General features: G+C 42.4%; 2 protein-coding genes across 2 annotated transcripts; one reads left to right on the plus strand and one right to left on the minus strand.

Moving 5' to 3' along the window:
- The first annotated feature begins 6,178 nt into the window (after positions 1 to 6,178).
- On the plus strand, positions 6,179 to 11,066 carry DLX5 (distal-less homeobox 5). Its single transcript, XM_039341455.1, has 3 exons — positions 6,179 to 6,814; positions 8,687 to 8,871; positions 10,338 to 11,066. The coding sequence occupies exons 1-3, from the start codon at positions 6,451 to 6,453 to the stop codon at positions 10,662 to 10,664; spliced, it is 876 nt and encodes a 291-aa protein (XP_039197389.1). The 5' UTR covers positions 6,179 to 6,450; the 3' UTR covers positions 10,665 to 11,066.
- Positions 11,067 to 21,585: 10,519 nt separating this feature from the next.
- Positions 21,586 to 28,595, minus strand: DLX6 (distal-less homeobox 6). The gene is made up of 3 exons (XM_039341456.1): positions 27,282 to 28,595; positions 24,984 to 25,177; positions 21,586 to 22,821 (listed from the first exon to the last, which is right to left on the minus strand). Exons 1-3 carry the CDS (start codon positions 27,844 to 27,846, stop codon positions 22,570 to 22,572), a joined length of 1,011 nt encoding a protein of 336 aa, XP_039197390.1. The 5' UTR covers positions 27,847 to 28,595; the 3' UTR covers positions 21,586 to 22,569.
- Between the last annotated feature and the right edge of the window lie 43,210 nt (positions 28,596 to 71,805).

The raw sequence follows: 71,805 nt of genomic DNA on the forward strand, positions 1-71,805 counted from the left end.
AAAATTGCTCCTACTCCTGTCACTTTTTCTCTCGAGGAGCCTCCAGGCAGCAGGACCAAAAAACAAAACAAAACAAAAAAAACCTTCCAGTGTTGGAGCATTCACAGCATTGACATTGGATTTTACAACTGTTGTGCTTAGCAAGTGAAATTCCAATCCCAGTCATCATCATCAAAACAGACAAAGACAAACAGGATGGAATCTGGAAAGCAAAAATCTAATAACTCTATCTGTCCTCCTCTTCCTCTTTCTCCCTCTGCCTTTCTCTCTCACCCCTTTCTGCTTCCTTCTCTCCCTCTCTCTATCCCTCCCCTTTCATTGTCTCTTTCTCTCACGCACACACACACACTCACACTCGTTCTATTCATAACTGTAGCATTCAGTGATGTTGAAGCAGCTGTGATATCTATAGTAAACAACTCAAAATCAGCCAAAATATTTAAAAATGTAATACTACTGAGATCAAGAAACCAGTTTTCAACTACAGTTACACTTCCGTGGGTCCAACTGAAACAGAGATTTCCCTTTTCTCAAGGATGGGCTAAATGCAACAATTTCGGGTGAGCTGGCAGCTAGGAGATATCAGTTAATCCAGGAGTCAAGATGAAAAAGCAAACCAGGAGCAAGTCAGGAGTCAAACCAACAAAGGAAGAAGTAAGGATGCAGCAACATAGCCATGTACACAATATGGTGGAATTGATTTTCCTGTATGTATTGTATATGCATATGTTCTATCTTTATCATCATTTGCCACCCTAAGTTGTTGTCAAGATGGGTGGCTATATACAGATATACAGTCAGACAGGTATGTAGATAGATGGGTGGATAGATAAATAGACAGACAGACAGGTTGATAGGCAGATATGTACATGGATGGATAGAGAGAGACAGACAGACTGACAGACACACAGACAGGTTGATAGGTAGACAGACAGACAGATAGATAGATAGATAGATAGATAGATAGATAGATAGATAGATAGATAGATAGATAGATAGATAAAGTTATAACACAAATAAATAAGTTGCTGTGTAAGCAGTAGCTGGGCTGAGAAATTGATATGCTTTCCTGTCATGCTATCATCAGCTGGAACAGAAATGCCCAAATTTCTTAAGCTTATTTCTTCATTTACAGTGTACATGAGTAAAAACATGATTGGCATGTCAAATTTCACTAAATAGCAAGCTATTGATCTCATTTTTCTCTTTTATTAAACAGTTTTGTCCATCTTTTGAATTATGGGAAGTAATCATGTTTTGTTTCTGCTTAATTCATTACAGAATCGAAATGTGTGGTTTATTCCAGTTCTTCCATTTGGGGAGAAGGCAATTCATATAATTAACCAGCCATTCAACCAATGGTAAATTTTTCAGAGGAAGTGCTTAACTTAGAGGTAGAGAAAAGAATAGTATAGATACATGCTTTTAGCTACAGGTCGTCCCCACTTTGTGATCTATACTGGGACTAGCAATTCCATTGCTAAGTGAAATGGTCATTAAAGGAAATATTATGTGATTACCCCAGTAGCAACAGCAGTTCTTTCAATTTTGGTTGCAGTTACTAAACAAATCACCCCTCATCATATAAGTGAGACATCACATCACCACAACATGTAACCTCCTGACACCTTCCCCATTGGCTTTGCTTGTTGGAAGCTGATTGGGAAAGCGGCAAATGGTGATCACATGACAATCAGACCTGAAACCTTTTCAAGGGTGCTATAACAGATATGAATTTGAAGCAGACGGTTTCCATAACAAGGTGAACTTGTTTATATGGACTATGTAAGACATTGGGGGTTTGACTGGGAAAATTATTGTTTAAGTCTATGAATTGGTGTTGGAATCTCAGAGTTAGTTTTGCTTCAACATTACCGTGCATTGTGTTCAATAAACAGTAAAATGTTTGGAGACGGAATGAACCTGGAGTTTTATTTGCATTCTCGAGCTGGATGTTGATACCGGAATTATGATTACATGATTGCAAGGATGTTCATGGGTGCACAGACTGGTTGTAAGTCACTTTTTTCAATGCTGCCATAAGTTCAAGCAGTAGTTAAAGGAGTGGTCCTTAGACAAGGACTCCCTGTATTCATCAGCCAATGACCTCTCTCTTTGTCCTGCTGCCCCATAAAAGAAAATAGATTTTGTTAGCTAGGCAGTACTGCAAACAAAGTTAAGGCAGTTATTTGTGCAAAATAGAACGTTCTTACAATGCTCAAAGCTGACCTATGTTATAGATCCCTAATTAAGGAAACACTCTAACAAAGGACTTTGTTTACTATGCACTTCCGGTGTTTCTCCGAAGCATGCAGGAACAGTTCATCAATTGGCCACAAGATGGCACTCTTAGTAAAGACTTCAACGTCCATCTTTGGTGGTGCTGAAAAAAAAATGTGTTCCTTGAAAAAGAAGCATGACTCCCATTTTTCCAGCGTGTCACACCGTTCGGATGGCACTGAGGTTCTTTCCCTGTCCCTTTGCGGAGAAAAACTGCGGCGGCGGCCTCTCGCTCCAGGAAAGCAAAGTACCAACTCAGCAAAACTCGAGTTGGGGTTGCCTTGAATGCTTTTCCAGCCCAGAGCGCCGTCGCCACAGGCTCCTGCCTTGACCACTTCAGCCAGCAGCCCCCGCCCCCACTGCCGCCCAGGATCCCCGAGCCCTAAACAATGGGTGGATTGTGCAAGATCAACCCGGCACTGGCTTTCTTGCCGAGAGCTCCCTAGACTCTTGGCTCCGGATGTGCCAAATATAAACCGCGCAGTAAAGCAAACGAGAAAGTCCAGAAACCGAGTTGGGGAGGGGGGAGGGGGGAACAGGAGAAGATCGGCCGAGCAGGGTGAATTCCACACATCAAATCTAGGCAGAGAATTGTTACTTTGAAAGGCATTCGTGGCTTCCCTCCCCCCTCACCACCACCAAAAGAGTTTTATAAGAAAAAGCTGAATAGAGTTCTGAACCTTGCACAAAAAACTCTTTCTCTCCAGGGCGTCTTTAGGACCAAATTCTCCTTAAACCACTTCGACTACTTAAGCCGAAGTAGTTACACATCAGAACGTATGGATCTGACCCCCCCTTTTTCACTCTATAAGATTTCCAGCCGAATCCGCGCCCGACCCTCTCGCCTAAGCCAAGGAGTCGCCAGGCTCGAAATAAGTGCTAGGCTAACTCTGTCTCCGCTGCTCGATTTCCCTCTGAAATCTCCCTTCTCCCTAAAAGAAGCAGGTCGAGGGTTCAGCCTGAATCCGACCTTATCCCATCTGGGAGCTTCGCGTCTGCCGGTCGAAAAAGCCTTTTCTGAAAGCTTGAACCCCTGAACTCTGGTCTCCCCAGTGCGGCTGCATCCAAGCGACTGAGATTAGTCGCAGCTGGTCATTGGGAGTTCAAGTGCACCTATCAGAGGTCTGTTAAAAACAGCTTGTTCCAATGTGGCGCCCTTCAGTTGGATTGGAAGGAGAAATCTCCAGGTGCCCATTTAGCAAGCGCCCTCCCACCTGTAAGGCACCACGCTGGGGGAAGTTGAACGTAAATATCGGTGCAGGCCAAGAGAGCGTTCCTTTGCATTGTGCTCTGGATTTTAGTAGCTGGCTTTTGTCGCACCTTTCTTTCTTGTGTTGGTTGGCACATATTCCCTTCGCCAAATTTTACGACTTTCGTGGTTTCTCCCGTCTCTCATCTGCCCCATCCTACCATTAAAAGCCTTCCTCTCCGACTAAAAGGGTGCGAAGTGGACATCTCAATAAATTTCGCTCTAGTAAAGTGGACTGACCGTGGATTGGCGGGTGGGTGCCTGTGCGTTTGGTAAAGTGATTTGCCATTTATTTAGTGATTCCTGTAATTAAACGATTAGGGATTTGCTTAATGTGATTTTATAAGGGCTGCGCCCGTTTCCAAAGCAAACAAGGCGCTCGAGTCTCCTGCACACGAAGCAGACTCACAAGACCGCAGTTACCGGGTCTTTGCAGAGCAAACAGTCCTAAATCTGGAGAATAAACAGTTCGCAAAAGAATCTGTCGCTCCAGGCCATTGAAAACAGTGCCGGATTTGTTTGCCTGACTTTGGGGGGGGGGGTTGAAAACACACACACACAAACACACACACACACACGTCTATCACCTTCATTTCTCTCTCCTCAGCCCTCTTCCAAGGTATCTGAAGCGCTTTCAGAATCGCTGTCCAAACCTGATGCCCTCCCCACCACTGTTGTTGGAGAACATGAGAGATCATGATGTCTCTAAGGGGAAGGGATGACCCTATAGCTGTGGCTGGATGTCCCACCAATTTTAGCCGAGAAAGTCAGTGGAGAGTGATAAGAATTCAAGTATATTTGAAGAGAAGTCACAATTCCAGCCCCATTTCTTCAGCACAGCAATTGTGGATTTTGGTTAGGCAATCTCATAGTAGGTAGGAAATGCCAGGCAGTTTTTTTTCTGCTTCTTTAGAAGTTGTTCCTCCAACTGCAAAGGATTCCTGATGATTTTGCACAGATCACTATATAAGCAGACCACTTTGCTATTGAAAAAATAAATCCAGCTATTGAAGGCTTGGAGAGTATGAGGTTGGGAGAAGATTGCTTGGCTGTGAAATGATAAGAACTGTAGTCCAGTATACAAGGAGAGTGGAGAAATCCATCTTGAAAAAGAGGAAAAGCTGCAGCAGGGACTTTAAGACAATAGCAAGGGAGCCATTGTCTAGTCCAGGAGTAGGCAACCTTGGCTCTTTTATGACTCGTGGACTTCAACTGAGCTATGCTGGCTCAGGCATTCTGGGAGTTGAAGTCCACGAGTCATAAAAGAGCCAAGGTTGCCTACCCCTGGACTAGGAGATGGGGAGGAAAACGTTGAAGACTGAAATCTAGCTTTTGGTGGTGGTCAACTGCTATAGGCAGATCTCTGGTAGATGAGGGTTTCTGTCTTCCTTGCAGCAAAGCAGCTAATCTGGGAAACTATTTCTGTTGCTGAATACCGGAGAGTAAATATTTATTGCCATGCTGGATGAAGACTGGCAAGGAGAGAAGGAAGAGGAGGCATATAGAAATTCAGGTGTATACATTTGAAAAATGACTGTTATTTGGAGGAGGTGAAAGTTTTCCCACACTACGTGATTCTCCACTAAAAGCCCACCTGTGCCTTTCTTCATGCCCATCACAAGTTGAAGTAGGAAGGTTAGGAGCCCAGCTGACCTCAGTAAGCCAAGGCTGGTGATTCCAGAGAACAGTTTGTCCTTTACACCAGTGTCACTGAGGCCTTTTCTTGGAAACATTTCCTGAAAGAAATGGTGTCATTGGATTTTTACAAGCTGATTTGATAAAAAAAAGTTTCCCCCAGATCTATAGTGATACTGAATTTCTATTTCAGTATAGCGATACTATATTGAAATAGAAAGTATTTCATGCAAGCTGGATCTTTGCTCATATTGACTCCAAAATAAGACACAAATACAGCATTACATTACAGCACTGAAAATATGATCAGTGAAACTTTGATCCATATAACAGAAATTTCCATGACTTATTTAACACTTGGGAATAAATTATTGAAATTGTCCCAAATACTCTGTGGAGTCCCTTGTTATAATATTCCCTCAGAGCCTTGCTGTTACCCTCACAATTAGCCCCATTCTGTGGATAGGAAAACTGACTAGGAGAGTCAGAGACTTGTCCAATTTGTCTGTAGGAAATAAAATTTTATTTCAGATGTGATTCCTTTCTACCTGCAATCCGTATATCCTGTTGTATGCATTTGTGTCTTTAGTTTATCTCTTTATCTCTTCACCTCTTTCAAGACCCACTAATTTCACATTTGCCAAGAACATCCAAGGGAAGGATGAAAGCTTCTACGCATTGCCTCAGAACTGACGCACGCCTCGTCCACCCTCGGTACTTGAACCTGGAAAGACAGGGGCCAAGCATTCACACGTGGAGAGAGGGAGAATTCCCCAAGGCGCTATTCTCCTCCTTGTCTGTAAATTGCACAAACTTGATGGTTCCGTGCTTTTAAACGCCATTTCTGCCCCTCCCCCCACCCCGCCGATGGGCTGCAAGGCTCAGAACCCCGAGATAATGGTGACGTTCGAATGCCCCCCTCCTTTTTTTTTTTTTTTTAAAGGGAGAGTGAGTGGGACTTTCAAAGGAAGCCAAGCCAGAAGAGCGCTTTGTTGTGCTAAACTAGTTGGGCGAGTTAGGGTGTCGCTGCTCCTGATTGCTCTGGCCAATGGAACCCGATCCACCCCGCTGTGCGTAAGAGCGCAATTAAGGATTTAACCAAGCCTCTACGCTCCCTGCGAGCAGTCTGCCAGAGCTATAACCAGCTCCAGAGAGCTCCCAGCCGTCGCCGCCGCCGCCTCCCTCTCTCCCTCCCTCCCTCCCTCCCTCGCTCCCCCCGCTATGGCTGCCTAGAAGACCTAGCCGCACGCACGCCGCTTGCCTGCCATCCTGCCTGCCAGCCAACTATGACAGGGGTCTTTGACAGAAGAGTGCCCACCATCCGATCCAGCGATTTCCAGTCCCCCTTTCCGAGCAGCGCAACGGCAGCCACCATGCACCACCCGCCCCAAGAGTCGCCCACTTTACCCGAGTCTTCGGCAACGGACCCCGACTTCTACAGCTCGCCAGGAAGCGCCCCGCATGGCTACGCTTCGCCTTCCTCGGCATCCTACGGCAAAGCGCTCCATCCTTACCAGTACCCCTACCAGGGCATGAGTGGAACCGCCGCCAACTATCCCGCCAAAGCCTACGCCGAGTACAGCTACGCCAGCCCCTACCACCAATACGGCGGGTCTTACTCTAGGGCGCCGAGTACTGCCAGCCAGCCAGGTGAGAGGCGCCGCCGGAGGCAGGGGATGGGGGACGGGAGAGCAGTGCTTGGACAGGCCGAGGGGCGCACCCGAAAGAGCTGGAGCTGCAGGTAGGAGATGCAGCGCTCCTCTCGGCCGTCTGGGGACGGCGTGGAGCTTGAGCTTGGCCGGGAACCGTCTCCCCAGTCCTGCCCGATGCCTTGCTCCCGCTGAAAGACTCAGGTCTCGAGGGTGAACTGAGGTGTGTGTGTGTGTGTGTGTGTGTGTGTGTGTGTGTGTGTGTGTGTGTGTGTGTGTGTGTGTGTGTGTGGTGTAGGGCGAATGGAGAGAAATAAGCTTTGTTTGATGTCCCCAAAGTCAGAATTGAAAGGCAGCGACTTTGGAAAATGGAAAGTGAGGGAATCAAAGCTTTCCCCCCCCCCAAGGGCCACGCATTAACATTAACAACAAAACGAGTGCGGCTGTGAAAAGTTGGGCCATTCGGTGTACAATTTCAAACCCCTGCCCCACATCTGTGTACCCATTTTTTTATACCACAAAGGAATTGGAAATCCTGAGCCCTCCTATATTTTTTGCCTGAAGACGGGCTGAGTTGGGAGAGCAAATGGGGAGGCTCTTATTTGATCTTTTTCCCCCTCTTCTTCTCCTTCCGGTGGGAGGAGGGGGAAGGGAGGGAAGGTCTCCTGAATAGCGCTAATATGAATGCCCAAATTCGGATGCTGGTTTGCTCCCACACACGGAGAAGAGCGGTTGAAACTGCTTCCTTGTGGTTCCTCGGGAAGCAGTCTCAAGGAAAATGAAGCGCTTCTTTGGCGGCAGCTCGGAATTCTTCCCCTCCGCCACCACTCACCCCTCCACCCCCACCTCGGCCCTATTTTGTGAATCAAAGGCGAGGAAACTTTTGCGGCGGCCGCATCACTTTCCCTGTACGCTACTCGGAATCTATACATAGCTACGAGTCTTTCTGTATGTGCGTATGTTTATATGTCTGTATATACACACACATAGCGAGAGAGAGAGAGAGAGAGAGAGAGATATTTCTCCCTTCTCTGACCACCACCCTGAAGTACACCATTTCTGTATACTTCTTCGCCTGGCCGAAGGTCTCCTCAAAATAGAGGAAAACTGCCAGTTGCGCACTGAGTTTTCGTAAAAGGAACCAGACGCAACCGCGCCTCTCCTCTCCCCCCACCCCACCCCCGGCCGATCGGCGGCGAGATTATTCTATATAATCGGCTCTCTGTCTGGGCCGGATTTGGCTACTTTAGGCTCAGATGGAGGGAGACGCTCTTCCTTTCTTTTCCTTTTTTTCTCCTCGTGGTGGGGGCTTTGCACTCTGCACATCTCAGAATGCATGAGGCTCCCAGTCCAAGGAAGGGAGAGGGAGGAAAAGGTCGAGATGGGGAGAAAGCGGGATCAGGGCTGGGAATACTGCAAACTTTTGTGTAATCAAAGGGGCTGCTTTAAGGGGACATTTTTAAAGCCCACCACTTCTCTCCAGCTCCTTTCGGCACGCGGCCCTCTGCCACTCAGTCCCTTCCTTCTTTCACTAAAACGCTTAGCCAGATAAACAATATCCCGGGGGAGAATATCTTTCGGCAGAGGAGAGGACGCGTGTCCTCCCCCGATTTAAGATTGGCAGGAGATTTGGGCCTGCCAGTCGGTTTCCGCACCTTCCAGATCTTCCAGGGTCTCTGGCAGACCAAACGCGTTGCATTTGTTTACACATTTGAGCCAAGTCCGGGTCAGCAAGACAATTGCGGGCCCATCTGCCAGATTCGGGGAAGGGGGCGTGGTGCCCAGTTTTCATGGCCATCTCCTTCTCCTCCTCTTCCTCCTCCTCCACTTCCTAAGCCTGTTGTTTTTTTCCTCTCCTTCGCTACCCCTGTAGAAAAAGAGGTGGCTGAACCCGAGGTGCGGATGGTAAACGGCAAACCAAAGAAAGTGCGAAAGCCAAGGACTATTTACTCGAGTTTTCAACTGGCAGCTTTACAACGGAGGTTCCAGAAAACCCAGTATTTGGCTCTGCCCGAGAGAGCCGAGCTGGCCGCCTCTTTAGGCCTGACGCAGACTCAGGTAAGGACCGGCGGTCGGGGCCTGGGGCTCCCTCTTCTCTCCCGGTGGGCGAAGCGTCCTGAGGAATTCCGCCTTTGGCGCTGCTCTCCAAGGAACAACTTCACGCGCTATGGGGCTGAGCAATCCGGATTTTCTCCTCGAGGAGCTTGTGGGGTATTTCTGTAGGCCCGAAGGCGCGGGGGGGGGGGGCAGGGAAGGGAGCGCGTGTGTGCGGCCGTGTGTTGATTCGTTCAATCTTCCGCCTGAGCATTTCTCCCTGCGAGATTTCTGGTGAATCCAACTTCCCCGCCAAACGGGCGCCCGACTCCGCCGTCAGTGGCATCAAACAGATCCCTCTGAGGCGGGAAAGAGGCTCGTAAGGCAAATTCAGAAAGTTGTGCCTGAGTGGAAATTAACCGGGCTTTACTTCGGCACAGTTCCGACTCAGTTCCCAAGTGCTTTGTTTACAGATCCGATTCCCAGCATTCGAGGGGGTGTGATTTTCAATAGTCCCCGAGCTTTCGGCCTTCTCGGACAAAAGGGGGTAAGGGGTAAGGTGGGGGGATCTTCTACAGATCAGTTCAAGGGAGGCGGGGGGGGTGGCTTGTCAGAGAGCTGCGGAGGACCATGGTGGGGACTGCTGTGGAAGCTTGGATCCCACTCAATGGGTTATACGTGCACCAGGTTTTAGTTCCGCTTTGTTCAGAGTGTTGTTCAACCGGCGTCCTCTTTTCGTTTATTTTTTTCTTTTCTTTTTTTTTTTTTTTTGTTCCCTGTCCTGTTTTCCTTTTCCCATCCTCCATGTTTTCAAAACTATTTGGGGCAACTGCTCTACAGTTTAAAAATCTGCCCCGTGTCCAGAGACTCGGTAAAAGGCCTGTCATTCTATATGGTATCCCATTTTTAATATTATAAATGCCATTCCTTTAAGGATTTTTTTTTTTTTTTTTTTTGCCTTTCGTATTTTCCGTGCGTGTATTTGGAATAAAAAGTCTTCGTTTTCAATAATTCTCTGGCCCCGTCCGGGGACTGTGTTGGCCTGACCGGGTCTCGATTCTGCCCGATAGAAGCAAGCCTTAGTCCCGTTGGAAGGCCAAGAGGTCTTTTGCTCCACTCGTGTTGTGCTCCTTAAAGGCTGCTGCCCTGAACTCTCTCGGGGCACTCTTCACATTCTCAGTCTCTTTGCTGGCGAAGGTGCAAATCTGTGTGGAATTGTCTAGCCGCCACGTACCTAACCATTTCCACTTTCTCTGAAGTAAGGGCGTTGCTCGCGACCGGACGTGGAGGCAAAGCTCGAGAAGCTGAGACCGTAAACCGGCTGGTTAAGGAGGGCACCTGAGCGGCATCCCGCCGGTTAAGTCCAGGCTGAGAGAGAAGATTTCCGGAGGGAGGGTCTGGTCAGCCTTTTCTTTGCATTTGTGCTTGTCCATTGGGATCAACCCTGCCGGTTCCTCTCTGACTTTTGCCGCCTCTTTTTCCTTCTCAAGGTGAAAATCTGGTTCCAGAACAAAAGGTCCAAGATCAAGAAGATTATGAAAAATGGAGAGATGCCTCCAGAACACAGTCCCAGCGCCAGCGACCCGATGGCTTGCAACTCTCCACAGTCCCCCGCCGTGTGGGAGTCGCAAGGCACGGCCAGATCTCTTAGCCACCACGCTCACGCTCACGGGGCAACTTCCAACCCGTCGCCCGCATCCACTTACCTGGAGAACTCCTCTTCCTGGTATTCCGGGGCAAACACCCTGAATGGCCACCTGCAGCCCCACGGCTCCCTCCAGCATTCCTTAGTGTTGGCTTCCGGGACAATCTATTAGAACGGGCGATCCTCTTTTTTAAAAAACCATCATTCCTTCCTTTTTTGTTTTGGACTCAATTGCTTTTGTTCATGAAGGGAAATAATAATAATTAATAATAATAATAAAACGGGGGAACTTTTCTTTAAGGAAACTATAACAGGATGAAATGTGTAAAGCTTGTGCATGTAATTTATTGCATTTCAAAGGAAACTCACCCTCCCTCATTGCTTTTGTTACGTTTTCTTTTATTGTTCAAGAGGACTGGAATTGCGTTTTGTTCTCAGCAGCCTGGACACTTTCAAAGGTGCCTTGAAATCTTATGACCTCAACTTTTTTCAAGAGACTTGTTTTCAATGTCATTTTAATCCTGTACATATTTGTAGATAGAGGAATTAAACTGTATATTCTGAATAAATAAAATTATTTCTACTGTGAGGACAAAATAGGAGAAAAAGAGATATGAAATGGCAGGTTGCCATTTTCTCCCCTTCCACATCAAAATGGGCATTTAATAACTGTTTGCTCCTTCCATCCCGCACCCTTTTCTTCCGTTGCCATTCTTCCTTTGTTTAGGTTGCAATCCTATGGCCGGTTATTTAGAAGCAGCCCCAGTTTATATCTTCCTAAACTGAAATTCAGAGCAGTTCTCTGCCTCGTCCAGGTTCCTCATGGATTGGGTCCCGGTTCTGCCCTCCCCCTCCGTAGGGCGGTTCCGAGGCTCAGACAAACTCCCGCAATCTTTACCGAGGTCTTCAAATCTGCCAGTAAGTCTGGTAGGTTTGGAGAAGGGGGGGGGGGCTAAAGCAATGCCCTTAGCCTGCTCTGCTGAATGAGAGAGGAAAGGCGAACCTTTTCCCAAGAAAAACGACCCTGAAAGGGGGGCTGGTCTGGGTCTGAGAAAGAACATAAATATTTTCCCCTGGATTTCTGCTTCCTTGCATTCTCCTGAATTTTCGAGGAAAAGCCAGAAATAATACGGCAGCTGGTCAGCGCAGGGCGATGCGTTTCTTCCCAAAGGAACTCCGAAACTGGGCAGTTGCAGATCGAGAAGGTGGCACGGAGCCTCTAAGTCTCGGCTGGAAACAAAGGTGATCTGCGAACAGGGCCCGTTTGGGGCGCAGGCGCCTTTGTCCCGCCTCTCCCTTTGCGCCCTCCTCTTCGCGCCACCAGTTCCGAAACTGAGTCGTAATCGGAACCTGGGCAGGGTGGCTGAGGAAGGAGCGGGTTTATTTCTGGATTCTTGCACCACCCCACAAACCAAGCGTGTCCAAACAAACAGTGCTGGGGTCGAAGCAGGCAACTAGCAGGTTTTTTTTGGGGGGGGGGTCGTGCCTTGTGCATCAACACAATCCTTTCTTCTCCCCCTTCAGCACTTATGTCGACAATAAGACGGATAATAAGGCGTTACTTCGAAATCCCCTTCATTCGTGTGACAAAGGGTGCTCTTTTTATAGTAGTTTGAGTTTGGGAGTCGTTTTCATGTTGGAAAGAAAGTTGGAACATGAAGAAAATTCATAAAAAATTACATCCTGTCATCTGAGGAGTTCAGCAAGATATGTTTTAGGACTTGGACACAAAACCTCAGAAAAGACTCGTTTTGTGGCCGGAGCAAATTTATCTGCCTTTATGCTCCTCCCTCCCTCCCTCCCTCCCTTTTCCTTCCTTCCGTCCTTCCTTCCTTCCTTCCTTCCTTCCTTCCTTCCTTCCTTCCTTCCTTCCTTCCTTCCTTCCTCCCTCCCTCCCTCCCTCCCTCCCTCCTTCCCTCCCTCCCTCCCTCTTTCAATTTTGGCTCCCATCAGCAGGAGAAGTAGTATTATTAGAATTAAATTCCTTTGAAATATAGAATTTGACTTTCCCTAGTTTATATAAAACCAAAATGAGATTGTTTGCTTTCCTTGATACTCCTATGCCCGAGAATGTGATGCAGAACCAAACACAGAATATCCTGCTGTTTTAATCTGATCCCTTCCTACAAAATGTTGCTCACGTGCTCATCCCTGCAGTCTTCTTAGGAACGTTTTTGCTCCGGGCATTAGTACCACTCACCTCACCTATTCTTTGCCCTTTAGACGACGCTACACTACTGACTCTGCTGAGGGCGGACGCAGCGAGCAATGCTGAGAGACACAAAGCAGATGTTAGGAATCATGGGAATTGTACTCCTCTGACATATAAAAAGGGATTCAACCTATATTTTGCAGCTTTAGTTTGGTTAAGGATTCGGGCTTGTGCGTGCTAATAAAACCGCTCAATGTCGACCTATAATATTGCTCACTTGCCATTAAGGTGACCTTCCGAAGAGCTTGTACCTCTTCGGACATTGTTTTAATGTCCGAGAACAAGGAGCGGCTCCTACAGAGGGATGGTCTCTTGTCCTTTTCCGTCAGTAGGTCCCTGTTTCACCATCTCTTTCCCGAGGGTTTTATTTTCGCCCCATCCTCTTCCGTCTCCTTAGAAAAGGCTAGCCCTTAGTATCGTTCTTCGTGCTTTGGGGTGATAGCTGGACTTTTCTACCCGCCAGGCTTTCTTCCCAGCAGCAGCATGTGGGCGCGTGAACAACTATGGCTAGAGAAGAGCGCTTCTCCAGGGAGCCGCGACTTTGGGGGAGGGGGGGGGGAAGCAGAAAGGCTAGGAATGACTCCACAAAGCTCCTTCCCTAACAAAGATACATATATAATCAACGGCTCTTTTAAACTCTATTCTTGACAGCCTCGCCCCCCCTTCCCTCCTCTTCCAAGCGACGCTGGGGCAGCCGCAGGGGGCGGGCGGGCGGAGAACCGGGAGAAGAGCATTCCTGTGGGTGCTGAATGGCTCCAGAGCTGCGCCACAAGGGCTGCCGAAAGAAGCCCAGACCGGAGAGAGCGAGAGCCCGCAACCTCCTCCTGCCTTGATCTCCACCCAGGAAATCCCCACCCCCACCCGACACCCACTAGCGCATCCACCCAGAGCTTTTCGCGCGCTCCCGGGACGAGGCAAGCAAGGTCACGCGCTCTCCCGACGCTGCACGACTGTTCAGCTAGGAAAGTTCTCGGTTGGATCCACTCGTCTCGCTGCTCCCCCACCCCTCGGCCACGTCGGGGCTATAGCGCCGTGCTTTTGGCGGGCGCGAGAATAGAATGGGGTGCTCTGTCTCCGCGCTTGCGACGCCCTTAGGGGGACGCTCTCTGACTCCCTTGGCTGTACCTGACTCAAATGGCTCGGAGCTTCTAGACCACTTTGCCTGGGCGCTTGCCTTCCCTCCTTCGCCCCAAGCAGCTCCCTCAGCCTTCCCCTTCCGCTGAAACCCCACTTCGAATGCCTTTCAGTTATGGAAAAGGGGGCGAAGCGTTTCACCCCACCCTATACACACTAGAAAAACACAGGCCGTTACAACGACGACAGCGTTTCTAGTAGGGGGTAGGGGGTTTCCATCAGATGGCGGCCTTCTGCAAAGTTAGGTTGGGTTAACCATCTAATAGGACTGCTGAACGGCAACTCCCATTGTTCCCAGCCAGCGCGACCAAATAGGCTGCGGGTGTCGAGGTTCCACCCAGTTGGAGGCCTCCCTTCTCGGGTTTATTTGGGTTTATTTATTTAAAACCACCAAAGTTCACAATCCTAGGCCCACACTTTTTCTTCTGGGCTGGTATAGCGAGAGGAGGCAGGGTGACTGTCGAAAAGTGGCTAGGTTTTATCACTTTGGAAAAGGACTGGTGAGCGGTAGCGAAGGTGCAAACCTCCTCCTTCTAGGCAACTAAGCCAGCGTTAATTCAATTATGTGCTTCACGGGTCAGTCCCGAAGACAAAGGAGTGGGCATATGTGCACACGGGTGTGCGCACTCTGAGAAGCTGATTTGCGCAGTAGCAGACCCAGGAAGTGATCTTCCTCATCTTCCTCTTCTTCCTCTTTCTCATAGCCTGGCCGAGTTTAATATTAACATAGTCGTCTGCCAGAACTATCCTCCTGAGGTCTGATCCTCGCCCCAGACCGATTTTTTGAGCAAATAAATGCCAGTCGCGACGACTTTCAATCAAAGGAAAACATACCTTCACTTTCTCCCTGCCGGAGGCCGATCCGTTTGGCAGAAGTTAATGTTCGTGGTCTGCCAGACGGTCCGCGGCGTTTTTTAGGGGGTGGGGGTGGGGTTCTTCATTCACTCAAAGGCAACAGAAGGTAGGAAGTAGGAAAAGCGACAGTGAAAGGATCCGTAGTCAGCATCCCGCTCCATCTCTCCCCTTCCAGGTGTGCTTTGCCAGCATTCCATCCAGGGCCATTTCTGGGCGCCCCCCCCCCGCCGCAAGTCAGGAATCCCAGCTCTGCACCAGCGTTGCAGTCAGAATCCTTGCAGGCTCTCCTTGGGTAGCCTCCAGAGACGCTCTTCCCTTTTCTTCCCCGTCTAAGCTAGAAGGGAAGCTCCAAGGGGTGGGAAGTCCTTAAGGAATGCAGGGACCTCAGTAGGAGCCGAATTTTGGAGTCCACCAGCAACAAAAAAATCAGAGTTGCTCACACAAATGCTACCCCACTACTTCTGGTTCAATGGCGGCCTCTAGAGCCCCATAAGAGGTTGGAATGGGGGGAGGGGGCAGCGGTTGTGCTGCTTGCGAGAAAACATCAAACCGTTTGATCCCGGTGCAGATTCCTAGACTAGAGCACTCAGGCCTTGGCTCGGCAGCGCACACCATTTTCACTTATAAGACGATTTATGCTTGCAGCTAATCTAGGCTCGAATAAAGCTGGCACTGTTACCAGCCTACAAGTTGTAAGTTCCTTAGGTCACGTTCTCTCTCGCTCCCCGTTAAGACTGACCCCTCGCGGTTTTAGACTCTAGTGCTAAGGACCTAATCTAGTGATATCGCCTTCCTAGCAACCAGTTTAGGAAAAAGAAAGGTAACGTTCTTTTATTAATGTTCTTCCTTAAATATCCTCATTATTAAGCCCTTGATTTCATGGAAACCTTTTGCAAATCTAACTGGCTCAGGTTCTCGGTGTTGCATGTGAAAATATGTAAGTATGTAAACGCGGCGGTTAGATCAAGTACCTCCTTTTGATGGTTCGAAATAGTCTTTGCATTCCGCGTTTACTCGGTGCCCCAGACAATAGAAGAAAACTCTAATCCTCAGCAAGCTGCTTTGTTTAATTAATTGCAATTAAGACCTTGCCCGGATAATTGCCCATTCGGCTCCTGAGGGTTCGTCCAATGAGATAATTTGCAGGAGGAAAACTGGTCTTTGAAACGTGGGGACTGAATCTCAAGGACATTCTTTCTAAGGATAATACACCCCCCAGGCGAACAATAGATACCACTGTTCCAATGCATGTATTTGCTTTAAACAAAACCGAATTCCTGGATTACCACGGTCTAATCCTAAATAGTACGAGTCATAAAAGAGCCAAGGTTGCCTACCCCTGTACTAGAGGGTCAGGCTGCGATCCACTTAGGTATGGAAATAAAGCCCCTTCTTGAAATTACGGTTTAGAGGTGTATCTGGCGAACGCAAGGATCTATGGCAGTCCACGGTAATCAAATTTGCATTTGGAAAGTTTTCCGCTGGGGCCCAGCAGCGTGAGGAAGGGGCCCTTTTGCTCTCCCGTCTTCTTTGAGCGTTTCTTGAGGGTATCTGTCCGCATTGGGAGACAGTGTGCTGGACCCTGAGCTAACCCAACGGGGTTTTTATGCAGTGGGGCTATCAGAGTGGGGCTTTGGGTCCTGTCGGAGGAATGACGGAGGAGGAGAGGCACCTAGAGCCAGGGTCGGGCTGACCACACTTAACTGGAGGAACCTTCGTTGCTGCCCTTAACATAGGGATGCAGGAAGGCTCCCTTTGGAATCCCTAGTCTTGAGTTCAGATTTGACACAGTGGAAGGGAGTGATTTCGGCTTAGGCCCGGCGAGAAAAAGGACCTGAAACCTGCAGAAACGTTCTCCCTCCCTTCACCGTTCACTTTTGCGACATATCCGGAACGGAGCTTCAGCGGAGGATTTCAGGCGCTCGGCGCGGGCGCGTCTCCGGGAAGGCACTGCTGATGTCGCTGGTGATTCGACAACAAGGCTATCGCCCACCCGTCCGCTCACCCGCCCAGCTTCGGATCCCTGATTTGCTCGGTTTTTAACTCTCGCTCTTCTTCTGCTCTGTATCAGCCCATATTCCCCCCCCCCACTTCTTCCAGCCCTCCACGTTTTGATTTAATCGCTCCCGTTCGCATTTCACTTTTGTATTTCCCCCTCTTCCTCTATCATTACACATCGAGTGCCCCGTGAAATTACAATTGTACATTTTCTGCTCAGCAACCCATTGGTAGCGGAGGGGGGGAAAGAGGAGAGGGGGAAGAGGTCTAAATAATGGCCGAATTAGCCCTACTGGACAGTTTCAGATGTAACACTCTGTAATAATTATATTGCAGGCTGGATTAGGATGCTATTATCATAATCTGGACGTTTACAATTATCCGTAATTTGCAAAGATGCGCCAGGTCTTGATTACAGCGGGTTTTTTTTTTTATCAAGCTAACCATCACTAAACAGTGACAGTAATAACAGCTAATTTTGCTGGCAATATAAGAGGTGCTGGGGTGTGCAAACAATTTCACACCTGGATCTGTTCAGTCAACCAAGAATCTAGAGAAAGAGCTTCTGCCCTGAAACACAGGGAAATATATATATATATATATCCTCCACTGCTTCTTTCCACTCTAGATTTCCTTAGACTCTCATCTCTGCCTAACAGGTTTGCACGGGGGTAAGTTGTTTGTCTCGATTGGGTGAGGTTTCTTGGGGTTTTAAGTCTTCTTTCGACTTCCGCATTATCCCTTCAGCTTTTCCACATTATTACAGAAATGATGGTTATTGCTCTTTTATTAAAAAAAAGAAAAGAAAGAAAGAAACAGGAAAGAGTAGTTGTTTAGCCTCCCTATGGTTGCTTCCGTCTCCGAAGTAGATCTTACCGAGTCGAGTGAGGTAAGGAGCGCTTGTCTGTGGTTTGTTTGCCCGCCTGCCTTCTTCCCTGGTTGGGACTTTACGAGATGAAGCTGGATGCCTTCGGAAGGCAGTCTTACGCCGGCCGCTCCGCTGACTCGACAATGCGAGCTCCACGATTCACGTGGGTGTGCTCAGACCGAGTGGCTGTATTCCCACGACCCACTGAAGCCCGAAACAGCCAACCACATTTGAAACTAGGGCCAGCCTGCGTGGTGAGTTGATGGTTCAGCGGGTCGTGCGAATGCAGGCAATTGGGTTAATTGAGTAAATCCTGGTTCATTCCTGCCAGCGCAACCATATGGATTAGTGGGGGGAAGGGAAGACGAGTATTGGGAAGAGGAAGAAGGCGCCTCAAAACGGAAAGGAAGAAACCGTTGTGATGTCAGTAAGCAAGGCAGGTCGTTTGCTCAGGAGCTGCCTCTTCACTTCCAATTCTATGAAGGTTTATATTCCTGATCGGCATTGCCAGCCCCAGTCCTGAGTAGCCCCACTGTAAAAGATCGAATCCGCCGAGAGCCGGTGTGTGTGTGTGTATGTGTGTGCGTGCGTATGAGCACGCGCGCGCGCGAGCACGTGTGTGTGTTTGGAGCATGCTTACAGCTTTCCCATAGCTTCAATGCTCTGCGAATTTATTTAAGGTGAATCCTACTGCTTTTTTTTTTTTTTTTTTTTTTTAGGCATCCTTAATATCTGGCTGTAAATGCCACTGGGATTTTTCTCTCAGCCAAATGTGTTTAGAGACGGGGTGTTGAAAGAGGAGCGAGCTGTCATTCCGGATCCTCTTTTTACTTCTTAAATTCTCAATTATAATTCTCTCCTGCTCCCCCCCCGCCCCACCCACTCAGATGCTTTGAAGATGCTGAAATCCCGATTCCTCTTCTTAAACCTCATTTCCTTTCTACTCCTTGTTCGAGACTTCAGAGTGGGAAGTCATTGCCACTTATTCCAGCAGCCTTTTGCGTGTATTGTTTCCTTGGCCCAAACCTTTTCTCCGCTGTTGGACGAAAGTTAAAGGCCGCTTCTTATGGAGGGGGCCATCGGGCCAGGTGGCAGACAATCGGGTTGCTAAAACAACAGATTGCAGGAGTTTTTGTTGTTGTTGTTGTTTTGTTTTGTGGTCGGTGAATCTGGCTTGGACAAATTCAGTAGTCCTGGCTCATCTTTCTCTCCCGCTCTCCCTATCCCCGATTTCAGAAGAGATTTATTGAATGCTTTTGAGGAACAATTCATATGCAAGAGCGACCCGGATTCTCCAAGGCATTTTGCCTTCGGTTTCAATGGAAGACCCAATTTCTCTCCCCCTCCCCCCGCCGCCGCTCTCAAGCGGCAAAAGTCTCTCACTGAACCTTCTTCACGAAGTTCTTCCCTATTCAGAAGAATTCTGGATTCAAGTGAGAGAGGCTTCAGCGAATAGGGAAGAGGCCAGAGTGGGATATAAAGAAGCTGCTGATGGACAGCAAGACAAAATCTGTTCTTGAAAAGTCTTATGTTCTATTCGCGTTTGCCCTACTCTGCCTGCGGATGTCCCTTTAATGGATCCCGCTCTCTCTCTCTCTCTCTCTCCCTCCCTCCCTCCCTCCCTCCCTCCCTCCCTCCATCTCTTTCTCTCTCTCTCTCCCGGAGTGGCAGTCTGGAAATCCGCTTGGTGGGTAGAATCTGAACCTCACTAAACTCTTGCTGTCAAAGGCCCATTGCAGAATGTCTTGTATCCGCTCCTGCTGACCTAACATCCCTTTTATTATAAGAGAAGCAAATTCTATTGTCCACTCCCCGCTTCTAAAGAGATTTAGCCGGGTGGGGAGCAGAGGCAGAGGAAAGGTGCACATCTTTTTCCTTTATTTCTGCCCCAATGGGGCAAAAATGGGCTGCTTTTGACAGTGGAGTGGCGTGTGGTAGGGCTGGGGTGTGTGTGAAAGGGGGGATTTACTCGTGGTTGGATGGATCAACCAGAAATCAGTTGAGGTGAAAGAAACCAACAACATTGCATGAAACTGGTGAAAGGCCAAGGTGCAAAGCACTATAATTCTTTGCAGGGAATGATTTCCTAATTTCACTGCCATGAGATTTGCGTCTTGCATCACACTTTGATCCCATAAGTTATATTTATTTAGTGCTGAGGCCTACCCATCGCAGAGGCAGCGTACTTACTCTTCCTTGGCTTTGCTTCCCCGTTTTCCCTGTGGCTCATCCGGTTTCAAGATTATTCTTCATCAGGAAAACTTGGGGGACGGAGGGATAACTGACTCATCTATGACAGGCCTGGATACCCTTGATTTAAATGCTCCATAGCTTTTGCCCCCTAATACAAATCAGAACCAGTCAGTGAACCCCACAACCAGCTGTACCTCAGAATTCTCTTCCATTCTTCCCAGCATTATAATTTTGGTTAATTTTCAATTTTAGGTCCTATGTCTCTGCAATTTGTGTATGAATAACAGAATAATTTCCCTCTTTTGTTTCGCCTTTCCTGTTCCTGAATCTAAATAAAGATGGCTTTTTAGTATTAAAAGTGGAAGAAAATTACAGGTAATTATCTTTGACGGTAAAAACGCTGTAATCAGCGGGCTACATGAAAAATTACTCTAATTATGGCTGCATTTAAGAGAATGGGGGAAAAAAACCTTCTTATGGATAAAAACCTTAAATTGTCCCCAATGTCTGCTTCAAATTGGATGGCACTGCAGCTGGGGGCTTTGTTCACAATTGATCCTGGGGAGAGCTGAACCCAAAGTTTCACAGTAGGCATGGGGAGGGGGAGAAAAAAAAGAAAAGAAAAACATTTCCCCCCTCCAAATGTAACAATGCGAATGGTAGAAAATGACAAGACTTGATCGGTTTTAAGCCATTCTGAAGACTGACTGAGCGTGGAAGTTACTCAACAAAAAACCGGCGCTGGTATATTGGTAAGTAGTCTTGGCTTTTGTGTCTAATTATAGTGACTGTCCTTTTGCACAACTGTATGTAGCTGTCATTATATTCAGCACTCCGAGAATCTCCATTGACTTCTGATAAATAGCTCAGTGGTTTCAAGGTTCATAATTTGAAGGATGCCCAGGGCTCTAGCCATTAATTCTCTCAGTATGGGGCATCCTGCTTGTGTGACGAAAGGGGCTTTTCATGATGGATGGTTTCTCGCTTTGGCACCACCTTGCAAGGATATCATTCGCGGCAGCCCTAGCCTGGAGAAGCCAGGAGCGCTCTGCCAGACCCGAGGAACCGGAGGCAGCTATAGTTGCCTGCTCGAGGAACGACCGGCCACAAGGCCACCCCTCTGCTCATGAAAGCAGGAGACCTTGGGTGCGAATTTGGGTGGGGGCAGAAGGGGGGGGGACAAGGTAGAATTAGCAAAAATCCTGAGACGGGTAGCCCTAATATCGACAAATGCATGCGATCCTAGGTGGCTTACTGGGAAACAATTCACTCCAACCCAAGGCTCTCCTGAAAGATAATCTGGATTGGGAGGCTGGTAACACCTTAAATCCACCCTTGATGGATTCAAACAGGCTTCCTATAGGAAATAATCTTGGAGTGGGCAGATAAGGAAGATCGGGCAGTCCCTAAAGAGAGATTTTATGACTGATCTGTGCGTGGGTGGGCGTGTGTGTATCTGCCTTGCCACTGGCCGGCACCTGCTGGGGGGGGGGAAGACTTCCAAAGAGACCTCCTCGTCCCTTAGACTGGGTTCTTCTGGTGCTGTTGTGGTCCTGGGGAGGTATGCAAAACTTTCCTACTCTGGAGAACTCCAGCTAAGCCAGGCCGCCTAGGATGTGGACTGAGAAGCTGCAGCCTTGGATAGGCTACTCCGGAAGAGTAAAGCTCCAGTAGAAGGAGTCATAAAGAATCCTTCTTGATATGCTTCGGAAACGGGAGTGTGTGTGTGTTTGTGTGTGTGCGCGCGTGTGTGTGACAGGTTGTAATCTTTGACTACCTGAATAATCGGGAGGGTGGGAAGCCGAAAGACAAAGAACTAAAGCAGGACTCTTGCACATTTTGTGGCTTTTTACTCTATATATGAAAGGAGACAAAACATACAAAGATATATATACAACTAAAATTCAACAGTATGTACATCGTGACTGTCGGCAGCTGAAAAACAACTCAAAGTTTATGGGGAGAGGATAGTGGTCGGAATTTTAGCCTTTGGACAGGGAAAATGTTTGTCACTTTCCCAGATTCTTCCTCCCTTCCTCTCCTCCCCTCCCCATGAAATCCATTGGAAAGAATCCCTTCTGGAAGCCCCCTTAAAATAAATAAAGGTGGCGCAAATGCAGAGCTCTAGTTGGTTGCAATGGGGCATGCGCAAGGGACCTTCTGGTCATTTTCAGGTGCTTTAATTCGTTTAGAGTGGCTTATTGATTATAGGTGGGTGAAAAGGTGTTTGTGGGCCCCCCCAGAGAGATTGGGAAAGAAAAGACTATGAGTTCCGATCAAGATTCACGATTGTGCCGATGTGTGGGTGTGGGTATGGGGGAGGTATAAAATATTCTTATTAAACCAGTTTTTTTCCCCCTCTCCTCACCCCCGCATCTTCTTCCCTGGATGGCAGTTCCTTCTTTCTAAAGAAGAAAAAAAATCTTTCCGCTGTCCATTTTGTTTTGTTAATCTGGGTTTGGTGAATAAAACTAGAGTAGCTTTGTTAGCTTTTTTCATTCCACAGGATCTTTTTTTAAGTTGCTGCGCGGTGGACTAGTTGGGAAAGGCTGCAATTGTTTTTTTTTTTGTTTTTGTTTTTTTTTTTTTGCTCTGACTTGTACTCCCAATGAGGCTTGGTGCCTTTGAATCCCCAACAAAATATCCCAAAGAGAGCATCTGACGTGGGTGCAACGCAAATGGTTTCTCTCTGCTCAAGATCAATTACTGAGGTTAAAGGCGAGGGGAAGGCAGAAGAGTCCGTCTTCGTTGCCACGCGCTCCCAATTCACCCCAAGACCCACGAGCTGGCCAAGCCCAGCAGTTGTTCTTGGACCGTTCACATCATTTGTGGTCTCTGCATAGTGTCTTGATGTGGGGAAGAGTACCAGTGAGAATAGCCAGGCATGTAGCTGTTGGGAGGCATGTTGACTCCTTTGGCAGAGGCTGAAACGTCCCAGACTGGAGGGAGACCTGGAGACCGTGGTGACAGGGTAGCTGAGCCGGGCAGGGGGTCAGTCTCGTGAGGGTTGCTGCCTTGCTTGAGCAGTTTCTTAAACTTGGAACGCTTATTCTGGAACCAAATTTTCACCTGCAACCAAAAGGCAAAAGTCATCGAAATGCCTATAAAACAGCAGTTTAAGAGCAGCCAGGGGAGGGAAGAGAACAAAGAAAAATCTCTTTGAAATTTCCTTTCTCCCCTCCCTTCTTTATATTTGGAGCAATAGAGCTCAGCTACCCTGAATTATAAAGTCCAATACCTTCCCCTCCCCCCCCCTCACCCCTCCCCACCCTTCCCTTCATTCTCATCACTGCAGTTACCTGCAACAAAGGAGCCTTAGGTAACTGAGTATTACATTTTATTTTACTGCGTTTATTTTTAAGGGCCTTTTTCTTCTATGAGACCATAGCAGTGCACTTATTCTGTTTGCTTATTTTGTTATGCATCCATTCAAAGCATCTACGTAGGTACATAAGCTATAGACGTGCACAGCTTTGATATTCATCAGTATACTATGCTGCATAATTAAAAACATGCAACACTCATTTTGAATAAGAGAAGAAGGGATAGAAAGCTCAAGGTTTTTTTGGTTGTTGTTGTTGTAGTCAACAAAAGTGATTATCTACAATCTTGATTCATATTGTAGTGGCTTCCCATCTCAAATCCCCATCCTCCAGCACCTGGAACTGCCCTTAGCAGACTTTTTCACCTGGACTGGTGCAGCTGGTTCTTCACTTACAGTGGGATGAGTGTGCAGTCCTAGAAACACATACTCAGCGGTTTCACTGGTCAGCTGGATCTACTCCTGAATAAATCTGCTTACGAAGGGGGTGCCACTTGGACTTGAAAGAGCTTTTAAGATCAGGCTCTAAAATGACTCTGGCAGCTGACTGGCTTCAGGGGGCCTAAATTGGCTTAAATCACAAATATGTCAGTATAGTTGGAAATCCAGCTTGGCTTATAAAAAAGGAGAATCAAAAACAGCCCCTGTGCAGCAGGTCCTTTGGTGGTCAGCAGGAAAGGGCTAGAAAAATGAGCTGATTTGAAGTTTAAGTGGAGATCGCTGGCTTGATTTGAGCGCTGTTTAAAAAAATCTAAGATATGGGATAAGGGAGGAACTAAAAAAGTTAGAGAGACTTTAAAAGAAGAATATAATACATGGACAATCGCAAAGTGTGTGTCATTCAAATGGGGTAGCTGTTGGACGAACTCCCAGGGTTAAAACTGAGAATTTTCCTCTTTTCTCTATAATATTAATTTTCTAGTACATTTCAGCCTGAAAGACAGAATACAAGTTCCTGTTTTCCCTGGTCACAAAGTTTATGCCTATTACCTTAAGACATGGAATCTCAATTCTCTGTATTTATTCTCTGTTTTACTTACATTTTTAACTACAAACCCTAAGCACATATATGGTTGATTCTCCCACCCTCCTGCCCAAAATGCAAATGCCACCAAAACTTAAAAAAAAAAAAAATCTTGCTATCCAGGAATACAATTAATTGCTGTATTTGTCTCTTCCAAGTCAATAAAACTCCACGTGTCATTCAGGCTTAAATTTGCAGAGAAACCAAGAACACATCAACCACATTTAACTGTAGCTTAACTTGTTCTAATTTTGTACACGCTTCCCTTTGATCCTCAGCCTTTATCACCACCTTTTGTACATTTAGCCTAAGGGCACCCACTGGATTCTAGTTACTCATCCAGGATAATTTACTATTGAATATCACTAAAGTAGGTGTGTTTTATTTGGGCCCAGAGGTTCTTTAGCATAGCTAGTAGCTTTCTACTATATCAAACTAGGATGGAGAGACTGTTCTATTCTTCCTACATCTAATACTTCTCATATATATATATATATATATATATATATATATATATATATATATATGAATGATTCTTTTATAGTTGATATTTTGGCTATAATAAAATAGATAAACACCCATATTCTGAGTTGGCAGATATGCCTTTTTCTAAACACATTGTTTGCCTTGACCAGAGACAAAGGAAAAGTAGAGAGCGAGATGAACTAGATCTAGATTTCCAAATATCTCTATACAGATAACTGATAGCTTATCAATACACTTTAGATTATGTTTAGGTGATCCACTGCTCTCCAGTTTTTATTCTTGGTCCAAGGAAATTATACATTTTAAAAAATATATATATCTCATTGCTACTACACCAGCATGTCAGTCCTGATCTCCTCTCCTAAAGATTGCCTGGGCCTGATCTTTCCTAGGAATTACCTGTGTCTGAGTAAGTCCTAATGAAGCCGCCAGCTCTGCTCTCTCTGGAAGTGCCAGGTATTGGGTCTGCTGGAAGCGGTGGTTTAATGCCTGCAGCTGCAGACTTGAGTAAATGGTTCGAGGTTTCCGGATCTTTTTCCCTTTCCCATTAAAACGAATCTCCCCATTTTCAATCACTGTGGTTTTTTGTTGATCTGCAATCAAAACGGAAAGTGCATTGGAAAGGAAGAGGGGCAGCTAAAAACCTCATGCCTAACTTAGGGTGTTGTTCATGTTGGGAGTTTATCTAATGATAAAACTGCCCCAATATCATTGCTAAAACTCTAGAAGCATTAGGGGGAGGGCAGGTAAATAAGGCAAGCAGATCATCAATGCCCTTTTTAGTGGTGGATTCAGTTTTACCTGCAAAATGACCCTACTGACTTTCCTTACATTTCTGCAGGCAAAAACGTATTAATTAATGATGCATGGAGATTTTTTCCCCTCAAGTAAATAAATACTGCTACTTGTGGGAACAATCCAGAAATCTTCATTCAAAAACTGCAACAGGAAAATAATTTTAATGAAACACCCATTTTATATTAGTTTATAATTACTATGGTTGTCTAAATAGCCTCTAAATCACATCTTTTTTTTAATTAATAGAAATAAACACATATTATTCGAACATTTCCTTTCATATGGTTATCCTCATTTTATACAAATGCAAGTTAATTTATTTCTCTCTCAGTGAATAAATGCAGAGAAATTGCAATAACTGTTTGGACAGACAGATAACCACAGTCAAATATAGGAAAAAAACCTTTTCATGTTGACACTATTGCTGATTTAGTCACTTATTGGTGTGTTAAAATATTTATTAGAGATTAGCTGATTAGACAGATGGATAAAAATTCATATATAATTTGAAATTTTACAAAGTTTTACAAGGCTCAGGACACATCCTCCCTCTGCTACAAGCACCTAAGAGGACGCTGAAGTCATTTGTGTCCTATGCTCTGTAATCTTCCTTCCTTCCTTCCTTCCTTCCTTCCTTCCTTCCTTCCTTCCTTCCTTCCTTCCTACCTTCCTTTTCCTTCCTTCCTTCCTTCCTTCCTTCCTTCCTTCCTTCCTTCCTTCCTACCTACCTACCTACCTACCTACCTACCTTCCTCCCTTCCTTCCTTCCTATCTACCTACCTACCTACCTACCTTCCCCTTCCTTCCTTCCTTCCTTCCTTCCTTCCTTCCTTCCTTCCTTCCTTCCTTCCTTCCTTCCTTCCTTCCTGGAACTGTTGTGGCCCATCTGCCTTTGGCTGAGGAGGAATTCCTTTTCATAAAGAGCCTGTCACTTTTGTGCCCATCGTTGTAGGAGAGAGCAAGGGGCCAATTGCTCTCTTTAAAATAATTCTGCCGTACAGGCCGCCGCACCGAAAGGGCATCCATGGGCTAAACAAACATTCATTTTAAAAAATAATAATGAAAACCCAAACAAACAAGTTACAATTCTGAACTGCGGAGGGTCAGTCTGGTTCTAGAGAATGGTCTGTAGGAATACAATTGCACTCCACAGTCCATTTGAGAGCATTCAAGTCATGGCAATGCTTGTCGAACCCACAGGGGAAAAAAACCCCAAATACTTGAACATTCTCAAGAACACCGGAATTCCGGTTCTCTTATACCACTCGTGTGGATCTAAAGAACGTCTCGGAGCTGCCGATTCGGGTCGTGTTGGTGCAAGAAAAGAAGTCAGGATAGTGGGAGGGGGAGCTGCAAATGGCAAGCACACTTACTTAAGAGTAGAGTAAGTTCCACTGAACTGCTTGAGACTCCTTTCCCTGAGAAACAGGCTCCGTATCGGGCAGAGAAAATATCATTTCAAAGAGATCTGCAGCCCGAAAGAGGGTGCGGGGAGCCGGGCATCTTCGTCCACTAACGGTGGAATTAGAAGCCAGGTCCTGTGCATTGCCTGAGTGGTCACTTGCCAGGAAACTGCCTCGGAACGAAGCGGAGGGGGAGACGGGTGAAAAGTAAGCGGCCAGACAGAGTGCAAAAGAGGGTAGCCAGAAGAAAACGCATTACAGGCCAGAAGAAAGCTGAAGGAAGGAATCGGAGAACCAGAAAGAGGGAGGAACAGACAGAAAGAAGAAAGGAAGGAAAAAGGGACAAAGGGAAGGAAGGAAGGAAGGAAGGAAGGAAGGAAGGAAGGAAGGAAGGAAGGAAGGAAGGAAGGAAGGAAGGAAGGCCAACCACATCGGGCAGACGGCGGAGGCGCGGAGGGCCTTTGCTAGGATCCGCGCGAGCGTCTGGGTCACCCACCTGCGTCGTCCGGCCGCGTCTGGCTGCCCGCGCCGCCGCCGCTGCCGTTCCCGCCGCCGTTCCCGCCGCCGCCGCCGCCGTGGTAGGTCTGGAGGTAAGGGCTGTGCTGCGAGTGGCTCACATAAGGGTAGGCGGCGGCGGCCGCGGCGGCAGCCGCGGCAAGCGAACGGTGACTATAGGAGTTGGCGCCGGCCGGCCCGGCCGGGTAAGGCGCGGCGTGGTGGTGATGGTGGTGGTGGTGGTGGTGCGGGTGCGGGTGCTGGTGGTGCGGGTGCGAATGCGAGGCCGGCGCCGCCGAGTGCAGGCAATGGAGCGGGTAGTGGGCGCCCGCCATGGCTGCCGCCGGCGAGGTCTGCTGCTGCTGCTGCTGCTGCTGCTGCTGCTGCGCTGAATGTGAGGAGCCGCCGGGCGCCTGTGCCACTGGAGGAGGCGGCGGCGGCGGCGGTTGGGGAGGCTGCTGAGGCGCCGGCGGCGGTGGCGGCGGCTGCTGCCCGAACTCCATGAAAGCAGATTTGGACGAGTCCTGCGCTTCCAGCCCGTCAGCCATCGTAGTCATGGTCATCATCCAAGTTGGGCAGCCAGAGACGAGCGCCTCTGCCCGGCTCGGCGCCCCCTTGCGCTCCCGCCACCTTCGAGGGAGCCTATTAGCCTGCGCCGGGCGGGAATTAGCGCCGGGGCTCGCTCGCTATATTTCCCCCCCTTTCCCTCCTTTTTTCCCCTTCTCCCCCCCTTTTGGCGAGTGTGTGTATCTTGGGGGGGGGGGAGTTGAGGTGGGAGAAAGAAGAGAGCGTGCGAGAGCAATAGGGGGAGAGGGGCCTTGTTAACTGAGGGAGGGGCGGAGGGGAGGCGTGCGCGAGGCGCTGGGGAGGGAGAGAGAGAAGGAGAGGGAGAGGAAGGGAACCAAGGAAGGAGGGGGCAGGAAGAGAGGGACGCGCTGCCAAGTCCTCTTTCCTGGGCCTCCCCCCTCTCTTCTCTTGCCTTCTAGCCAGCAACTTGGGGGTTTTCCCCCTTCTCTCTTCCCTCTTTCGCCCTTGTTCTTTTCCGGTTTGGGGGGGTCTGTTTTTACGCTCATGAACCCGGGTGTCTGCTTAAAGCTGATGGAGTTTAAGGCATTTCTTTTCTTCTTTTTAAAGGTAGATTTATTCTGTTAAAGTTGAGCTTCAGCTTATAGGCTTCAGACAAGAAAATGAAGGAGGGGAAACGGAATACAACGTGCGCGCGCTCGAGCGCACACACCCTCCAAATAAATAAATAAATAAACGCCCAAGTCGAATGGTTTGTCTCCAAAGGGCAGCGGCTCCTCATTGGTCACTCAACCCCTGACGTCACCAAGCCCGGGCACTTCTACTGGCGTCTGCGCCAGCCCACCTTCTGCACAACTTCAAAGCTTAGAGCCAGCTAGAAGCAGCCAGCCAACTAGCCAGCCAACCAACCAATAGTCTTGTTTATCTGTCTCTCTCTCTCTCTCTCTCTCTCTCTCTCTCTCTCTGTGTTTTTGTATGCTTACGCGCGCGCGTGTCCGTATATGTCTGCGCGTGCGTGCGCGCGCGTGTGTGGCTGTTTCACCGCACCACCACAGCAACAAAGCTACGCTTTCAAACAGCACTCTCGCCTGGAAAATCAGGTGCCTATTCAGTAAATATACCACGATTTGCCCTTCCATGTGTACGCCTATCTGTGTACAGGTAGACTTCCATACTGAGGCATCGCTCTGCCATTCCATTATACCTCACCTTAAGCGTGTGCATTACAACCCGCAATAGCGTAACATGTCCTTTCCAGAATCAAAGCACAATCACCCTTATGCGATTAATGTGGCCATTGCACTGTGGTAGCCCCAATTTTGTACAAAGCTGATAACGTAAAGTAGAGCATTTCCAGAACAAGTCGTCAGGGAAAGCGTTCAATAAAAAGGATCTCAAATATTGGAGAATTCTCCTTCATCTACACAATAGCGTTTATATTTAAGCATCCTGATCCGAAGGCGAATCCTTAGAGGTCTGCCAGTAATGCATTTTCCCCCTATTGAAAACAGAAGCTCCTGTAATACTTTCAAATATATGCAAATGAGACATGCGGTTAGTGGTTTGGCAAATCTTGATTGCAATATAAACTACCCGAGGAAAAGTGCCTTCGCCCTAAGTTTGCCTTTCGATTACAATTCCAGTTGATTTTATTTTATTGTCAACATTGTTAATGATAAAAATAGAGTCACTTCGCAGTTATTTTTACTTTCCGAAAGGAGGCAATTAGACTTCTAATCAGGAATACACACACAAAAAAGAGGGGGAAAATCTCCCATGATTAACTGCACTACTTTGTTCAAATTGCAGCTATAAAATTCAGAACAATTTGCCTGTAATGATTATGGACTGGGTTTATTTTGGGAGGTGAAATAAAAGTGGATATAGCATAAATTATCCTCTAATTATACACCAGTGTCGCCTCAATTATCCTCTTATCAAAATGGTTGTCTAACTGCCGCATTTAGTTTCAATTCTCTCCCATTTTTTCTATAAAAAGAACTTCATACCTTGTTATTATTAATCCATTTATTATTTGCAAGGAGATTTATAGCTGAACAGCCAGGTGGTATTGCCACATCTCTCTCAAAGATGGACTGGGGAAAGACACGCGCTAGGAACCCGAATCTGCACTGGATCTCTGGCGGTCTCTTTCGGGGCAAGTCAGCCGTTCCCCGGAGTTATTTTGTTCTCCTGTTTGGCTTTGTTTTAATCTGGCGTCCACTAAGGCTAAAAGAATTAGGATCTTTGGCGGTTTACAGACAAGCCAGGTAGGAAAATGGAGCATTGGAAAAAGTCAGAGAACACCGAAGGCTGAAGGAAAGAGGTATAGAATATTTCTGAAAAACGGAGAGGAGGAGGAGGAAGAGGAGGAGGAGGAGGAGAACTATTCAGACCAAGAAAATGCACGCTACCACTTTGTAGAGAGATTAATCCCCCCTCCCGATTTAAGATACCGCGTTCTAAAGTAAAGCTCCCCCTTTTCTTCCCTCTCGTTCTTTTTTCTGGTCTTACCTACATCTTGCTGACCATCACAAGCCTTAAAAACAAGCTCTAAAAGAGCTTTACTTTTTTGCACTTTGCGTTGTGTAAACGGGTTGGTGTGAACTGTGGCTGGCAAAGAATTCTCCTGATTCGGTTGCAGGGCATTTTGTCCGCGGGACAATCAACGCGGTGTGTCTTTCTCAGAGTATATGGAGGCTTCCTCCCCCCCCTTCACCCCACTGCTTTTCTTTCTCGCCGTTTAACTCCTCGAGCTTCTGGGGTCGGTTCAATAACTCTGAATGCAGCTCCCGAGTGCCTTGCCTTGTCCTCGCCTCCTTTAACAAGAGCTCCACTCTCACACGGAGAAGGGGGTAACTCGACCCGTACCTTTAAAAATCTACAACAACTTTTAAAAATGCGCCTACTTATATAGCTGGGAAAAGCGTGAAAGTATAGAAGGGGGGCGGGTTGCAGCGTGTTTGAAGGGAGAGGCATGAAGTACGGTGTCTCCAGGAGATGTCTCCTAAGATGTTTTATTTCTAGCGTGTAACTAGCGTACAGGTAGATTTGGCAGGTTTATTGCTTTATACCCTGAAGCTGTTTGTTAACAAGATCAGGACAGCGGGGCTATGCAGGTGCTGGCAACCGCTGCATTCTCCACGCTTTGCATAAGAAAGCCCGTGCGGAGCCAAACCGGCGACTGCTTAAGGAACAGGTCGGTCTCGCTCCTTTTCCGGCTTTTAACGCCGCTTCTGGCATTTTGAGGACCGTTTCCTACGTCCTCTTACCTGGGAGTAAATATTACCGAATTCGGTGGCATTCCATTCCGAGGAATTAGACATCGCTTTAAAATCAGGAATTGGGTATTGAGAAACGCGTATTGACAAGGGAGCTTCCACGGAAATAAATAGGGAAAATAATGTATATGGCGAGGTTGGTGGGAGAGCGTCACACTATGAGAACTGCCAGAGCCAGAAGCTGGCGAAATTAGTTTGCCATTAAATCCTTCTGCTTCCTCGCCCTCCTCCTCTTTTTCTTCCTTTCCCCTCCTTGTGTTCTTCTTCTCTTCCATGAAACCCTGTGGGAACTATTTGCCATTTGGAATTTATATGAAATGTATAATTTCTGTTATTTATTTATTTATGCCTATTTCCACATACATTTAAAAACTGCCGTTGTTTTATCTCTCCCATTTCTTTGTGCATGTCCCCACGTATTATCCACAGCCTGATTTCAATTAAAGGTCCAAATTATTTTTGCTGTAAACACATGGCAGTCTGCTAGTTCCATAAGATTCACTGAAGTGAACAAACAGTTTTGTGTATTTAGAAAGCTTGTATACCTGCTCATATAATAAATAAGTCTCCCATTTAATTTATAGATCTTGTTCCTGCAAAGATAGCACAAAGAAAAACTCATTAATGCCTATCAGAGAACAGGTTTTATAGTGAGATTAGAGTAATTATTGCTTCACTTTTTTTTCTTAACAGTTATATAGGGTGACAGACCACAGATCTGAGCTGCCACAGATCAGACCAAAATTTGTCTGTTCCAGACTGAACTTTTATTTTCTAAATTTAAGTATAAAATAGACCCTGATTCTATCATTTGCTGAGCTATTTTTGGACCCCCCTCCTTTTTAGCATCAAACCCAGTTGAAACCCAAAAGTATTATACTGCCAATTTCCACCAGTTTAATTAGCCAAATCCATCTGATTGGGGCTCTTTGTTGGCTGGGCTTAATGACTCTTAAGTTGGAAAAGTCCAGTTATTGGGTTCAGTTTTGTCTTCCCCCTCGTCCCTTCTCTTCCACTGATTCAAGCTCTGAGCTGATCCTCTTCATTTCCCTTACAAACCATCGGGGCACCCCCCCCCCTCGGTCTGGACGTTCTGTCCATGCAGTCTTCTTCCTACAAAGGGCCTTTTCCCACTGAGGCCTATCTAGAAATAAACTTCAATGGAGTTTCTATGGAGGTGAAGCTCTTTTCATTCCTCTTAAAATGGAAGGCTCCATACTTTGATATGAATAGGTGAGATGAAGGGAGTGGAGAAATCCCATTTTCCCTAAGGTCATCTCTTTCCATTTCTCTGCCTTTAGAAGAAATGCTGTTTCACCCTTCCTTCATTTTTGTGCTTTCATAGCTAATACATGTAAAGGGATGGATTTGGAGTGAGGCTAGTGGTGGTCTTGTAGCTATTTGTACTCCATGATTTGTAGTGTCTTTACAAGGTATCCCACCACCCTTGTGGTGGTATAAAGCCTTTCTTCCTTATCACTAAATCATTACAGTGATAGCTGAAAGTTGCTATAAAGCACAAGTGAGTTGTGCAAAGAATGTTTTCAGGTGAAGAGAGTCGGGTTTTTTTCTTACCTTACCGTATCCTCAGCCCAGAAGTTTCCTTTGAAGCATGGAATTCTATTGAAAATTAAATGCATGAAAGTTAATTTTAGTGATTTCCAAGTACAACCATACATTCCTTATGAAAATAAAAATCCCATTCAGGACTTTGTTAATTCCTTTCAAAGGCTGTTAATTCCTTTGCACCAGGAAGTTCTGTGTGTTTATGAGAGGGTGTCTCATGGAACTATACGAACCTTCATTTCAGTTTGTGAGGGTTTGCTTTTTTAAGCATAGTTATTATTTAAGAACTTAATTTAACAAGGTGAAATAGTAAGATGTAAACTACAAAGCCAATATTCCAAATCTTTCTTTTTTCCCTCTCTTGCACAGTGACTTTGGCCTTTCAGTAATTTTAGTTCAGTCACCTTCAATAATGCAAGAAAAGGTCTGAGTAGGAGGTTTATTTGCTAAGATGAACTCATCTGCAAGGCTGATTATGGTAAAAAGTATTTGAATCTGAATGAATAAGGTGCCCATTTTTAGAAAATTTAATGATTTCAGATTTGATCAGATGATCAAAATAATCATCTAATTTGAAGAGGCCTCTCAAGTTTGAGAATTTGTGGTGATTTTTGAGGAAAGAACTGGAAAGAACTGAACACAATAACCCAAGTTGTATTGTTATATCAATGACAACTGTAACATGTATGTTCCTATGTAACTATCAAGAATCTACAGTCTACTACTGTAAATTTTATTTAAAGAAATCTGCTTTGCCTTTGTAGAGTCCAAGACTTTAAAAGTTGGAAATAAGTTCTTTTATGATTAGGAATATGGCAAGCAACTTTGACACAAGCAAGAAAAACTTGGTTACTTTCACTAACTTGGAACATAAGGTTAACCAATTCATAACCCTTCCTCCAAATACTTTACAATTGAGGGGGGAAAGGATGCTTATGTACTCTCCTGTATAACATGAATGCCTGACAAGAGGATCCTAAGCCTAGAGTCCAAAACCTTTTGTCTAAAAAATTGCAAGGTGCTGGATGGGGGGAGGGCAGTGCCTGAAATGACTAGGATTGAACACAAAGCACCATTCCATCACAAATTTAATGCCTTCCTATTTGGGTGAGGTGAGTATCAAACTAGTGCATCTATGCATACAACTTCTATTTTAATAATGTTGCAAAATTACTCCCATACTTGGAGAGAAAATCTGGTTTAGTTTTCAATTTAAATTTTGCTTCTTATCTTTGCCACCAATCTATATTCCTCTCTATGAACATGATTATCTTTTTAATTTCATAGCAATGGCCTCAATTTACTCCATCCTCCTTAAAAAAATTCCTTTAGAATTAAGGTAATTAAAACGGAAGAGGCAGCCTTCTACCTACAGTTGCAAACCAGGGCCTTGTTGAGTTAGAACTGTGAATCTTGTATTGTGGACAGATCACCATAGGTCACTTCTTTGTGTTTCAAACAGTCAGAGGCAGAATAAAACAAGTTGGAAATCATTCATCTAGAAATCTAAGACTTTAGTAGGAATCTGGCAGAATTTGATTACTGGGATTGCAGAGAATTTCCCACCCAGGAAGCCACCACCAACACCTTGAGCTTCAAACAAAAGTTGCCCAGTCGCTGGCGAGGGAGGGAACCAAATACATGCTTCATATGAAGCATACAACATGAGGCACATGTACTGTTCAGCGGGTTTGAACCCTTTTTACTAAAGAGATTGTTGTGCGTGCTCCATCCAAGGAGTATCTCTTCCTTTTACACCTCCACCGTCTCATTTCCTTAGTCTTTTAGCCTTTGCAAACAGGGTCCTCAGCTCCGATGGAAGAGGGCAAGGAGCATGGGGCTCCAGCTGCGAGTTTTATTGGTTCCGATGCCCTTACTAGATGCGCGCAGACCTACGCTGACGCCTCTATTTCCTCTTCTTGCTGAGATCACACACTTCGGCTCTAATCTGAGCGAGACAATAGAATGAAGGGGGGAAAATACTGGCAGCCCTAGAAAGGTGGATTTCAGGTGTATATGAACTTCCCAGTCTATAATGTGGTGATTCCCAAACATTTCCGCTTTTGATGAAAATCGGCGTGGCAACTACTGGCCATCAGCACACCATTTAATGACTCCATGGATACCGATGAACGAGCCCATCTTTCTTTAGAAGCTCATCTCCTCCAACCCTTTTTTGCTAGAACAAAGGAGGGTAATCTCTCTCTGCCACTCCAACGCAGCCCTCTTCGACACAGAATCCAGCGTGCAGAGTCCAGAAACAGAAGCCTCCTCCGCTCCTTGGTCTTAACCCCAAGAATTTTGCTGACTCCTTACCCGCAGACAAGAGCACCATTCTGGTGATATTCATGCGGAGTTGGTACAACTCAATCAGGATAGCTTCCAAAGTACCTAAATGCACCTCCGTGGTTGCCCAGAAACGTGTCTCATTAAAAAGTGTTTTAATTAATGAATAAAACTGGTAGGTGCGAATTTGGCAGAAAAACCAGTTCGACCAGCTTTACTCTTCCTTTCGCCACCTTGGCGCCCTCCGGAGGAAGGGGTGGCTGTAGCTATTGCCACCCCTGCCCATCATCTCTGGAGGCTTTAGGTGAAGAAGTTGTAGGGATCCAGCGATACTGGAAAGTTATTTTCGAAATTAACTGGAACACATTGACATATCGCAGCCAGATTGCGTTTTAATGGATATGCATTTTATCATCGCCTTTGTGTTATTCTTTAAATATTAATATTAGAGCTGATGCTTCAGTGGAGAACAGCTATTCCTAGGTTCGGTTCTTTTTTTCTTTTTAACCCTCCTAGACTAATTTTCATGGTACTTTATACCACCATAAATTTGTTCATTTGTAAAGTTGACTGCCAGTTATCATAGTCGAAAATGCTGCAAGGAGAAGTTAGTGGAACTGTTTTAATAAGCCACCTATATCTTAGGTGCGGAGGCTCTGTGGTATAGCCAGGTATAAATTTGCACCTGGAGTTTCCCCCATATTCATTTTTAGGATATCCTTTGTTTCAAGGGAACCTTTTGGACTTCTGTGGCTGCCTCCCTAGGCTCTTCTTACTGCCAAAACGAATGAGAAGAGAAAATAATTTTTGAAATTCTGTGTGTCTTCAAAATGAAGTTGTTTTTTTCTCAGAAAGCAAATAACTCATTGCAATTAGCTATCCACAATCTGGTTCTATCCAGATATGTTAGGGCTACAGTTCCCTTCCCTAGCCATGTTGACCAATGAACATACTGAATGGATGGAGAAGGAAACACTACAGAGAAAGAGAGTTCAAAGGTGGATTAAACTGAGCCCCAAAAGCTGAAAATATTCATTTATATCAAAGTGCTTTTCTTGCCTCGTCTTAGTATGAGTCCATATGCTTGATATGAACCCTAACTATGCATGAAAAACTGGATTTATAATATATCTAAGTTACAGCTTCCTTGCATTTTCTTTTCTTGCCATTCTGATTCAAAGTAGATAACATTTGGACACTATTTCTTATTTTGAAGGAGAGTTTGTCACTCAACTGGCTTTCATGCCTAAGATAAGTCTAGAGTGCATAGTCTTCTGGTTTAGAAGTAGGTACCTGGAGGTTATGATTTATATACAGTGTATGGAATGGATAAGATATTGTCAAGAAGGGACAATGTCTAACGATCCTGCATAGACTGGAATAGTCTTTCTAAGTTCAGAGCAGTTCAAGAAACTTTTTCAAAATAAATGGAAGTGAAATGAAGGTGTCTGCTTTCATTGTTAGCCACTATATTTATGCTGACTTTGTCAACAGTTGGATCTAGAAAAAAAAGAATCTGCTAGGAAATTCCTTCCTTCCTTCCTTCCTTCCTTCCCTCCCTCCCTCCCTCCCTCCCTCCCTCCTCCCTCCCTCCTCCTCCTTCCTTCCCTCCCTCCCTCCTCCCTCCCTCCCTTCCTCCTTCCTTCCTTCCTTCCGTCCTTCCTTCCTTCCTTCTACCAAAGGTAGCCCGTTTACTCTCGCTGTGCTGTCAGGAAGTCAAATGGCCATCTCTTGAACATCAGACGAGGGGGAAGGCACAGAGATTAGCTCCTCCGTATGAAGGAAAGCTCTCCTAAAGGAAAGTTCAAAGCTGCTATTCCTCGAAAAAAGGGAAGAAAGCAAGCACTTCGCCCCCTCCCCGATTCTGCCCCTCCCCTTCCCCGCTTTCTGGATAGAAACGGGAACAGACTGGGAGGCGTCAAGTACTTTCCCGACTCCTAGTGTGAAGGAAGTGGTGAGCGGAGAGAAAGAGGAGCTGCTGATAGAGGCTTCCCCGCCCCCGCCCCCAGCTTTCCCCTGTGGCCCTTTGGGCCGAATAATCGAAGGCAGAAGGGCAGGATCCGCAGAAATCCTGCCACTGTCTCATGTTCAGATTTGTCGCATAATTTAAACCGGATCCTCGGTTCAGATGAAGTCAATGTGTGCTGCTGCGCAGCCTTTCTGGTTTTAAAGTAGCAACCCTGTATCAGAAGAATGTGTGAGAGGGAGAGGGATAGAAAGAGGGAGAGAAAACAGACTCCTTGACTGGGCCTGGTCATGGGTTGGTTAGTGTGAGGTGAGTTACACCAGTCCCCAACTCCTGAACACTAGACCTGTTGAACTGCAACTTTACTCAGCCAGGGTGGCTATTAGGCAAGGCTAATTCAGGCTCTTCCTTAGCAAAAAGAAGCAAAGCCAAGAGATACGGGCCCTTTGAAGGGAACTGGATTCAACTTAGTTCTGCTTAACCCCAGCCCTGCTGATTTTGACGTGTCTATTCCGACCAAGTGTGGAGATTGAGACCCTTGACTTTAACTATAACAAGGCGCGGCGAATGTGGCTGACACAACAGAATCCTTTGGTAGTATGTTGGTCAAACGAACCTTTTCAATTCATCCTTTCCGGTTCTGCTCGAGGCAGCTTCCCGGAACCGGATCAAGAAAGAAGTTAACGGTGCAACAACTCCGCGGAAGTTCGGACACTGCAAGGCCCAGAAGGGGCGTTTATGGCTCTCTCCGCTCCTGGTGCTTCTGAGAGGACGTTGTCCTTCCAGGAGGTTACTCTTTCGTCCACACTCGGTTTGCACTGCTTCTGTCGGAAACGCCAAGGAACAGCAACATTTTTTTTTGGGGGGGGGGGTCTCGCGGTTTTCGACCTCTGGGACCCAGTCCGAGCAAACTGCTTCCATACTTGATCAGTGGTCGCTGGAACCTCGCGGGACTCACGTGACGCGATCCATCGCCCGACTTTGAAGTGGCTCCTGTTTGGGTGCCAGGAAGAAGTCATGCTTGAAACAAGGGCGTGGAATTCGGGAGATGGGACGCAAATCCTCTTCATTCACGCAGTGCCTCTCTTCCCTGGGCGCAAAACGAAGCTCGCTCCTCGCTCGTGCTTTACTTAGTCTCCGGGTTTGCCGAAACTCTGATTTTGCTCAGTCAGGTTGAGCATTGTTCTAAAGGCCTTGAAATCCGTCTTGATGCCGCGCACCAAACGCCGGTTACGTTGCTACCCGGCCCGAGCTATTTCTTTAATTAAAAATAGGGATACAGAAGGAACCCACCAATCAACTAAAAGCACCATCACCTGCATTACCCACAGTGATTTCCTTCGGTTCCGAATTCATTACAATCTCGTAAAGTAGAAAACTTGGCGCAAATTGAAATTTGAAGTAAGCCGATTGACCCATGATTGCGGGCAATCTCCCCCTCCTCTGTTTTATCGCTAGGCGTTGCGTCGCCACCCCATCTCCGTTTATTTTGACTTCCGGCCTTGGTGGCCTCGGAATCAGGTGCTCCAGTGTAGAGCTGCGTGTCCGCAATTCGCTTTAGTTTTGCATACAGGAGAAAGAAGAAGAGGAGAGGGAATCTTGGACTCTCTTCAAGATAACTCTGAAGTTTACCTACGAGGAATTAGTTGCAAGGGTTGCGCTGCCCGCCTCCCATTTCAAGCGCTCACCTGCAGTTCAAGGCAGAATTTGAGCTGGAATGCAAATCTTTCGGTCCGTCTGTTTGTCAGCCTCACCCGGCCTTTCAGAGACAAGCCGCACTACATCTCCCATCGTTCCCAGCCCTGGCTGAGGCGAGTAATAGCCTGCGGTTGCCAATTTTTTCATCCTCCCTCGAGCTCCTCTGCCGGCATCTTCCAGGCTCTGGTCGACCAAGTTGACGCCTTCCACCAGTTTTTTAGCCTCGGCAGCCAACTTCTACCGGCGGGCAAGGAATCCAGCCCCGTTGCTGTGCATTTCTGGACCAGTGGGAAGATGAGGAACACATCGTCCGAAAAAGCAGCACGCAGGCTCTTCCCTTCCTTGTTTTGCCTGGCCTAGCTGCTCCACGACCTCCTTTCCTTTTCCTTTTTTGCTTCTGTCGAGGGAGTTGTGAACTCATTGTTTTCTCAGCCGAGCAAAAGACAATTATTTCCTTTTTTTAAAAAGCATTTTATTAAACCTCCAAATGTAACAGTAATAAACGGTGGAAAAAGAAAGACAAAATTTTTACTTTTATTGGGAAAGTTTTCACAAATCAATTAAAAGTTTGCTTGATTAGCCAGGGCGAACTGGTGTTGGTGGGATGTGTGTGTGTAGGCTCTTCTCCAGTGTTCTGCTTCCTTCATTCCCCCCTCCTCCCTTCTTCCTTTACACAGAAGAAAATTCTCATTATCTGACCACACTAGGCAAAACTCTGGCTCCAAAGCAAGTTTTCATTTTCTCAGAACAGTTGCTTTCCTCACCCCTCCCACCCACTGTAGATCTCAGCAGACCAGAAAACAAACGTGAGAATTAATTATACTGCAAGTGATCCATGGAGAGGCATTATCAAACCACCCTGGGAAAGGAAGTGGAATTTGTGTGTCAGAATGTGAATGCAGGTGTGAGAAAAATCTAAATATACTCATCACATCGTTTCTAACCAGCCTAATTAAAATGTTACCAATAATAAGCGATCTACATCCCAGTTTGACAAAAGTCTTGCTTGCAGTCAGGCCTATTCAACCCAAAGATTTTAGTTGGACTAAACTAGACCTCTCACCCCTTTTAAAACAACATTCATATATAATGTTTATACAAAATTTTTTTAGCCATGGTTTGTTGAACAAACTGATTCACATACAATGCTAAATCCAAATGAGTGATCTTTCATAACCCTTGTCAAAGCCCACAATTAGGTGTGAGTCAGGTCAATTGTGTACTGGTTTATATTAATAAAGGGTTTTTTTATTAGAATATTTGACTATATACTCATTTCATTCCTTTCCTTTTTTGCTGGCAGGTAGACAGGGAAAGGAGGCTGAAAATATATTAATACGGCCAATGCCTGTTAAAGGCATTGACTGAACCTGGGACCCAGGTCTTTTAGAAATTACCTTGCTGCAATTTCTAGTAACTTTAAAGTATTATCAAGTATTTTGTGCATCTATTATATGTATCATATGTGAACATTACATATTGGCAGCTCACTACCTAAATATCACTTCCTTATTGATCCATCCTTTTAGATAGCAAATAGATAAATTGCTTGTTTTCTATCCAAGGGAATTGTAGTGTTTTTAGGGTAATTTTTGTAAGTTTGCTTGTAACATATGAAAGTTTGGGACATTCCCCACCCACTTAGTCAGCCAGGGGTTATAAATGGGTTCTAGATGATACAATCATTTGCATGCAATCTAATCATAGATCTGCACAGTATTTTTATCTCCTTATATCTGATTTGGGAGACCTGTATTCCTCCATGTATTTACTGGGGGATAAGTCCTGTCACCTGCATCCTCAACTGGGTCCTCTGGAGCTGAGAGAATTTGTCTTTCAGCAACATCTGGAGAGCCCCCAATGCCTTAGACCTGCATTATATTCCCCCTGTTAGGAAAATGTCTTTTCTACTCCCACCTATAGAGGGTTCAGTCTTGGAGTTATAGAACTAGGACACAGGTGTCAAACTCGCCACGTCATGTGATGTGTAGTGACATATTGTGACTTTGTTTGCATTGCTGTATGATGCAACCAGCCCACGGGCCCTGCAGTTTGATACTCCTGAACTAGGGTATCAGAGAAAATAATTGCTTTGTGCTTGTAGTTAAAGCTGACCCTTTGCACAAATGTAAATAAGAAGCCCCATTTTCAAGGAGTTCACATTGTTCCTTGTGGTTTCTTGTAGTTCTTGTTCCTTGTAGGCAGGCTCCATTTTACAAATTGTTCTAAGCCAGCAGGTAAGTAATTCAAGCCTTCTTTAGCAAAGGGACCTTCAGTGCCAGGTTTACCATCGATCATGGCTGAAACTCTGCCAGTCGTCTCTTCTTTCGATAGCCATTATCCTGCTTGTCTTTTGAACCCAGTTTCCAGAGAGCTAAGGTTTGTTCCAGTGAGAGAAAAGCAGAATCTATTTTTCTGCTTTGAAAAGACAACTGATTCATTTTGGACTCTTAGTTTCATGAACTTGCCTCTTCCTTCATATTAGATGACATAGACTTGGTGGGATATGTGAAACAATAATGACCCAAATTAGGGATTATCCCATTAGCAACATTTCTGAGCTTCTGCCTCACCCTAAATCATAAACTAACTATAGCAAAGTAGGTCACTTTATCGATGTCCAGTATGCATAATAAAGCACGATATAATCTCCCTGTTTATTAAAGGGAAAAGGCTATATTTATTTGTGTTTGAGAAGGTTAATGAAGCCTTGCATTTGGAAGCTAAATGGGATTAGGCCCAATTAATACTTGGATGGAAGACTAACAACTTATAGCATCTGTTAGAGAAAGATATGAGGACCTGTTTTATATTGTTACAGTAATATTTTGGTGATATTAAAGGAATGTTATCGGTTGGCATATTGAGTTAAAGTGCTATCCATCGTCCATCCAGAACTAGGTCCAAACATTGGCAATTTAAAGCTTTTTGCCTACATTTGCAACTCCAAGCCTGTGTTGTGTCTATATCATATCCAAAAGCTTTTATCTTCATTTGTGATTGTGCCATTCACTAAGAGACAAAGTGACTGGTTTTTCTGCCTTTGCTGTAGTCCACTTTTAAAGAGGCACCAAGTAGGGGAACCTCCCCAACTGCTGTGTTGCAGCAGAAATGGGGAAGGCTTGGTTTTTGTAGAGGATTTTCTTTGCCCCTCTCCATCTGGACATCTCTCAAAACAATGTGAAATCAGGAAACATGTGGCAGGTTTGATCTGATCAAAAGGGATCAGAGGTGGAGGAAGGCAAACTTTGCTATTATGATTGTGTAACTGGCTAGATTTGGCAGTGGGGCAACTGAAACTGACTTTTCCCTGGACAACCATCTTTCTAAGTTCAGGTGGGAAGCAATAGCTGAAGCTAGCAATGACTAAAATGGACAAATAAACAATAAAAATCTAAATCTGCATCCCTCGTTATTTTCATGAAATTGCATTAGGAAAAACTAGGGATGTTACCTCTTGCAAAGAGCTGCTAAAGTAGAATACTACAAAAACACTTTCACTTTTCCCCCAGATAAAATAAAGATGGTCTACTTGTCTCTTCCTTGCTGGAAATGTGGAAAAAAGTTGGTATTGAAAGTTTGTAGGTCAAGAAATGATGAATACATAAGGAATTCTGGGAACATAGAGCTACTAGGAGGAGCAAACATTGGAAGAGAAATAGTCACCAGAATATAACATTCCACAAATACATTTCTGATGACAACAACAACAGATCAGCTGATAATGTTTGACAAACCATTCCAGATTTTATACATCTCAAAACTCTAGCACTATGGTTCAAAATAAAAAACCCACTTAAGAACAGGTATCACTAAAATCAACATAAGGCTGCTTTGGTACTGAGTTCAGAGATGCAAACATTAGAGCATGGGTGTCAAACTCACCACATCACATGATTTGACACGACGTACTGCAACTCTTTTTGTGTTGCTGGCAATGGGTTGGGTGTGGCTTCGGTATGATGAAACCAGCCTGTGGGCCAGCAGTTTGACACCCCTGCATTAGAGAATCAAGATAACCACTAATGATGAACAGCACTTTTTAATATCATCCAACCATGTTGATGTGGCTTATCCTTGTTATTCTGGCATAATGTTGAATGACAGCGATGCTATAATCAGTAGTGAGGATCCTGCCCAAGTGGAAAGATTGAAGACAGAAGAATTCCTTCTGATTGCACCATGGAGGAATAAAGTAGACAAGTTGAGACAATTTCTATTAAGGAATACAAAACATCCAGGAGAAGGCAATGACAAATCAAAGCAGTTGTCAAGAAAATTGCATATAACCTAGTTAGAAGTTGAACTGAAGACTTTATGTCTTATTTCTAAAGAGGTAAGTCCCTAATGGACTCAGCACAAAATATTCAGAGGTTTGATACTTTTGATGTCTCTCCTTCCTATAACTCAAATTCTGATACAAGGACAATCCTACATTGGTACCATCCAGAATGAGCTTTCTTCAGCCCTATTTATTTTGTAGCAGCTGCATCTGAACTGATAAGTAGAATGATATATTCTTAAAGAATTACATGTCGAAGAGTAAGTGCTGAAGAACTACCATTGCAATGCAAGTTACACTATTCAATTTCAAGCCATTCCTTATACTACTTTTAAAGATTTTTTTTTTAAGATAAGGAAGAAAGTTTCCATAATTATCCCAAATGTAGCCCCAAATGAATTTAGCTTAATGTTCCACAACTGAGTCCTGGCCTTTAGCCATGTTGCTTTTGTATTATGGGAAGTGCCATCTGGGCCCCTGGGTGACTATATTCAACTATTGGCTCTGGCTATTCTTTTTCCCTTTGTTCTTGCCCTAGTAACAACAAGACTCTTCTACTCAGCATGGAATATGATTAGGACAAAAATCTCATTCAACAGTGTGTAGAGACACAGAGCACCAACTGGATCTAGCCAGGTCCTGAAACTTTATTGCCAGTGAATCCAACATATGTTCTGCTTCCCCTGTGGCATAACTAAGCAATCTTGAAATATCTAACCATTTTACCCTAGTAAAAGGTCATTCTCTCCCCTCAGCTGCCCTTGAAGTTTGAATCTGGAAGAGGCAATGCCTCTGTGATTCTGGACATACAGAAACCACAGAGCTTGTTCTTCTCCAGTGCCTGTATTGCAAAGACATTAGTGCTAGCATCATCTCATTGTTGTATAAAGACAACAATGAGCCGAGGTGGCGCAGCAGTTAGAGTGCATTATTGCAGGCCACTTTAGCTGACTGTGTTCAGCAGGTCAGCGGTTCAAATCTCATCGGCTCAAGGTTGACTCAGCCTTCCATCCTTCCGGGGTAGGTAAAATGAGGACCCAGATTGTTGGGGGCAATGTAAATATATATATATACATTGCTTACTGGTGTACACCACTTAGAGAGTGCTTGCACTTAAAGCGGTATATAAGTCATAAATAAATAAATAAATAAATAAATAAATAAATAAATTCTATACCTCCTTGCTGTTTCCTTTAGATACTAACCCTGCTGCAACATATAATGCTGCTAGGTTCTACGCAGCAGTGCTTAAAATCCATCAGATGACCTATGTCATAAACCATACTTAGTGAGCATCTACTTTGTCATTCTACAGTGCTGTGTACTGTAATAGGTTTAGCCTGCCACATGCTATCCTTTATGTTCCCCTAAATCCATCTAATATTCTTACCCCTCCCTTTAGACTACTTTTGTATATATCTTTTTATAATTGTTATTTTTAGGCTCTAATGTATTTTCCATGCTTTTTAATTGACTGTACCCCACCCTCCTTATGTTGATCTTTGACAGTAATAAAGATTTGATTTGATTTGAAACTAAGCACACCTGGAGGGCATGGGTTGTGAAGGCTTTGTTAAGGATTTAATTTATATTGGAAGGAGTGCTAGGAAAGCCCCATGAATACTTTCATCTAAACCAAAGTTGCAAAACTCCTAGTGATTTGAATTTAGTAAAAGCATCATTCGGAATATTTCTAGCAGGCAACTGTATATGTGTGTTGTCAGGGATTAAACACATCCAGAAGTACAGGTGCAGCTTCAGATAAGTAGGGAGCTAATGGACAAGAAGGGCTTTTCACTGAATTGAACAGGTGATACTTAGACTTTTCTCTCCTTAGTACTGTAGATTCAATCAGGATTTATGTGGAATGCCCCTTAGGTAAAAGTACTGTGTGGTTTCAAGAAAGCTTGGTTGAACTTTGACAAAGAAGAAACAAAGCGTTGGCCAGAACTTCTAGAATGCAAGTGCAATGATGGTAAATGAGTTGACTTTATCCATGGAGATGCCCTTATCCAAAATATGTAGCACTGTTTAGAATGATATCATTAAGTCTTAAATAAATTCAAATTCTGTTTATAAGTCCATAGAACTATAAACTGTTAATCTTAACCTAGCCTCATATATATGTTTATCCATGAAAAATTTTGAACACCCATTTCACCTAGTTCCATCTAATCCAAATCTAATGACAAAAAGTTATGTCTTTCAGACTCTATAGGGACACGTTTGATTGATCAGGTATTTTTGATGTCTTCAAATCAGATTAATAAAAAATAAGATCCATTGTCAAAGAGATGGCACATGATCTAATATGTAAATCTAGAAATAAGTACCTCTGATTTGAAATGAATTATTTCCAGCTAAGTATGATAGAATTGGAAGATTTCCATATATTTGGGGATTCATCCAAAATAGACAACTGGAGTTTATTAAGTATATGGAACTATTATTGGGTTCAGTTGATGCTTTGTTAATTGTTTTGTAATACTTTAATTCTATGTTTATATAAAATATTACTTTGTTCTTGTAAAGATACAATAAAGAAAAAGAAATAACATGACCCTACGGGTGCATTGCTTTAATTCATGGTTTGCTTATGATTATAGATGCTAATTAGTTATGGATTCAACTACTGAAACTTCTGCTATATATTTTTTAAACAAGATACAGAATGTAGAGAACTCAATTTGGAAAGTAATTTTTGATAGTATAGTAACCATATTTTGCAATTCCATTCATTACTATAAAATTTCCATTCATTATTGCTTTTATTTTCAGATTCAAAATTTTAATTGCAACCAAATTTTCAGTCTTTTCATAAAAAACATGAGAATCAAACAAAACTCAATGGATTTCTTCAACTAATGAGTTATTTTGATGAACATTTGTACCATGTGAGTTAAGAGACAGTCATTTAAATAAATAAATGCTAATGAGATCTTTTTAATTTAGGGATGTTATTTATATTACTTACTAGAATTAAGAAAACAACTTCTTCCAATGGATTATAATCTCATTAACTATTATGGTTTCATGAAATATAGGGCACTCTGTCAACTTTGGGCAAAATCTCTGCTCTTTTCAATAAAAATTAAACTTAAGTGAACATAATAAAATTGAAAAGATTGGCACCATTCATATCATCTGCTAATTACTGATGCTTTGTTTGATTTTGGTACAGTGTGTTGAATGAATGCTATTGTCGCTTATTGACCAAATTATGTCTTAGCATGTGGTGTGAACTCAGCTACTGTGTTGTTAATGATTACTTGTGAATGGTCACTCTTCCTGTTTAATGTGGTTCCTAACAAGTGCCATAGGCACTTCTTGTTTCTTATTGCCATTAGGCACTGTTGTTTATATTTCCCCCTCTTTATCTCTCTGGGTACATATGCTGCTTTTGTAGCTGTAGCCCATACAACTGAAAAGCAACAAATAAAGCTCCTAAACCTATTGCACATAATAGTTGTTAATGGAAATCATTGTATTTGAGCGATTCCAACTAAGTTCAATTTTAAATAAGAATGTGAGTATGTATGAAGCACCAGGAATTTCTTTTCCACTCCACTCAATTTATTTCTAAGGACAGTGGTGACTGCAGAAGATAAAAAATGTTAAGGTGCAGCTGCAGTCATGTGACTGAAGCATTACCTCTGTGCATGCACATACAGAAAAAAAGTAGGATTTCAGTTGCATAGTGTGGCCACTATTTTTACCCACAAGCATGTTTTGTGGACTCCAATTAAGAAGGTAGCCTTAACTGGGTCCCTTCCAACATTATCATTATTATTATTATTATTATTCTACCCGGATCAAGGGGGGCTGGAGGACAGGTTAGTGCACTTGTACACTGGAGGTGGCTAATAGATTGATGGCAAACTCCACCTGCCGCTTCCCCCCCCCACTCTCCATTTATTCATCTTTTTGATTATCGCATTGACACATTATTCTCATTATGGTCTTTTGTCGTTGTTTATGTTATTGTGTCTATTATTTTACTTCTGTTCTGTTTGCATGCTTTTTTTCTTCCTTTTTATTATTATAAGCTGTTCAGAGTAGCCCCATGGTGAGATAGGCAGCAAATAAATGTAACAAATAAATAATAATACATATCTGAAATTCGTCAGAAGTGGGACTGGAAGAAGTTAATTTGGCCTCATTAGTCCTAAGCTTGTTTTGAGCTAAACTCAATTTCCTCAATCAACCATATTTATCAATCTCAGAAAAGAATCTAAAGGGAGGATTAGATGGTGGTAGAGAGGTGAGTTTCTAAAGAAGATGGGGATAAATAATATTTTTAGAGGAATTTTGCCCTTCTTCGCTACGTTACTTTCCAATTTAGCTATAATGGGGAGAGTCATAGCTGAACAAGAGAAGAAAGGAGCGGGTATTCCTCCTAGCTGAAGTCAGTGAGATTTAAATCAGAGATGACTAACAGGCTGTGACGTGTGCCTCTTCCCAGCAAGTTAGACAAAAATCCCCTGTATAGCTGATCTATCTTAATTAATTTTTATGAAAATAAAATGAAAGGAAGTGATAGGAAAATGTATGAAGGCTATGTTCCTGTGGGGAATCCTCTTAAAATGTAGTGAAGAAGGAAGCAATAAATTGAGCAATAAAGCTTTGTTTAGAACTACTAGTTTGTGTTCATCACATTGATAGAAGATGTAAAATTTCATTAATCTTCTAATCCAGTTTTGCTTAACCAACCACTATCACATGAACCTATCAGTAGGTACCATCCAATCTACTTCTAGTCCAAAATACATGGAGATTAAGGAAATGCATGTTCTCTTCTATAAAAGAGCTCAAATTAGACAGATTTCAGTGCAATGACCACTACGGGAAGCATAGCAGAAAAAACGATGACATTCTTATGATACATTGGTTAATTTACTATTGCAGGTTTTTTTCCAATTTTTTGGGTTTGCACAACAGACTGACCTAACCTCCATGCTAGATTTAGTCCAGCATCCTATATTGAAACTGGTTCTTTTTTTTTTTGTTATGCTTTACAGAAATGCAGGGCTTTTTTTTCTCATAGAATGCCCAGAAAGGAGTTCCAACATCTTTTTTGGATGGTACCTTGTAGGGTAGGCAAGGCGGGTTGTATGACGTCTGTGAGTTCTGGCACCTTTAAAAAAAAAAAAAAAAAACCACTACAGAAATGATTTAAATACGGAGATTTGTAGCCATCAACCAAGGTGGGATTCACAGTTTGTTCTGGACAAGATAGCAGGGCCTAATTTGGAGGGAATGAAATGACCATAAAAAAAATCACTTCCAGAATAAACAATACAATATTTACTAGAGAGGAACATGACTCTGAATTTGAGAGCTTCTTTCTCCCAAAGAGAGATAACAGAAAACCCTCCTATGACTTCATTTTCAGGTCTTAGCAAATCTAAGACAAGCTACCATTTTTAAGGGGTGAATGGAAAAATGACTCATTCTACGTAATTACAATGGCCCCTGCCTAACTAGAGGTCAGATTCAACAAGGAGCCCCAGCACCTTCAACAGAGCTGCTTCACCATGATCCTTTCTCTGTGAGTTAATACCCTGTGGGGGTATCTGTTTTTCTTTTTTTTTTTGTTTATTTGTTTGCTATAGGGCTTCCTCAGCCTTCCCGTTGTGTTTAGCTCCAGCCCAGCTTCTGCAGACGAAGAGCCTTTCCTCTCCAGATCAGACATGATGGAAACCTTGATCCATGATTGGATTGAAAGGAGACAGATTATGGAAAGCTGCATTTCAAGACCAGTGGTCCCTTTGGCCAGACCAGTTGCATGGAAGATCAGAAGGACCCATTTCTTCCTCCAAGAGTCGGACATGGGAATTTTTCTTAGCCACAGCTTGCCAACATCCTGCTTTGGGGGCATCACCATCCCAGGCCATTTATTAACTTAATATTTAGTGATGCTATTCACTGGAACATCCCCACATTGTTTGGGAGATCCAGAAGCATGAATGTTGCTGATGCTGCCCTTGTTTTAAAGGGCCTCCTCCTCGCAACCTCAGTTCTGCAGAGAGGGGGAAGTTTGCTTCCTTTGCCCCCATCCCCTCTCTTTCCTCTTCCATGACTGACAGGAATGGTGTATTTAAAACCGCCTTGTCCTCTTCATATTATTCTTCCTATCTTGCCTTCCAGGATCGATATTGTCACCTGCACACTGAAGCCATGGATGGGGTGGCAAGAATAGGGAGCATCTCGTGTTTATTTCATTTGCAAGCCAGCCAAACAAAGATAAATCTTTGCAATTTGGGTCTTTTCCTTTTTGAAAGGAGGTGGATGAGGATGAGGGGGGTGGGAGGGGAGGAGTTCTGTGTCATAAATGGGAACATTGTGCCTGGATGCTATTTCTCTCCTCCTCCTCCTCCTCCTGCTCTCCTCCCCCCCCCTTCACTTCTTTATTACAGAGACGTTATTAGCTCTGACAGCATGCAGCTCAGGTTTGGAGAAGAGGGTTTTGTAATGGGATGACAGACAGGAAGGGCAGCAATCATGATCTTCTCTGGCTAAAGCCCCCCCCCCCGGCCACACACACACACACACACACACACACACACTTTTTTATCAGAATGTTCTGTTCGATGCCATTTATCCTTGATGATAGAAAATTGCTCTGTTGCCAGGACGCTGCTGCTGCTGCTGCTGAAATAGAGGGCAGGAGCTACGTTTCCATTTTATGGCTTGAAAGCTATTCAAATGAATTTGTAGGGAATGGGGTGTGTATATGTGGGGAGGGGGATGTCTGGCTGGGCTGAAAATCTGGAGATAAACAAATGAGCGGGGGAGAACAATCTTGTTCCCCTTGTCTTCTTTTCTGTTTTCCTACCTACTCTTTTCTTTGCATACACAGGCACAAGCATGCACTGCAATTTTATTCACCCTTCCCCTTTTTATGCACCCCCGCAGTTGTGCGTGTGTGTACCAGGGAATGGGAATAGAGTTACATTATTTCAGATCTGTATGGAGGATTTCGGCGGATTGTGTTGTGAATGCAGGCAGATATGGCTATCTGTTAGGAGAGATGATGGAATTCTTTAAGGGGATGAGAGTTACAAACTGTTATGCTTTAAAATATGCACACACATAACAGACACATGAATTCAATTAAAGTCTATTTGTCTAGGCACCCAATCAAATTCCCTTTCTTTCTCTGTACTATACAGTTATTTGTCCATATTCAGGTTTATATCAGAAAGAGGTTTTCAGTTTAAATTTCCCTCCTAGACAAACTGGAGGATGTTTTAAAAGAGGGATTTTTATTTTTTAGCTAATGGTCAAAATATTTGTATAGTGTGTTTGGGCTCTCACATGGTGCTAAACCATGATTTGCTTCCCTGAATAACAACCCTAGAGACTGACACATGTTACTCAAAAACAACAAATCACACAATAGTTCAAACCTTGTCCTATCTAAATGTCTGAATTCCCAGTCCAATTACATCTAATAACATGGCTTGAATTGTTTAGCACCCTAATTCCACCAGGAGCCCAAGAACCTGGTTGGTTTTTATCAGGTAGCAATTCTAGGCACATTTACCAGCTAGTAAATCTTATGGAAATCTGAAGTGAGTGGTGGACCAATGTAGAAAGCAACAAATATTTAGTTCGAGTCTTGAGATATCAGGTTACTTCTGAGCGGGTTCACACAATATCTTAAACTATGATGTGGTTTGCTCATTTGTGATCAGCATAATGTAGGAATGCAGCCAGCTCTGGTTTGTTTGATAAACTACGGTTAAGCAAATTATGACTGAACAGCTTACAATCCTGTACTTATTTATGTGGCATTATGCTCCACTGGAATTACTCCTGTGGCTTGAACTCTGCATTTTTTTTAACAAATATTAAAATAGACAAATAGGCCCCTTCCTATAATACCTAGCATCACATACATGAGGATATATACACCACCATTCCATAAAATTCCTCTGGATTGTTGTTGTTATTGTTGTTTTTTTTTAAATAAATGGTAGTACCAATAGTAACAGACCTTGGATGCAATTCCAAAACAACTGGAACATCACTTGAATGCCACTGGCATTGACAAATTCACCATCAGTCAATTGCAAAAGACAACTTTGTTTGGAACAGCTTACTATACATCCTATGATGATATCTGTAACACCATCAAAATTCGCATTTGCCTTTTCCAGCTCCTTGGAAAGAACTAGATAGGAAGACAAAAATGCCAAATCCAGTCTGAACATCTGGCTGACTGTGCAATGAACCATAATAATAATAATAATAATAATAATAATAATAATAATAATAACAATAATAATAATGCCTAGAATGTGAAGATTCCTGAAGGAACTTGGCCAACTGTGTCCTGGAGAGACTGATATCATTTTACCTGAACTGAGGTCCAGTTCATAAATCTAAATGGTAGATGTCTTTGGTGTCTAGATATTTTATCTTTAGAGCTTCATGATTAAGGTTTGATAGCAGTAAACCACCATTCAAGTCAAGGCTGGTATTGCTCTGTATTTGAATATGCTCTCAGTGTAAGCAAACTGGGTTTGCTTTTGTTAAACATAAGGAGTGGTTAAGGCTACATTTACAGCCTGATTCTGAGCACTGTGACTTTGGAATCTGCCCATTATTGTTGTAAAGGGTCACTGACATGACTGACCTGAATTTACAACCTCTTTTGTAGTGGTCATAAAGTGAACTCATTGTTTGCTATGGGGCATTTTGGAAATAAGTCCAATTTTCAGCAAAAATGTAAAATATGTAAAATATGGATTCATGGCTGCAGGATGTAAAGGGCTGTGAATACTGGCTGGCATGCAATTATGACTCTGTGTGTGTGTGTGTGTGTGTGTGTGTGTGTATGGGGGGGGCTTTTGGAAGTTCAAAACTGGATAGTAATTACCTTTTGGGGGAATCTTCAAATGGTCACTAGATGTCTGATTGTAAGTTAAGGAATATCTCAGCAAATAGGTATGTTGTCTTCTAATATTCATATTCATTGGACTCCTGTAGCCTTGATATGGAGCTTTATCCTGAGTACATATGCCTTAGGATTGCCCTTTGGCCCCCATTTTTTTTAAAGAGATTCTCAAAGATTAGTCTTCCAATAGTAAAAAAAAAAAAAAAAGTTACAAATCCACATAGAACTGGAGATTCCTCAGTTCTTGACTTCTGTGCAAAAAGAAAGCTGGCTGAATTTTAAAATGAGGCATCTTGATTGGATCACTCTCCCAGTCATGGGGTTAAGTGATCTAGAAGGGCTCACTTGTGTACAGAGACCCTTTGAATTCAGTTGTTGGGGTGCTCTGTTAGCTGAATAACTACATTTATCCCTCCATTGATATAAAAGAGGGAAAATGTTGGAGGAGAGGAATAAGAAAGGAGTTTTGTTTTACATGTTTATAAAGCAAACATTCCTAGCAAAGCCAGTCCATGGAAGCTTGCAACAAAATGTAGTAAATAACAATACACCCAAAAGAAATATATTGAATTTCATAAAACATTATAACATCTTAAAGAAATAAATAATAATTGATGGGGAGGTAGGAAGGAGCAGAAAGATATAAAATATCAACGATATTTTATCAAAGATATAGAATAACAACAAAAAATCTTACTACATGTCAGTTCAATTTTTCAAAGCATGGAAATACAGTTAAGAAAAGTCCAATATATAAGTCTAGCAGTCATATTTAATGTTCAGGTGTATCTCCTCCCCTCTCCCTCAGTTGCAATGGCTTAACAATGGGAGTTACATCTCAGGGACAAGTTCAATATTCTTTGTTTCTCTCTTGTTTCAGTTTTATGATCAAGTATATAGCAATAGCCTTACTACCATTTCATATTCCTGGAACTATTGGTGGGATGGCTCAAACAACCATACAAGTTTGAAAAGTGGTGGTCATAGCAGCCTTCGCCAATCTGGAGATCATTACTGTGGTGGAATTATATTCCCAAAATTTGTAGTCTCACCAGATCTGATAGGTTCCAAGCTTGCAAATGCTTACATACATTTTGCATAACTCATGTCAGACTCAGAGGGACTTGGCTTTGATGATCAGCAAAAACAAGAAAAGGGAAATGGGTAAGAGCAGGTTGAAAATTTCCTGTCAATATGTGATGGTTTTAAGATGGCAAAAATGAAGAGTTATGCAGATTTGCTGCATGTTCCACTGTGAATGTATATATAAAGTTAATCTCTCTATATTTCACAGGGATTTATTTTAGATGAATAGGTAGGATTGAAAAAAAAGTACCTGCTAAGTGTGTATTTGTAACAAAGCAGTGTAGTAGTGTGAGTATTTATTCAGAAGTGAATTCTACTGCATTCAGTGAAGCTTCTTTCTTGACAAATGTGTGTAGGAAGTCTAGTCACATTTGTAATGAGGCTTGATTTTACTGTATTATATGTGACTTACTTTCAGATACCATTGTAACCTTAATTATGAGAGATAACAATGACAACAATATAATATAATAATTTTAATATTCTTAAAAAAAGAAAATGCTGGCTTGACTTTTAGTTGTTCAAGAGCCATAATAATAATAATAATAATAATAATAATAATAATAATAATAATAATAATAATAATAATAATAATAATAAAGTTGGAACGGAACTTGGAGGTCATCTAGTCCAACCCTCTGCTCAGGCAGGAAACCCTATACCATTTCGGACAAATGGCTGTCCAGTCTCTTCTTAAAAACCTCTAGTGTTGGAGCATTCACCACTTCTGGAGGCAGGTTGTTCCACTGGTTAATTGTTCTAATGGTCAGGAAGTTTCTCCTTAGTTCTAGGTTGCCTCTCTCCTTGCTTAGTTTCCACCCGTTGCTTCTTGACCTGCCTTCAGGCGCCTTGGAAAATAGCTTGACACCCTCTTCTTTGTGGCAGCTCCTGAGATATTGGAACACTGCTATCATGTCCCCCCTCGTCCTTCTCTTCATTAAGCTAGACATACCCAATTCCAGCAACCATTCCTTATATGCTTTAGCCTCCAGTCCCCTAATCATCTTTGTTGCTCTTCTCTGTACTCTTTCTAGAGTCTCAGCATCTTTTTTTACATCGCAGTGACAAAAACTGGATGCAGTATTCCAAATGTGTCCTTACCAAGGCATTGTAAAGTGGTATTAACACTTCACATGATCTTGATTCTATCCCTCTGTTAATGCAGCCTAGCACTATGTTGGCCTTTTTGGCAGCTGCAGCACAGTGCTGGCTCAAACTAATGCAATTAAGGCCAGAACTGAAAAAAAAATCAACAAATGATTTAAAGTGCAGATTGTGCAAACAGGATAAACCATAGATCATATAGAAAATTGTTCAAACTGACTATAAAAATGAAGTAATCAAAGTAATTCACTGAGTCATTTGTAAAAATTATCATTTGGCAGTAATGTAAATTGGTGGGAATGTATACTTGAACAAGTTGTAAAACCAATTGAACATTCCAGCTCACGTTCAGGTCTTTATTTGCTCACACCAAATAGACAGAATCTTGCCAGACTAATTGTAAATTATTTTCACCCTAACGGATATGCCATGGGAGATGGCTATCCTAACTCTTTTCCTCAGTCTCCAATCCAACTTGGGTTTTGTTGTCTCTCATCTCATCACTCCTCCTTGGAAATATCAAGATCTGAAAACTGAAGCTGAAAAATTATGGCAATAGTGGTCCCAGTGGTTGTTGGCACACTGTGTGCCATATCAAAGAGCTTTGGACAGCACTTAGAAAATCTGTGCATTGACAAAAGTTCCATCTGTCAATTCCAGAAGTCCATACTGCTATGATCTGCACATATATTATGCTAATACATTTTTATATCCTAGATTCCTGGGAAGAATTTGATGCAAATTAAAGCCAACACCAGCTAAAAAAATTGGTTGCTGTGATTTCAAATTGTTGTACATACCACCATCATCAACTTCGTCATCATCACCATCGTCATCGTCATCATCATCATATCATCATCATCATTGTCACATTGACTTTATAACACCGGAAGCACTGTTCTTTATAATAGCAATGCTAGAAATCTTGCTATTGTGGTCAAATTGGGTAATGGCTTGGATGCAAGGACATTGTAGATTAATAAAGCAAATACATTTACAGATATTTATAAACACTGATAATTACTGTCTTATCAGCTGCATAGAAATACATAAATAACAATATATTCAAATAAAGTACAGTAGTCCTTAACTGAGCCCAAAATTTCTGTTGCTATGTGAGACATTTATTAAGTGCCATTTTATCCTTGCCACAGTTGTTGAGTGAATCACTGCAGTTAAGTTAGTAACATGATTGTTAAATGAATGTGGCTTCCTCATCACTTTGCTAATCAGAAGGTCACAAAAGTTGATCACATGACCCTGAGACACTACAGCCATCATATATATGAGTCAGTTTCCAAGCAGCTAAATTTTGACCTTGGGATGCTGCAATAGTCATAAGTGTGAAAAACAGTCATAAATTACTTTTTTCAGTGGTGTTGTAACTTTAAACAGTCACTAAATGAACTATTGTTAAGTCAAGGACTATCTGTATATGAAACATCAAACAAATGCCTCATTTCAAGCATTCACCTATTTGCATGGATGGTCTCCAGGTGGCGTTTTCTTTATAGTATAAAAATGCAGGTCATTTTCAATATATCCCTAGAGGCTAGCAATGTTTAGGCAAACACTAAGAATAATAATGAAAAAAATCTTAATCCTTTTATTTATAAATGCTGATCAAAGCAGTAATCTGATGATCACACAACAGGAAAAAATAGTTTGGTAAAATATCACTATACCATTTCATAGGACCTCCATTGCCTGTGCTAGAGAGTTATCAGTATCAGGAAATAATTGGACATTTAAGATGAGAGATTAAGGGGATTGCAAGTCAAAGCACTGAGAATTCAATTATAAAAGTAGAATGCTGTGACGGCACCCTGCACTCACCCAACATGAAACAGATGTTCTTATTCATTCTTTTCCTCTTGCTGCTTATGTGTTTATATAGCCAAGATAAGTTAACACACACGTTAAATGATATATTAACTTACCCTAAATATCTGTGTATGTTTTTAAAGATAAGGTAACGATTCTCTCAAGTCAAGCTTGACTCTTGTTCTTAGCAACCCTACAGAAGTGGTTTGCCATTTCCTTTTTCTATGGAATTTTTTGACTTTCCAGTTTAGCCTTTCAGCTGTAAGTTTTCCTGGTGGTTTCCCATCCAACCACTAATCAGGTCTACCCCACTTAGCTTTGTTTAGATCAGCCATGGCTGAGCTGGTACGTCTGCCTATTTAATCCTATCCCTCTATGCACATACAAAGACCACATTATATAGATATAAATGTTTCAGCCCCTTAGACTAATTGGATATGTAGTATATGTTTATATGGGTATTTTCTCCCACCATTCAATTGTGTTGATGCTCAGCGGCTGCCTGGACAAATCTCTGCAGTTTTTTGTAAGATTTTTCACAAGTGGTTTGCCATAGCCTCCTTTCTTGAACTGAGAGAATGTCATTGGCCCACATTCACCCAGCTGGCTTTGTTCTTAAAGCTGACCTAGAATTCATAATCTCACAGTTTCTATCCTGATGTCTTAAGCACTCAAACACACTGGGTCTCTTTGGTTCTTTCCACATGCTACTAATTGGGATGTACCGGTATATTAGCTACATTCAGATGTAATACTATCACAGATTCTGATTGTGGAGGCAAAAGTGAAAAAAGATATTCCTTGACTTACAACTATAATTGAGCCCACAATTTTGGCCGTAAGTCATGATGGTTGTTAAGCACCCAAAACGTGATCATGTAACTGTGTGTGTGAGGGGGAATGTTGGTTCTGAGTCTTAAGAAGCTTTTTGGGGTCTATTGTAACTTTGGACAGTTACTAAGTGGCTGGGTCATAAATATCTCTAGTCTACTGGATTTGAATATCATCAGTCCTTAAATGGTTCCCAACCTGATGCTATCTCATTGCTCTTAAAGGGAGAAAGAATAGTAAACCTCTCTTTGTAGTCAATTTGTTTTCACATCTTCCTGCAGATTTGTCATTGCTAGATTATATGATATATCTTTCCTTTTTCTGCATTAATCAGACCCCATCTTGTGTCCCTTTTCCAGTTCTGGGCTGCACACTTTAAGTAGGATTCACACTTTTTCACACGGAAAAAGTTTCAGATAAGAACAGTGAGAATGATCAGGGGACTATGAAGAGAGATTGAAGGAAGTGGGCATATTTAACGTGGAGGAGAGACAGTCGACTGATAGTGAGGTAATACTCTTCATTTATCTGAAAATATGTCAAACAGAAAATAGTCAAGATCTATGATGTGCATTTATAATAACAGATGTAAGTTATAGAAAGGCAGGTTTCAGATCCTAACTCCCAAGAATAGTTCAACAGTAGTACCAATTACCCAAAGATCTTTTTTCACAAGATGTTTTCAAGTGGAGGCTGGACAGTCAATTGCATAGAGATTTTGATTTCAATTCCTGAACTGAGCCAGGGAAAGACCTAAATGGACCTCAGTGACTTTAGGTTTTCTCTAAGTCTTCAGTTTCAGACTGATCTAAGATCAAATGAATTGGCTCGTCCATCATAATCTGGTATCGTGAGCCTCATTTTGCAATTATACATTCCTACTTTTCTTTTGACCTATCTGTCAGAAAGTGATTAGAATTGGAAACTAATTCACTTTTTTTTCATTATAATGTTGAAATTAATCCACACTACTAGAAGTGAAAACATGCCAGTTCCGCAAAGTATAATTTGCAAATAGTATTTTTCTAGTGATTGCTGTGTGAATAGGTTGGGATAATATAGCAAGTTATGAGAATTTAAAATGGAAGTTGAAACTTCCAATTTATGTATCTCTGGGGATGTAAATAATTTCAACAAGGGCCTTGTCACCAAGTGATTACATCAGTGTTTTTCAACTTTGGCCCTTTTAAAAGGTATGAACTTCAATTCTTGAATTCTGGGAGTTAAGTCTACATCGTTTCAGTTCTTGAATTCTGGAAAGTAAGTCCACATCTCTTTAAAAGGCCAAGGTTTAGAAACAGTGGGCTACATATAATTACAGATATTATAGTCAGCCTCTAGAATTTAAACTGTGGATGTCTTGGATGTAACAATGACTTAATCAGCCTTCATCAGCCTCTTGTACTCTGCAGATATGTTGAATTGCAACTCCCAAAATTCCAGACTGATACATTTATAGAAACTATGGCATTTTGGCTGTTTAGTCAAAAGTATAGCATCCTGGAATTCATTTTCTAAAGTTTTTGTTTATTTGAAGATTATAATAATAGTATCTACAATGCATAGTTTTATTTTAACCAAGATGCTTGAGGCAATTTGACAAATATACCTAGATATCATCAGAATGACAAAAATGTGCACTGTGGTATCACAATATAGGTTCCTCTCTTATATACAGTATTTGTGTTTAATGTTGTGATCCCCAAACAGAAGAGGCAGAGTTTGCATCACAATGCTGCTATGCCCATTTCAAAATGTTGTGCTCCACTCCAGAAAATCTGAGGAAAGCTAGAGAAAATTTAAATTTATCACTTGCATTAAAAAGGAGAGTAGATTTGATTTAAGAAGCCTTTTAAACATTTTAATGTACTTTCAGAACATTCTGTTATCACACTCTTTTAGCTAATTGTAAAATCAAATGTAAGGAGCTTCAGTGAAGTTTTTTTTTTCTTATTTGCATTTTGTACACTTCATTCTTTCTCTGATGATATTTGAAGTAACTGGTAGGATGGTGCAAAAGTTTGACCTGGAGATTAGATTCAAAGTGATTTATTCTTAATAGAAAAAAGTGTACAAAAATAGTTTCAGATCAATGGCCCAAATTATTAATTCAGATTGGATTAGAGACAGTTATCACACCCATGTCAACTTTATGAGAGATGCATAGTTCATCCCCCATAAAAAGATCAGATTTGCTCAGTCTTTTCCTTTGCTGAGCCAAGGTGTAATTCTTTCTTTTAGATTTATCTGTTCAGATTATATGAACCTAAAATTTGCATTTTCAGCCTTATGTTTCAGTCTCACCTTAGCCAGGAAAGCCAGCTGGGTGACTTTGGGCCAATCACTCTCTCTCAGCCAAATTCACCTCATAGGGTTGTTGTTGCGGGGAAAATAGGAGGAGAAATGTTTGTCACCTTGAATTATTTATAAAAATAATAGAGGCAGGATATAAATAAAATAAAAATAATAAATTCTGTAGCCTGAACAGTAAGATCTCTTCTTGTACCCTGAATATTAATTTACAACTTCTTCCCTATCATAATACCACCATTTTTATTTATAGAAGAACAGCACTATTTTGTTGTGTGCATGGAATATTTATCTTACATTTTCTTTTGTGTTTTTAGTTGTTTAGTTGCTAATTGTGATCACAGCAACTCTAACTCATTTATCACAATGTTGAATATATCTATTTAAGGATTAAAATTAAAAGGGGAGACATATTTCATTTGCTCCTTTTTAGATAAAATTTTATTTTCTTTATCTTTAATGAGATTGATGTTTCTCTGAATGGGGAAGGTAAGCTTGAAACCTTTAAAACACACATCTAACCTTCATGATCAGTGGGATTATAGAAACTATTATTCCCCCCCCCCATTGTTACCATTTCTTTGTCAGAAAAGCAGCACAAGGCAGGAAAGTCCTATGTTTCTCAAATAAAGGATGCCAGTTGGGCTTCTTACTGGAAGATCTGCTGACAAAAAAGGAGACAGAGCTAAGGTGAAGAATGAATAAAACAATTTGATTCCTTGTACTGAAATATTAAGAGAATTAGTAAAAACAGCAAGATCTATGGCAGACTTTGAATAAGGGACAAGCCATTACTTTTTAAGTTCAACAATGGATTTTGGAAAAAGTAGACATAGAAGGAAAGGAGAGAGAAAGAAACTATACTGAAAATATAATGATTGTAGGAAGAACAAAATAGTAAGAAAGTAAAGTCATATTTTAGAAGGTGGTTTAATTTTTCACTGGAGTGAATGGAAATTGGACAAAAGGAAATATAAAGGGGAAGCTGTATGGAACAGAATGAAAAGAATTGTGTTAGAATAATTCAAATAACAGAAAGATATTTGTATGAACTAATGGGGATAGTGGAGAAAATAATTGATGGAAGAATGAAGATTGAAATGAAGAAAAATGCGTATTACTGTGAAAATGAGAAAGTGATATATTGAAGAACTGAATTGAAATAAATGTTATAAATGCTAGGATCCAAGAAAAATGGTGGAAATGAAAGTCTAGAAAATGCCATAAGAATATTGAAAAGGGGTAAGGCTGCAGGTATAGATGGAGAAATGTTAAAACACAGGCATGACTTGTTTATGGAATGTCTGAATGGCTTAACATTTGTGTGAAGACTCCTTCTGTTTCTGAAAATTAGAAGAATCTGTTGTTCCTCTAAAAGATTGGATACAAAAATTAATCACAGGTTATTAGCTTATTAAGTGTATCTAGAAAAGTAGTTGGCAAAAACTCTTAACCAAAGGTAAAAAATGGAAAAAGTAACATTATTTGTGAAGTGCAGTATAGTTTTATACTAAGCCAGGGTGTTCAGGGTATTGAGCCCTATTGAGATTGATGGACTACAATTCTTGTCATTCTGAACTAGAATAGCAACATTAATTTAGGATGGTGGGAATTGTAATCCAACAGTCTAGAGCACAGGTCGGCAACCTGCGGCTCCGGAGCCGCATGCGGCTCTTTGAGCCTTCCCCTGTGGCTCCCAGCCTGTCTTTGCAGACAGAGACAGAGACAGAGACAGAGAGAGGCAATTGCGCTTCTCTCTCTCTCTCTCTCTGTGTGTGTGTGTATGTGTGTGTGTGTGTATGTGTTTGTGTTTTTGTGTGTGTGTGTATGTGTAAAGGAGCGTGCACTTACAGTGTTCTCCGAGGAGCTGAAAAGCTTACTGGGCGGAGCTCCTCCCTTTGCTGCGTCTCTGCAGGAAGCAGGAAAGGCAGGAGAGAGCTAGCTAGCCCAGCTAGGCTGACTCAGGAATTCTGGGAGTTGAAGTCCATGAGTCATAAAAGAGACGATTGCCCACCCCTGAGCTTGTTGGACCACAGCTTGAAGCTTGCCAGGTGAGCAGCAGATAGGAGGGGGGGAGAAAGAGAGGGAGAGAAAGAGAGAGAGAGAGGGAGAGAGAGGGAGAGAGAGAGGGGGGGAGAAGAGGAGTGGCAGACCAAGGGCAGATAGAGAGGGAGGGAGAGAGAGAGACAGAGAGAGAGAGAGAGAGAGAGAGAGACTCTTTTGACATCTAAAATGAAGATAACACTGCATATATCCTTTTTTTACCTGTGTGTGTATGTAATTTTATTCTCTTAAAGCATTCTCCTGGTGATCATTGTTTTAATAGTATGGATATTCCCAAGAGTCATATTTTTACTTTTATTTTTAATGTCATATTTTTACTTTTATTTTTACTTTTAATATACACACATATACATACATACATACACACACAAACACACACAAACACACACACACCTATAATAAAGGTAAAAAAGGATATATGCAGTGTTATCTTCATTTTAGATATCAAAAGGGTTTTGCGGCTCCCGGTGTTTTGTTTTGGGTGGGAAATGGGTCCAAGTGGCTCTTTGAGTGTTTGGGTTGCCTACCCGTGGTCTAGAGGATGTCAGGATGAAGAAGGCTGTCCTTAAGACTACAACCAGTTCTCTACTTATGACCATAACTGAGCCCAAAATTTCTGTTATTGAGACATATGTTAAATGAGTTAATATGCAGTAAGACTAATGGTTGAGAAACAAGTATGGAGCAACAAGTATCCAATACATTTCTGATCTGTCCCACAGTTGATCTACAAAGATGATTCATTCCATACCTGCTTAATATATGACTATCCTTGTCAATAGGTAAAGAGCTGTTTACACTGAACTCCTGCAAGTATATTTGGCAGGACATGAATAACAGACAATAAATATTTATCTTCCTTTAAAGCAGGTTAATATCCTTTAGCAAATATAAGCAGAATCCATACAGGGTTAGAATGTTATCTATTAATAACAAACACTCTCTCCAACAATAGCTGAGTGAATCAAACAAAAGTATTTCTCACTGCATCTGATCAAAACCAATGATTTAGGATGCATTTTATAGATGACAATAAATAAATAGTAATTTAACATATAAAGTTCATATAACAGATTTCAGCTGGTCATTTGTTTCATTGCAGTCCTGCCAAATGATGATAAATGTCTTATTATTTCCCTTATCTTCAACTTTTTGATCAGGTGAAATAATATCACAGCACTTTTCCCTGCTGAATTATTGATAATGACAACTAATTCAGCAGTACAGGTATAAACAGGTTACCCAGATCTTCTTCCAAAATTAGGGAAGATATTGGTAGGATTTGTCATCATACAGTATGACCAGCCTAAATATATAGCAGCTCCAAAACTGCTCACCAAGTGGCTACATTGATGTAGTAAACCATGGGTTTGAAAATGATGGTCTGTACTCATTCTTTTTCAATTTTGATTTAAGTAGCTACATCTGCTCTTTACCTCTTAAGTCTGCTTTACTTATTGAAGAGAGCGAACTAAGCATATATTGTGTTGGAAGAGAACAGAGCTCTTTGTCTCATAATAGAAGTTTACACAGCTTGTAGAAAGCAATTTCCCTTCCCATTTAGATCCCATTGCAACACTATTTCATTTTTATATTTCTTTTGCTAACCCCTTCCTTCTTTTCAAAGCAGCAGATTGGTAGTGCAATAAAGCTATGCACTGCTTAGTGCCAGCATTCCAGAAAGAAAAGGAAACACTCTGATTGTAAAATGCCTGCAGGGAAAAACAAAGAATTTTTAGCTTTGTAAAGTGCTGTCTAACAAATAAACTATCTGTAGGGTTAACAATAGTTCTTAATGCCTTGTGACCTTCAATTTGGATTGTAATGAGTGGAGTTAATATCTTCAAGTCTGTGTGTGTGTGTGTGTGTGTGTGTGTGTGTGTGTGTGTACTTCCATAGATATCAAAGACTGTAGGAAATAAGATATTGGACCAGAAACACCTAATTCAGAAGGGTTCTTTCAGTGATTCCCCACCCCCCAGTAAATGAAATTTCAGAAAAATATCAACTTTTCAATAGATGTCCACACTTACAGATTATTCATGGTTCAGTTATTTGAGATGTTATAGTAACTATGGTTCCTTAGGATGAAAAGCAAGCCATAGAGTAGCTACTAAAATTTCTTTTGGCTATTTTCTAAAGCCATGAGACATGCATGACACAGAACATATCTATTAGGGATTATCAGTATTTAGATGGACTCAATACATCTGACCTCTCAAATTCAGGTCCATAGAAGATCAACCAGGTGGTTGAAATATATTGGCTGGAGATTTCACAGATTTTTCAAAGAAAAAAAATAAAAATGTGAAATCTCCAGACAATATTGATCTTTTTCCTAGTAAGTTCAATGTTTCTTAAAGGGTGATTCTAGAAGGTCCTCTCAGAGGTGCTCAGAATCAAAATTATTTGTCAGTCTATGTTGAAAAACAATACAACATTAAAATACCATAAAACAACATGAGACATGGTAGCAGTAGTAAATGTGACCATTTTTATTTTTAATATAGTAAATATTGATAAATATAAACCATACAAACAAAGGCTCTTTTGGGTTCCTCCATAATTTTTTAAAGTGGGAATGTTTACTGTGAGAAAAAAGTTTAAGAATTACTCCCCCAGTTGTTGCTAACTACAACACAAACATGTTCCAGTGCATGTTTTGCATGTGACTCCATCTCTTTTAAGTCCACAGGTGAGACCGACTTGTCAACCATAGCTATAGTGTTATAAAAGAAGTACTCCCCTTTCACTCCTTACTCTAACATCATTCCGTGGGGGGAAGGGGAAGGATATGTTAGATTTGTCACCCATAATATTGGAGAGAAATCAGATGACTGCTAGTGAGTGGTAACTAAAAGAAGAAATAGAGGGATGATAGGAATTGCCCACAGAAAAACATTATTCTGACCTAATTTCTGATGACTCAAAAGAAATGATGAAAGTCTTAGAACAGTGATGGCGAACCTTTTAGAGACCGAGTGCCCCAAACCCTCCTCTCCCCCTCTCTGCCCGCCCACCCCTGCCCTGCTCCATCCTCACTCCACCTGCCCTCAGGGCCATCTGCAGCCCACCACAGATCGCCCAGGTGGCCCTGCAGTACCATGGTGGCCATGCCCTCTGCTCATGCCCTGCAACATCATCTGCTGCCCAGCTGCCATGTGCTTGGCTGTGCTGCTCCGCACAGGTCGCACTCGGGGGTGACTCTCCTCCGAGATGGCTGCTGGTGAGGAGGGGGCTGTGGGGGGAGGTGGGGCTGGGGCGATGGCATGCATGCCCACAGAAAGGGCTCCGAGTGCCGCCTCTGGCACTCGTGTCATAGGTTCGCCACTACTGTCTTAGAAGATATGCAGTGAGATGGGTAACAAACCAATTAAATAAATAAATAAACATGCTTGTTTTCTCTTTCTGCAAAATGGGAAGATTTACACAAAAATATTTCATTTAACATTTCATTATCAAAATCATGATCATACTGTTGTTTATGCATTGAGAAAATCTCTTGCTGCACAGGACATTTGAGAAGATGAGCAAACTGACATGATTTGCCAAAAGTGCAGAGATGTTTGAAATGTCATGCATGAAATTTGCACTTGTTGAATTTTTGAAATATTAGGTGACTATACAGTTCTGTAAATGTGCCTCAAATAGACAATATACAAGAGCACTACAAGGATTAAAATCATGATAACTCAGGAAGAAACCAATAACTAATATTTTAATCCATTATTTCAAAAGATATTGTCATATGTTATCCTAAAATAATTTGAACTTAAAAAGAAACAATTCTGGATTGTAACTGGTTTAGCACTACCTATAATAGAGTATATTTATTGCAGTGGGAACTTTGTTCTTAATCTTTGTTTGCTGAAAGAATAGTGAGCAAATTTTACCTATATTGAGCTAAAATTTGTTCTGCATTTTTAAAATCATTCTAATTTAAAAACAGAATATTAATAGAAAATTCAATCCAGATAGTATCTAAATCTTTTGTAAATCACATATTCAGCTGATTCAGCGATTCACACCAGTTCAGCAGAACCGATACCTAATATTTTGTTGAGTTCTGCGAACCAGTTATGATAAATCTGTGTTTTCAGGAACATGTCTGGATTTTGTTCAACTTCCTTCCAGGTGGGAAAAAAAACCACCCTCCCCAAAAGTCCAAGAGAGGAGCGACGGAAACCAAACAGAGACGCGGCACCTTTGATCATGTCACTTAGGTGGTGCTTCTCAGAGGTAATTTCAGGAATAGATGCTTCATCTCTCTAGTTTCCCGATTGGTGCATGGCCACCGAGTACTACCTTTTGGTATATTGTTTTTTTGTACTTAAAACGGTCTTTAGGGCAGAAAACCAGTTGTTAAATTATTTGAATCCCACCACAGCACATATCATATTGCAGAAGATTTTTATGGAGGAGGTGGGACATAAAAACCAGCAGGTATTTAGGTACAGCAGCATCTGCAAAGTCTTCTGAATGACAAAGTTCTATTGCAGCATCATGCCACAAGCTCTGTCCCCTTTATACGTATGAGTAAAGTTGTAATAGATGTATGAAAAAATTGTGGGCTTGTTTCATGATGTTATGATGCTTCTTCTGTCAACCTGAATTCCTCACCACCCCATCCTACCTCCAAACCTTACTGTTCAGATGCAAGTAGTCAAGGGTATCTGTGTGTGCATTTGATTTTTCACTACAATCTATCCTGAAATCATTACAGTCTACAATGAATCTTTATCCTTGAATTAAAACCAAGGAGAATTTTCCCCACAATATTTTATTTTTCTAGATTAAAAAAACTACAGAGAAATGGCCAGATCAATAACAGAAGACAAAAACCACAAAAAGAGTCATCTTGCAACCATAAAATAAGCTGACAAATATCCTCTTGCCAAATGTAAAAAAAGGTTGAATATATCTTGAGAATTGAATAGAAAAAGACAATCAAATGAGTTTTACCATTATGTTTTCATGATTGTAGGAGTAAAAAAAGAATATTTATTCATATTGTCTAGGCTGAATTATCTATAGTATTGATATAATTCTTTCAGTAGAATAAGGGCATTAGCATTTTGGAGTAACTATTGTTAATCTTAATTTTTAAAGTTATCTGTCACAATATTGATGTTATCTGCAGCTGAAACACCTACCAATTCAGTCTATTCATCTGTCGCTGTTCAACAAGGTCATCCTTTTTGACTTAATAAACAGCAAAAAGAGAAATTATAGTATCAGTCATAAGAGAAATTGTTGTAGTTTGCCATATTTTATTCAAAAAAAGTCTTTAATAACAATTTCTACATGTAATAATACCAATAAAGTAAGCTGCCCAGAGTCAACTGTATGTGAGTTGGATGGCCACATAAATTTGTTAAACAAACAAACAAACAAAGAATGCTTATGGAAGTTGTATATTCTGGAATGGTCATTCTATTGTTAAAAGACTCAGTTTCTATTGTATTATTTTTTGTTTTATTTGCAGCAATTTTGAAAAGATAAATACAGAGGATACCATAAATATATCAATATTTGTTCACTGAGATGATCAACTATTAGAATGTCTGAAGACAAGAGTGAAAGCTGGACTTTGATATTAAACATATATCTTATATATTAAAACAATATCTTCATCAATGATTTAGATGAGGGAATTGAAGGTGAACACATCAGATTTGCAGATGACACAAACTGGCAGGAGTAGCCAACACCCCAGAAGACAAACTCAGGATCCAAAAAGATCTTGACAAACTTGAACAATGGGCCCTATCCAATAAAATGAGTTTCAATGTGGAGAAAAGAAAAGTCTTACAATTAGGCAGGAAAAAACAGAAGTTTAAGTACAGATTGGGTGAGACCTGGCTTAAAAACAGTAACTGTGAGAGGGATCTTGGACAATCACTTGACTATGAGCCAGCAGTATGAAGCAGCAGGCAAAAAAGCTAATACAATCCTGGGTTGTATAAACAGAGGCATAGAATCAAGATCACATGAGATATTAGTACTGCTTCATAAAAGCCTAGTAAGACCATACCTGGAATACTGCAGCCAATTTTGGTCACCATATCACAAAAAAGAAGAGGAGAGTCTGGAAAAAATTCAGAGAAGAGCAACTAAGATGATCAAAGGCCTGGAAACTAAAATATACGAAGAATGGCTGAAGGACTTGGGTTTGGCTAGTCTAAAGAAAAGAAGAAATAGGGGAGACATGAAAGCAATATTCCAGTATTTGAGGGGCTGCCACAAAGAAGAGAGGATCACGTTGTTCACCAGAGCACCAGAGGGCAGGACAAGAAATAATGGTTAGAAACTGATCAAAGAGAGAAGCAACCTGGAATTATGGAGAAAATTCTTGACAGTGAGGACAATTAACCAGTGGAATAGCTTCCCTCCAGAAATCATAGGCGTTCCATCACTGGAAGTTTTAAAGAAGAGGCTAGACAGTCACTTGTCTGAGATGGTATAGGTTCTCCTGCTTGAACAGGGGTCTGGACTAAAAGACCTCCAAGTTCTATTCTATTCTAAAAACACTGTACTTTTTCATCTTCTGCAGCTCTTACTCCAGTGAAGACGATTAATTCATTTAAATTTATTGTTTTTACCAGGAATTTAATATTAATAACAAATCTGTTGAAGAAATTCTCTTTTGTGAAAGATACACAATGCTGACCAGATCATCATTACAAGGATAGCAGCAACAATAGAATTCTGCAGGGGAAAAAATAGAGACTATGCTATCTTATTGCAAATGATGAATCTCGTTCACAAAAAAAATCAATCCAAGAAGAAATTTCATGTTCCCCAAATAAAAAATTGGGTGAAGAACTTAGAGTATTTGCACACTGCTGGATGTTACATTGGATATCGATTTAAGTAGTGTGATTGCCATGTTACCTATATCTAGTGCTTTTTTTCTAAAAAAAAAAAAACGGTGGCGGAACTCATACACGTCAAACAACCCGCCTTGCCTATCCTACAAGGTTCCATCCAAAAAAGGTGCCAGAACTCCGTTCTGGGCGTTCTATGAGAAAAAAAGCCCTGCCTATATCTAAGCTTAGTTTTCTCTCCTCTTTCTCTTTTTCTATTAACATCCCTTATTATTGTCATACTCCTAAATTACAAGATTATAACTGTGAAATGGAACAGACTAAATGTACTAAATTGTTAGATCCCGCAGACCTATGATTTTCTGAAGCAGTGGGTAGCTCTTCTAAGGTTTAGTTTACATAGTAAAATCATCCCATAAGAAATACTTCTTGATCTTCATTAGTGATATGACTATCTAGATAATACAATGTATAATCTATTTGATAGAACTGGAATCATCTATCCAAAAGTTCCACAAATTTAGGGGCTCAGGAAAAATAATCACCCATATAGAAATGCCTACAAGAATGCTGTCAGTGTGACAACCCATCAACATTTTACATTTTATTGACAAAATATGATATGGTATAGGAGACATAATATTTAGATGATTTTAAATACAGGATATAACTTCGAAGTACTGTGAAATAAATTATTTCTCAAATGTATCTTTGTCAATAGGATCTTTGGTCTTGGTATAGTCTATGATAATATAACTTACCCATGATGGAATATATTAATTTTGAGAGACTATATGGTCTTAGTTGCAAAAAGGTTACATTATAGGATGCATTGAAGGCCACGTAGCCCTATGTAAACTGAGCATCAATGGCTGTTTAGGATCTGCTGCAAATAGAGAGTATATCTTCATATCTGACCAACGATACAAATATCCTGCTAACCAGTTTTCAAGGACTAATCCATATGATTTTCTCTTTCCTTATCCTCACAGTAAAAATGAGCTGAATTTGTATTAAGCTGTTCTCCTGTTAAGTAATGTTCCCCCACCTTTTGTCCTGACAGAAGGCTTTGTGTGGATACAATCTATGAAGTTTTGCTATATCAACATGGTCAAGCACTTGCAATTGCTCAAGCCCTTTGACTATTTTAGGTTAGAATAAAATAGAATAGAGCTGGAAAGGACTTGAATGTCTTCTAGTCCAGCCCCCTGCTCAAGCAGGACAACCTACACCATTTCAGACAAGTGACTGTCTAGCCCCATGGTGGCAAACCTATGGCATGTGTGCCACAAGTGGCACACAGAGCCCTCTCAGCAGGCACATGCTCCATTGCCCCAGTCCTAGGCCTTTAGCTGGGTTTTATAAAACCTTTTCACTTTAGGCCTCCACCGCCATGTGCAAAAAAAAAAAAAAAAAGGTTCAATCAATCAATTTCAACTTCTCACAGGAAAAAAAAATCTTGCAAAGTTGGAATTGATTGATTGAACTTTTTAGTCCTACCCAGTCTTCTGTTACCACTGCAGCCATGCCCACCCAATGGGCCATGCCCACCCAATGGGTCATGCCCAACCGGCACCCGACAATACATAAGTGGGTTTTGGGTTGCAGTTTGGGCACGCGGTCTCTAAAAGGTTCGCCATCACTGGTCTAGCCTCTTCTTAAAAATCTCCAGTGATGGAGTGCCTACGATTTCTGGAGGGAAGATGTTCCACTGGTTAATTGTCCTCTCTGTCAGGAAGTTTCTTCTTAATTCCAGGTTGCTTCTCTCTTTGATCAGTTTCCAATCATTATTTCTTGTCCTGTACTCTGGTGATTTGGTGAATAATGTGACCCCCCTCTTCTTTGTGGCAGCCCCTCAAATACTGGATACTGCTATCATGTCTTCCCTATTTCTTCTTTTCTTTAGACTAGCCAAACCCAAGTCGTGCAGCTGTTCTTTGTATGTTATAGTCTCCAGGCCTTTGATTATCTTAGTTGCTGTTCTTTGAATTTTTTCCAAACTCTCCATATCTTTTTTGTGATATGGTGACCAAAATTGGCTACAGTATTCCAGGTGTGGTCTTACTAGGGCAGTGGTGACGAACCTTTTAGAGACTGAGTGCCCAAACTGCAATGCAAAACCCACTTATCGCTGGGTGCCGAGTGGGCATGGCACTGAGTGGGCATGGCACTGAGTGGGCATGGCACTGAGTGGGTGTGGCCACCAAGCTGTCGGCTCGTGCTCGCTCGCTGTCCGCTCTGACTTGTGCTTGCTCTCAAGCTGCTGCAGCAAATGCTGCTTCCTCAGAAAATTGCTCCTTTTATAGCCTCTCACCTATTCCCAGACTGCGCATGCGCAGAGAGGAGGAGGGAGTAGTGTCAATGCTGCAAATACTGTATATTCTTGCTTTGACAATAAGCAGAACTGTCTGGTATTTTTAGAGTTAATGCAGAGCAGAAGAGGGTGGAGGGAAAAGCCCGGGAAAGAGAGAGGAAGGAAACCTTTGACTTTCACACTAATTGGATAACATGATATATGACAGCTAATTTAGGGAGGGAACATGCTGATAATTTAATTGCTCAGGGGAAGAGAATTTAGATCTTGGCATATCTTCGTTATGCCTGTGCCAACATTTTGTAACAATAAATGACTTTTAGGAAAATCAATGCCTGGAAGTTCTTTGAAGTGTTTCATTAGCCGGAACCATAACACATGGCTTGTGGGCCACCAGAGACGGCTCTGTGTGCTGCCTGTGGTTTGCCACCACAGTACTAGGGTTTTATAAAGTGGCACTAATACCTCAAGTATCTTGATTCTATGCCTCTGTTTATACAACCCAGGATTGTATTAGCTTTTTTGGCTGCTGCTGCTGCTTAATGTTGGCTCATGGTTAAGTGATCGTCCAATAGGACTCCAAGGTCCCTTCCACAGTTACTGTTTTTAAGCCACGTCTTGCCAATCTGTACTGGTACCTTTGACTTTTCCTGCCTAAATGTAAATCTTTGCATTTCTCCACATTGAAACTCATTTTGTTGGATAGGGCCCATTGTTCAAGTTTGTCAAGATCTTTTTGGATCCTGAGTTTGTCTTCTGAGGTATTGGCTACTCCTGCCAATTTGCAAATCTGCAAATTTGATGAGTTCTCCTTCAATTTTCTCATCTAATTCATGAAGAGTACAGGGCCTAAGATGGAACCTTGTGGTACCCCACTGCTTACTTGTCTCCATGTGGATGTAGTGCCATTTAGGACTACTCTTTGAGTACAGTTTGCCAGCCAGCTACAACTCCATCTGGTATAGATGTTGTCTATTCCAGCTTTTTCTAGCTTGCCAAGGAGCAGATTATAGTCTACTTTATCAAATGAAGCCTAAGCATACTACGTCCCTAGTATTTTGCTGGTCTATTAGTTTAGTCACTTTGACGAAGAATGAAATAAGATTGGTTTGGCATGAACTGTTGGCGTGATGCTGCGAGTACACTTCTTTCTCTCTAGTCATTGGGTATTGTCGTCCATGACTATTTTGGCTTATGCAATGGCAGAAAGTGCTGATCAGGAATTATGTTGTCTTCTGGTATATGCATGGGTGAAGCACTTGTCTGCAAGAAGGTGTGTAACATTTTCTCCAGTAAGTCAATGGAGAAATCCCAAAACTTTGGCTTCTGGAGGAAGTGAGAATCCTAATGTCAGGACAAAGTGAGAGTTTCCATTCATGGAAAGCTGTTGCACTTTGCAGCTCCAGAGAAAGTCCTGAAACAGTGTAATTGCCTTATTTACTCTAAAACAAATTTGTGTGGATTAACTTGCAATAGGTTTGTATTGCCAAGTGGCTAGAAGTCCACAACTTTGATTGGAAGCACCAGAACAATGCTGAACTCACATACATAGTACCTGCATTTGGAGATGGCCTTAGGCTCTTGACTTACTGTCTGATTACTTTTAATGATACAGTGCATTTCTTAACTAATAAGAATGTCCTGGCTCACACAGTCAGT

Source organism: Crotalus tigris, unplaced genomic scaffold (genome assembly GCF_016545835.1).
Source record: "Crotalus tigris isolate CLP2741 ecotype Arizona unplaced genomic scaffold, ASM1654583v1 scf7180000017765.3138416, whole genome shotgun sequence".
Lineage (NCBI taxonomy): Eukaryota > Metazoa > Chordata > Lepidosauria > Squamata > Viperidae > Crotalus > Crotalus tigris.

What these genes read in the sequence shown, in the direction of transcription:
- DLX6 (XM_039341456.1), bottom strand. Translation starts at nt 27,846, where the DNA reads ATGATGACCATGACTACGATGGCTGACGGGCTGGAAGCGCAGGACTCG. An exon ending in GACGCGGCCGGACGACGCAG is followed by an intron (nt 25,178 to 27,281) that starts GTGGGTGACCCA and finishes TTTTGATTGCAG; the next exon opens with ATCAACAAAAAACCACAGTG. An exon ending in TAGGACTTACTCAGACACAG is followed by an intron (nt 22,822 to 24,983) that starts GTAATTCCTAGG and finishes TTTTGGTTGCAG; the next exon opens with GTGAAAATTTGGTTCCAGAA.
- DLX5 (XM_039341455.1), top strand. Translation starts at nt 6,451, where the DNA reads ATGACAGGGGTCTTTGACAGAAGAGTGCCCACCATCCGATCCAGCGAT. An exon ending in GAGTACTGCCAGCCAGCCAG is followed by an intron (nt 6,815 to 8,686) that starts GTGAGAGGCGCC and finishes CTACCCCTGTAG; the next exon opens with AAAAAGAGGTGGCTGAACCC. An exon ending in TAGGCCTGACGCAGACTCAG is followed by an intron (nt 8,872 to 10,337) that starts GTAAGGACCGGC and finishes TTCCTTCTCAAG; the next exon opens with GTGAAAATCTGGTTCCAGAA.